The sequence below is a fragment of the Heptranchias perlo genome, chromosome 8 (assembly GCF_035084215.1).
Source record: "Heptranchias perlo isolate sHepPer1 chromosome 8, sHepPer1.hap1, whole genome shotgun sequence".
NCBI lineage: Eukaryota > Metazoa > Chordata > Chondrichthyes > Hexanchiformes > Hexanchidae > Heptranchias > Heptranchias perlo.
Genome location: NC_090332.1, coordinates 1,586,770 through 1,658,858, shown reverse-complemented (window position 1 = coordinate 1,658,858; position 72,089 = coordinate 1,586,770). Strand labels below are relative to the sequence as shown.

The following is a 72,089-nucleotide window of genomic DNA, read 5'->3' as shown; positions in this document are numbered from 1 at the left end:
GGAGAGTGTACATGGGCTGTGGGGGGAGATTAAATGGGTGGGTAGAGTCCATGATAGGGGAGAGTGTACATGGGCTGTGGGGGGAGATTAAATGGGTGGGGAGAGTCCATGATAGGGGAGAGTGTACATGGGCTGTGGGGGGAGATTAAATGGGTGGGGAGAGTCCATGATAGGGGAGAGTGTACATGGGCTGTGGGGGGAGATTAAATGGGTGCAATGAATGGGGAAGGAGTGCAAGTTCCAGGGGGATGGATTTGCCCTCTCTGTGTTGCCTGGTGTTTTCTATTGGTCTCCATCAGCCAATCCTTTCAGAAAAACCCAGCAGCTCCTCCTCTTACTGCTCCTCCCACAGTGCTGGTTGGTTGGAGGTTGTTGAGGGAAGGCAGTCTGGGTAATAGCTCGGCGTCAATGTTCACTCCTCTCACTCCATGCGTGACCCTCTTGGTTTCCACTCAGCAGCTCCCCATAGCAACTGGCAGGAAACCCCAACTCAGGTGGGGTGAACCCCTATAACCACACTGTTGTGTACCAGCCCCAGGATGTTATGGGAGGTTAGGGAGGAAATTGCGGGTCCCCTAGCAGAGATATTTGAATCATCGACAGCTACAGGTGAGGTGCCTGAAGATTGGAGGGTAGCAAATGTTGTGCCTTTGTTTAAGAAGGGCGACAGGGAAAAGCCTGGGAACTACAGACTGGTGAGCCTGACATCTGTAGTGGGTAAGTTGTTAGAGGGTATTCTGAGAGACAGGATCTACGGGCATTTGGAGAGGCAGGGACTGATTAGGAACAGTCAGCATGGTTTTGTGAGAGGAAAATCATGTCTCACAAATTTGATTGAGTTTTTTGAAGGGGTAACCAAGAAGATAGATGAGGGCTGTGCAGTTGACGTGGTCTACATGGACTTTAGCAAAGCCTTTGACAAGGTACCATATGGTAGGTTGTTACATAAGGTTAGATCTCACAGGATCCAAGGTGAGGTAGCCAATTGGATAGAAAATTGGATTGACGGCAGAAGACAGAGGGTGGTTGTGGAGGGTTGTTTTTCAAACTGGAGGCCTGTGACCAGCGGTGTGCCTCAGGGATCGGTGCTGGGTCTGCTGTTATTTGTTATTTATATTAATGATTTGGATGAGAATTTAGGAGGCATGGTTAGTAAGTTTGCAGATGACACCAAGATTGATGGCGTTGTGGACAGTGAAGAAGGTTATCTAGGATTGCAACGGGATCTTGATAAATTGGGCCAGTGGGCCGATGAATGGCAGATGGAGTTTAATTTAGATAAATGTGAGGTGATGCATTTTGGTAGATCAAATCGGGCCAGGACCTACTCCGTTAATGGTAGGGCGTTGGGGAGAGTTATAGAACAAAGAGATCTAGGAGTACAGGTTCATAGCTCCTTGAAAGTGGAGTCACAGGTGGATAGGGTGGTGAAGAAGGCATTCAGCATGCTTGGTTTCATTGGTCAGAACATTGAATGCAGGAGTTGGGATGTCTTGTTGAAGTTGTACAGGGCATTGGTGAGGCCACACTTGGAGTACTGTGTACAGTTCTGGTCACCCTATTATAGAAAGGATATTATTAAACTAGAAAGAGTGCAGAAAAGATTTACTAGGATGCTACCGGGACTTGATGGTTTGACTTATAGGGAGAGGTTGCATAGACTGAGACTTTTTTCCCTGGAGAGTAGGAGGTTAAGGGGTGATCTTATAGAAGTCTATAAAATAATGAGGGGCATAGATAAGGTCGATAGTCAAAATCTTTTCCCAAAGGTAGGGGAGTCTATAACGAGGGGGCATAGATTTAAGGTGAGAGGGGAGAGATACAAAAGGGTCCAGAGGGGCAATTTTTTCACTCAAAGGGTGGTGAGTGTCTGGAATGAGCTGCCAGAGGCAGTAGTAGAGGCGGGTACAATTTTGTCTTTTAAAAAGCATTTGGACAGTTACATGGGTAAGATGGGTATAGAGGGATATGGGCCAAGTGCAGGCAATTGGGACTAGCTTAGTGGTATAAACTGGGCGACATGGACATGTTGGGCCGAAGGGCCTGTTTCCATGTTGTAACTTCTATGATTCTATGATTCTAACTGTAGCACTGTGCTTCACTTAGACACAACATGCAGTCCTTATTGCAGGAATTCCAGTGAAATCTCTAAAAGATCACTGGAAAGTGAAGCATACCCATGCTGTCCCTGCACACAGTGCCTGTCCTTGACACACAGACTGCCTGCACTAACGTAACAAGTTCATGTAGCAAGTGAAGCAAGGGAGGGACTCAGCTCTGACAATCCCATCTCGCCCAATTGGTAAGATTCCAATAATACCCATCCTTCCTGACCATGAGACTCAAGTTAAACATCACAAGACAGAGAGAGAGAGAGAGGCAGAGAGAGAAAGAGAGGCAGAGACAGAGAGAGAGAGAGGCAGAGACAGAGAGAGAGCGAGGCGGAGACAGAAAGAGAGAGAGAGAGGGAGAGAGAGAGAGAGAGAGGGAGAGAGAGAGAAAGAGAGGCAGAGACAGAGAGAGAGAGAGAGAGGGAGAGAGAGAGAGAGAGGCAGAGACAGAGAGAGAGAGGCAGAGACAGAGAGAGAGAGAGGGAGAGAGAGAGAGAGAGGCAGAGACAGAGAGAGAGAGGCAGAGACAGAGAGAGAGAGAGAGAGAGGTAGAGACAGAGAGAGAGAGGCAGAGACAGAGAGAGAGAGGCAGAGACAGAGAGAGAGGCAGAGACAGAGAGAGAGAGAGAGAGGTAGAGACAGAGAGAGAGAGGCAGAGACAGAGAGAGAGAGAGAGAGAGAGAGGCAGAGACAGAGAGAGAGAGAGGTAGAGACAGAGAGAGAGAGGCAGAGACAGAGAGAGAGAGGCAGAGACAGAGAGAGAGAGAGGCAGAGACAGAGAGAGAGAGAGAGAGAGAGGTAGAGACAGAGAGAGAGAGGCAGAGACAGAGAGAGAGCGAGGCGGAGACAAACAGAGAGAGAGAGAGGCAGAGACAGAGAGAGAGAGAGAGGCAGAGACAGACAGAGAGAGAGAGCGAGGCAGAGACGGAGAGAGGCAGAGACAGAGAGAGAGAGGCAGAGAGAGAGAGAGGGTAACAGCAGATAGAGAGAGGCAGAGAGAGAGAAAGAGACAGAGGCAGAGAGAGGGAGAGAGAGAGAATGACAGACAGATAGACAGAGAGAGGCAGAGAGAGAGAGAGAGAGTGACAGACAGACAGAGACAGAGAGGCAGAAAGAGAGAGAGAGAGACAGGCAGACAGAGGCAGAGAGAGAGAGACAGACAGACAGAGGCAGAGAGAGAGAGACAGGCAGACAGAGGCAGAGAGAGAGAGACAGGCAGACAGAGGCAGAGAGAGAGAGACAGGCAGACAGAGGCAGAGAGAGACAGACAGACAGAGAGGCACAGAAACAAAGGGAGAGAGTGGATCGTGCAGGGAGATGTGTCATGTCAAAATTTACACCTAAAGCGGGATCTCGGAGTGAAAATAGATTTGGAGCTTAACAAATCAAAAGAACTTCAATTTATATAACGACCTTTCACAGACTGGGGACGTCATAAAGTGATTTACAGCCAATGAATTACTTTTGAAGTGTAGTCACTGTTAATGCAGGAAACATGGCAGCCAATTTGTTCACAGAAAGGTCCCACAAACAGCAATGTGATAAATAGTCAGATAATGTGATCGATTTGATCTATGGGCCGGTGGGGGCCCCGGTCCGTTTTGAGGGCCAAGCCTCACTAGGATCAGAGCCAGCGGGACTGCGGGGCACAGATTGAATGGCAGGGAGCTGTCCGTGACTCTGGGCCGTCCTCCAGGTGGGTAGAAGATAGATCGTGGGGGGGGAGGGGGTGCGGGTCTTTCTCGGGGGCGAAGGGGAGAACCTGGAGTGCAGCTGGTTTTGAGGAGCCCAGAAGATCACTCCTGCTCCTCCCAGTCCCACAGTAATAAACAGAGACTTTACTGGTGGGATTCTCCTCGGCTGCTCTGCCTGCTGATACCAGGGTGTGCACAGTGCTCACTCTGCTCACTGTTATCCTCAAATGGCAGCTGGGCTCCTCTGCATGTCTTAGGAACCTGATATACTTTTTAAATGGGCCTGCCGCCTGACCCAGGGTTTGCTGCAGCCAGAGCGACAGCAGGAATGGGGGCCGGTTCCACTGGGACAGGGAGGCTCCAGAATCTCCCCCAATCTGTTTTAGGGATGTTGGTTGAGGATAAATATTGTCCCAGGACACTGGGGAGAACTCCCCCTGCTCTTCTTTAAATAGTGGCCGTGGGAGGGCAGGCGGGGCCTCGGTTTAACGTCTCATTCAAAAGACAGCCCCTCCGACAGTGCAGCGCTCCCTCAGTACTGACCCTCCGACAGTGCGGCGCTCCCTCAGTACTGACCCTCCGACAGTGCAGCGCTCCCTCAGTACTGACCCTCCGACAGTGCGGCGCTCCCTCAGTACTGACCCTCCGACAGTGCGGCGCTCCCTCAGTACTGACCCTCCGACAGTGCAGCACTCCCTCAGTACTGACCCTCCGAAAGTGCGGCGCTCCCTCAGTACTGACCCTCCGCCAGTGCAGCGCTCCCTCAGTACTGACCCTCTGACAGTGCAGCGCTCCCTCAGTACTGACCCTCCGACAGTGCAGCGCTCCCTCAGTACTGACCCTCCGACAGTGCTGCGCTCCCTCAGTACTGACCCTCCGACAGTGCTGCGCTCCCTCAGTACTGACCCTCCGACAGTGCAGCGCTCCCTCAGTACTGACCCTCCGACAGTGCAGCACTCTCTCAGTACTGACCCTCCGACAGTGCAGCGCTCCCTCAGTACTGACCCTCCGACAGTGCAGCGCTCCCTCAGTACTGTCCCTCCGACAGTGCAGCGCTCCCTCAGTACTGACCCTCCGACAGTGCAGCGCTCCCTCAGTACTGACCCTCCGACGGTGCAGCACTCCCTCAGTACTGAGCCTCCGACAGTGCAGCACTCCCTCAGTACTGACCCTCCGACAGTGCAGCACTCCCTCAGTACTGCACTGGAGTGTCAGCCTGGATTTTGTTCTGAAGTCTCTGGAGTGAGACTTGAACCCATGACCTTCTGCCCACTGAGGCAGCGATGCTTAAAATGAATGAAATGCTGAGTACTGACTCTCACCATCCCTGTCACTTCCTCACTCTCTGTGCACACAAGTCCTGCTCAGTGATGAATCTGTTATACATAAAGCTGGATTCATTTATCAGTAACTTTCAATGTGATATGGCTACAGGGAAGTGTACTCACAGAGATAAAAAATTCATCAAAAATTCAACAGATATGCTCATCAAGGTCAGGCACAGGAAACTGTACCAATGTAAGAGATAACAAGAAACTGCAGTTAGAAGAAAGAGTGACAGTGTGTGTCTCACATAGAGGGGTAAATCAGTGAGTGTCTCAATCTCTCACGACCCTCTCCATCTCCCTCGGTGTGAGTCTATTGGTCAGTCTCTCCCTCGGTGTGAGTGTATTGGTCAGTCTCTCCCTCGGTGTGAGTGTATTGGTCAGTCTCTCCCTCGTTGTGAGCGTATTGGTCAGTCTCTCCCTCAGTGAGTGTATTGGTCAGTCTCTCCCTCGGTGTGAGCGTATTGGTCAGTCTCTCCCTCAGTGAGTGTATTGGTCAGTCTCTCCCTCGGTGAGTGTATTGGTCAGTCTCTCCCTCAGTGAGTGTATTGGTCAGTCTCTCCCTCAGTGAGCGTATTGGTCAGTCTCTCCCTCAGTGAGTGTATTGGTCAGTTTCTCCCTCAGTGAGCGTATTGGTCAGTCTCTCCCTCGGTGTGAGCGTATTGGTCAGTCTCTCCCTCAGTGAGTGTATTGGTCAGTCTCTCCCTCGGTGTGAGTGTATTGGTCAGTCTCTCCCTCGGTGTGAGTGTATTGGTCAGTCTCTCCCTCGGTGTGAGTCTATTGGTCAGTCTCTCCCTCGGTGTGAGTGTATTGGTCAGTCTCTCCCTCGGTGTGAGTGTATTGGTCAGTCTCTCCCTCAGTGAGTGTATTGGTCAGTCTCTCCCTCAGTGAGTGTATTGGTCAGTCTCTCCCTCAGTGAGTGTATTGGTCAGTCTCTCCCTCAGTGAGTGTATTGGTCAGTCTCTCCCTCGGTGTGAGTCTATTGGTCAGTCTCTCCCTCAGTGAGTGTATTGGTCAGTCTCTCACTCGGTGTGAGTCTATTGGTCAGTCTCTCCCTCAGTGTGAGTGTATTGGTCAGTCTCTCCCTCGGTGTGAGTCTATTGGTCAGTCTCTTCCTCGGTGTGAGTGTGTTGGACAGTCTCTCCCTCAGTGTGAGTGTATTGGTCAGTCTCTCCCTCGGTGTGAGTCTATTGGTCAGTCTCTCCCTTGGTGTGAGTCTATTGGTCTGTCTCTCCCTCAGTGTGAGTCTATTGGTCAGTCTCTCCCTCAGTGAGTGTATTGGTCAGTCTCTCCCTCGGTGTGAGTGTATTGGTCAGTCTCTCCCTCAGTGAGTGTATTGGTCAGTCTCTCCCTCGGTGTGAGTCTATTGGTCAGTCTCTCCCTCAGTGTGAGTCTATTGGTCAGTCTCTCCCTCGGTGTGAGTCTATTGGTCAGTCTCTCCCTCAGTGTGAGTCTATTGGTCAGTCTCTCCCTCGGTGTGAGTCTATTGGTCAGTCTCTCCCTCACTGTGAGTCTATTGGTCAGTCTTGCTCCTTCCCACTGCTGTAACTTCTGCCAATGTTCAAAAATCAAGTAAGAAAGAGGCCGTTTTTCTGGAATGTTTTATATCCTTTATTTCTGTGTAGTCCAGTTTAATGACAGTTTGTGAGGTGTCCAATCACTGAACTCACAGCTGGCTGACAGATGTGCCTTATTCCATTCCCTGACAGGGACCGTCGTGATACCTAAGCCCAAAGGTACAGACCAGAAGCTGCTTATCACACTGAATCCATCCTGGCATCTCCTCCATCACACATCAAGGGAGCCTGACTTGGAGATATTTATATATTGTATACAAAATCTGCAGGACAACAGTTCAGCCCACTCACCCCTTAAACAAGTCAACTGAACAATTCACACGGCAAAATGAATTTTATTGTAAGTTCAAGATCAAAATCTGGAATGAGAGAGGGTTGAGTGACAGGTCTGAGCCTGAAGCAGTGGCCGGTTTGGGTAGTTTTGGACAGACACCTTTTGATGGACCTGGGGTCACTTGCCCTCCGAGGGGCCCATCATGTGGCCGCTGTGACCACAAGCTTCTTATTTCAGTTCTGTCGTAAACCCCAGCGGAAACAGAGACAGCTGCTTCTCAACAACAACAACTTGCACTTCTACAGCACCTTTAATGTAGGAAAAGGTCCCAAGGCCCTTCATGGGGGCATAAGGGTAAAATGGACAGCCCAAGAAAGCAAAACAAGTGTATGAACAGAAGCCCGCAGACATCAAACAGAAGGCAGACTGCTTGACGGGCAGATGGACACCAAATGTTAAGAGAGAGAAAGGTGCTTTAACAAAGGTGGAGGAGACTGGTCGGGACAGTCCAATGTATCAGGCCATCAGTAGGGTCGATGGGTAAAACTGGGGGATGGCAGTTCCTCTTCCCCCACCTCACATCAGGCCTGCCGATTTGAAAGTTGTGTCCCCGAGTACTATACAGCTTCTAATGGTTTGTCCATCATTCCTGGCTGGTGGCAACTAAGAGCCACCAGTAACTCCTTCCTCTTCCTCTCCCTGTCAGTTTCACCATTCAGAAAAGCGACTTCCTCATCGGCGCAAATAGCTTTGACATCCCTAACCCAGCTCCATCACTCACCAACATCCTTAGAACTCAAGCCCAGCTCCTTCCAAAAACCCAAACAACCTCCATTACCTCACTTTCAAAGATTCTGTTGATTTCCTGCAGAAAAGCTTTAATATTTCACATCCCATTCAGAGGAAACCACAGAATCAGAAAAGGCCACGGTCCATCTGTTCCACTCCTCCCGCAGCCCATGTCCACTCTCCCCTATCATGGACTCTCCCCACCCATTTAATCTCCTCCCACAGCCCCTGTACACTCTCCCCTATCATGGACTCTACCCACCCATTTAATCTCCCCCCACAGCCCATGTACACTCTCCCCTATCATGGACTCTCCCCACCCATTTAATCTCCCCCCGGAGCCCCTGTACGCTCTCCCCAGGATACAGTATACTCACAGTATACTCACAGTAGTGGCCATTGTTACTGGATTGGCAGCAGTGCCTTTAACGTAACAACATCACAATGCGATTCACAGAGACGTAAATTAAAAAATGAACAGCCCATCAAAGCAAAACGACTGTATGAACAGGAGCCTGCCTACAGGCATCAAACAGGGAGGCAGACTGCTTGACTGATACTGCCTAGCAGCCCAGAGGTCGTGAGTTCAAATCCCACCATGGCAAATTATAATATTGAATTCAATAATCTGCTAATTTGTGGGCTATTAAGACCATGAAAGGTGCCGGATTGATCTTAAAACCCATCTGGTTCACTCATGTCCTTCAGGGACCCCTACCCGGTCTGGCCTGCACTTGACTCCTGTGCAACACTAGATTCTTGGCCATTTCTGGGTGTCTAAGGATGGGCCTTGTCAGTGTCATTCATCCCGAGAACAAGTTAAAACCAAATTCGTCCTGAAATTCCACAGCAGTTCTCCTGTTCTCCTGTAACTTTGGTTGGAGATCAGTGGAACCCTCAGAGAAATGGGTTAAACTGCTACAAACGGCCATTTAAGGTGAGAGACCGAGAGAAGCCTCATGGAACTTCAAGGCCATTTAATGACCTGAGGGGAGATTCTGGATTAACACTGCCCAATCCCCAAACATTATGGGGCAAAAGTCCCAATTTTCATCCACCCTCATGTCTGCATGATTCAGCCCTGTACTGAAGCCCTGCAACTCCCAGAATCACGAGCCAATCATCACTCTCTCATCTCTCTCTAGTCTGATCTCTGGAAGGGGCTCCCTGCAGCCTGGGGCCTAGTGACGGCTCGGTCCCGCCTGACGCCCCCCTCCAAACCCCAATTCGCTTCAGTTGGACCAAAATTGAACAAACAAATATCAGCAAATAAAAACAAAATGAAGGTCACGACATTTCTTTAAGTAGCCTGATATTTGCTGACTTCACCCACATTCAAAGGATGTGCTCCATCTGCCAATGGTTATGCTGCAGTCCTGTCCCACCTGGTGCCGTTAACAGAGAAAATGTCTTTATACAAAACAACATTGAATTAAAGATATACAGGCATATTTTAAACCTAAAATGACAAATTTATCTCATCAGGTACTCCTGCATCAATTTCCCCTGCTGTTCCTTACTACTGGAGAGCAGTTTTAAAATTCTACATATATATGCAGTTCATTTATTTTAAATACTCTTCAAGGGATGGAACAAGTTCAGATTTTGGCCATCAAACACTCCCAGGGCAGGTACAGCACGGGTTAGATACAGAGTAAAGCTCCCTCTACACTGTCCCATCAAACACTCCCAGGGCAGGTACAGCACGGGTTAGATACAGAGTAAAGCTCCCTCTACACTGTCCCATCAAACACTCCCAGGGCAGGTACAGCACGGGTTAGATACAGAGTAAAGCTCCCTCTACACTGTCCCATCAAACACTCCCAGGGCAGGTACGGGGTTAGATACAGAGTAAAGCTCCCTCTACACTGTCCCATCAAACACTCCCAGGGTCAGGTACAGGGTTAGATACAGAGTAAAGCTCCCTCTACACTGTCCCATCAAACACTCCCAGGGCAGGTACAGGGTTAGATACAGAGTAAAGCTCCCTCTACACTGTCCCATCAAACACTCCCAGGGCAGGTACAGGGTTAGATACAGAGTAACGCTCCCTCTGCACTGTGTAAAGTTTACTCTTCTTTACCACATCAATGTATTTCACCCGCCTCTTTGGACATGTGGTGGTTTCCATTCCCATACCTGGGAGAGTGTCTGCCTGTTAGGTTCCAGTTTTGCTGACGTGTGTGCAGTTCGTGGGAGTGGTCCTGGCCCACTAGTAACTCGGTTGCTCCTGCCTGAACTCATTCCACCTGCGCCCTAAAGACAACACACCGAGGAGATTCAATGCAGCAACTCCCAGCTGGGCCTGTGGGCCAGACCAAGCCTACAGGCCTCAAAATGGTGGCTCAGCGGGCCGGCTCCTACAGCAACATCTGTGCCGTGTGAGACCCCCTCACAGGCAGACAAGAGACCCCCTCACAGGCAGACAAGAGACCCCCCTCACAGGCAGACAAGAGACCCCCTCACAGGCAGACAAGAGACCCGCCAAGAGATGGGAGCCTCTCCTCTCACAGGCAGTGACAACGCCCTCCACCACTATCGACATACACAGGAACCCCCTCGTAAATAAGGATGACAGGCCCCTCCCGCTCCTTCACAGGGCTTCACCAACAAATAAATACAAACAAAACCCAGGTGTTGGTGTGTGCCTGGAGATCTGCTTCTATTCACAAAAAAACATTAACTTTGTTAGAGCACAGACAGATTCTCAGATAAAGCTGTAGGTGGGGCCCACGAGCTGGGATTTAAGATGGGGCCCATGAGTCGGCCCTCAGTCCCCTCTCTTGCGCAGCCTGCCTTTGACGATTCCCCGCAGGTAGAGGGCCGAGAAGCCGCTGCTCAGGACCAGCAGGATGAAGGTGGCGCAGGAGGCGCAGACCGTGTCCTCATCACCCCGAGCGACGAACAGCTCCCTCCGGCTCCTGTAGTCCAGCAGCACGGCCTCCAGCTGGGCCAGCGTGCAGAGGGCCAGGAAGACATGGAAGATCTGGTGGCCGTGCCCTACGATGTCGCAGCTCCCCGGGAAGTACTTCTCTGGCATGGGGTAGGAGAAGAAGCACGATGCCACGACAAACAGAACGATCTGGAAAGTGTGGTACCAGATGGCGTCATCGGCACAGCCCACAGCCCAGCAGTTGGCGATCCGGTGGACGATGGGGCTGATGTCCAGCGCGTAGGCAAGAGCAGCGGGCACCACCTGGCAGACCTTACGCCTGATGGGGTAAGGCCGCTGGAAGTGCAGCTTGGAGAAGCAGCAGCCCATGCAGGAGAGCCAGCCGAGGAGAGCAGCGCCGGGCAGGAAGAAGGGCTGGACCACCTGGTACCACTCTGGCTCCGAGCAGTAGTAGTAGTGGGCCAGGGCACTGCCGTACTGGTAGGCACCCACGCCCACGTAGTCCAGGAAGTAGAAGGAGTAGTGGGCCAACTCGGACTTGGACTGGAAGAGGTGGGCCAGGACGCTGCAGGACAGGTAGGTCATGCAGGCAAAGACGAAGAAGCAGAGGGGCAGGCCGTAGCTGGTGGGGAATGGTGAGGCGGTCTCCAGGAAGGCCCAGAAGCGAAGCAGGAGCACCAGGGCGGCCAGCAAGTGGGTCCAGACGTTGAGGGCCTCATTGTGCTGCTGGAAGAGGCTGAACAGGTAGTACTTCCAGTCCTGCTCCACCGGCCTGTAGCCGCTGTGGATGTAAGGCTCCCGGAAGAGCTTGGGGACGTCAGACTCCCTCACAGTGCTTGGGATGCTGGGCAGGACCTCCTCCAGGATCTGCTGGGGGTTGATGGTGATGGCGCTGAGCCGCTCCAGGATGCTGCCAGCCACATTCACACCAAGAGAATTCTTCAGTTTCATTTCGCAAACCATCTGGACCACCTGAGAGGGAATGAACAGGAGAAAGAAAGGGTTTAACACCACCCAATGATGCAGACCCTCCTCCCTCACCCACCCCCCCAGCCAGGCCCACTCAATGATGCAGACCCTCCTCCCTCACCCACCCCCCCAGCCAGGCCCACTCAATGATGCAGACCCTCCTCCCTCACCCACCCCCCCAACCAGGCCCACCCAATGATGCAGACCCTCCTCCCTCACCCACCCCCCCAACCAGGCCCACCCAATGATGCAGACCCTCCTCCCTCACCCACCCCCCCAACCAGGCCCACCCAATGATGCAGACCCTCCTCCCTCACCCACCCCCCCCAACCAGGCCCACTCAATGATGCAGACCCTCCTCCCTCACCCACCCCCCCCAACCAGGCCCACTCAATGATGCAGACCCTCCTCCCTCACCCACCCCCCCAACCAGGCCCACCCAATGATGCAGACCCTCCTCCCTCACCCCCCCCCCCCCCCCAACCAGGCCCACTCAATGATGCAGACCCTCCTCCCTCACCCACCCCCCCAACCAGGCCCACCAACCCATTCTGCAACATCACAGAGAGAGGCCATTTGTCCCATCTTGCCCTTGCCAGTTCTAGCTGTTCATCCAGGACTATAGACTCCAATCCCACTTCCCTGCCCTTCCCCCACACCCTCTTACATTATTCTGTTTGAAATACTAATCCGATTCCCCTTTAAGTGAAGCCTCTCCCTCAACAGCAACTTATAGGAACAGGAGGAGGCTCGAGCCTGTTCCACCACTCTATCGGATCACTGCTGACCTGTATCTCAACTCCATCAACCTGCCTGTGCTCCACATCCCTTGATACCCTTACCTAAAATCTATCGCTCTCAGTCTTGAAAGTTTCAGTTCTCGCCCAGCATCCACAATCTTTGGGGGAGAGAGTTCCAGATTTCCATTAGACTTTGTGTGAAAAAGTGCTTCCTGATTTCACTCCTGAATGTCCCAGCTCTAATTTTAAGATTGGACTGTGGTCTGTGTCCACTCCTGTGTTCCTCGACCTCTAGCCTGAGGCATTGAGAACTGGGTTCTGCAGTCCTGTCTGTTCTGTACCTCATTGGACAGTACACTTAATCTCCTAAACCATGGAGGGTGACCCAGTCACTCTCTTCTTGAGAAAGTGCCACCTGTCTGTGGTGCTGAGGTGGAGAAGGAGGATTAGGGGAAGGGGAGATTCTCTCTCGCTGTTGCTGCAGTCGCATTTATAAAGAACAGATTTATAATCTCACTACACCTGCATTAGGAGAAGGATTTCCCTTTTAAGTGGCAGCACACCGATCGAGCCTGTGTCCAAGGTGTTGCCACACTCCAGGTGCTGGTGGCGGAGTGTGTCACTGGGCTACAGAAAGCTGGCCGATTGTACCTGGCCCCCTCACAATAGCAATCCCCCAGGTGGTCTCCCTCCCCAGCAACGAAGACGGGGCTCATCAAAAGGCACGCAGCACCGTACGGGAAACCAGATCATCCGACAGATACACTCACACACATACACAATCATTCACACTCACATACGTACACAATCGTTCACACTCACACACATACACAATCGTTCACACTCACACACATACACAATCATTCACAGTCACATACGTACACAATCGTTCACACTCACATACGTACACAATCGTTCACACTCACACACATACAGGATCGTTCACACTCACACACATACACGATCGTTCACACTCACATACATACACGATCGTTCACACTCACATACATACACGATCGTTCACACTCACACACATACACAATCGTTCACACTCACATACGTACACAATCGTTCACACTCACACACATACACAATCATTCACACTCACATACATACACGATCGTTCACACTCACACATATACACGATTGTTCACACTCACATACATACCCAATCATTCACACTCACTTACATGCACGATCGTTCACACTCACACACATACACGATCATTCACACTCACGCACATACACGATCACTCACACTCACACATATACACGATCGTTCACACTCACATTTTTTTATTCGTTCATGGGATGTGGGCGTCACTGGCGAGGCCGGCATTTATTGCCCATCCCTAATTGCCCTTGAGAAGGTGGTGGTGAGCCGCCTTCTTGAACCGCTGCAGTCCGTGTGGTGAAGGTTCTCCCACAGTGCTGTTAGGAAGGGAGTTCCAGGATTTTGACCCAGCGACGATGAAGGAACGGCGATATATTTCCAAGTCGGGATGGTGTGTGACTTGGAGGGGAACGTGCAGGTGGTGTTGTTCCCATGTGCCTGCTGCTCTTGTCCTTCTAGGTGGTAGAGGTCGCGGGTTTGGGAGGTGCTGTCGAAGAAGCCTTGGCGAGTTGCTGCAGTGCATCCTGTGGATGGTACACACTGCAGCCACAGTGCGCCGGTGGTGAAGGGAGTGAATGTTTAGGGTGGTGGATGGGGTGCCAATCAAGCGGGCTGCTTTATCTACACGATCGTTCACGCTCACACACATACACGATCGTTCACACTCACACACATTCACAATCACTCACACACAAATACATACATGATCATTCACACTCACATACATTCACAATTACTCACACTCACATACATACACGAACATTCACACTCACATACATTCACAATTACTCACACTCACACACATACACGATCGTTCACACTCACATACATTCACAATTACTCACACTCACACACATACACGAACATTCACACTCACATACATTCACAATTACTCACACTCACATACATACACGATCATTCACACTCACACACATACACGATCGTTCACATTCACATACATACACGATCATTCACACTCACACACATACACGATCGTTCACATTCACATACATACACGATCATTCACACTCACAAACATACACGATTGTTCACACTCACACACATACACGATCGTTCACACTCACACACATACCCAATCGTTCACACTCACACACATACACGATCATTCACACTCACATACATGCACGATTGTTCACACTCACACACATACACGATCATTCACACTCACACACATACACGATCGTTCACACTCACACATACATGATCATTCACACTCACACACATACCCGATCGTTCACACTCACATACATACACGATCGTTCACACTCACATACATACACGATTATTCACACTCACATACATACACGATCGTTCACACTCACATATACACTCGATTGATCACACTCACCACATAAACACATACTCTCAATCGTTCACCTTCACACATAGTACACTCACAAACACAGTTGTGCATACTCACACACATATACACACTTACAATCATACACACTTACAAATGTACACTCAAACACACTTACACGCACATGTATACATGCAGCACACACAATTGTGCACTTCTATGTGTACACTCAGACATAATCGTGTACACTCAGATATGTACACTTCCACTCGTACACACGCAGTACACACAATTATGCGCACCCTCATATATACACTCAGAAACACACATTTGGGCACGCACACAAGTACACTCAAAGACACACACACAATTGTATAAACAGACAGCACACACAGTTATGTATACTGACACGCACACTCACAAACACACAGAATCATGCATACTCACATGTACACTGTCACTCACATATACATATGCAGCTCATAGAACCATAGATTGGTTACAACACAGAAGGAGGCCATTCAGCCCATCGAGCCCGTGCCAGCTCTTTGAACGAGGAGCCCAGTTAGTCCCACTCCCCCGCTGTTTCCCCAGAGCCCTGCAAATTTTTCCCCTTCAAGTATTTATCCAATTCCCTTTTGAAAGTTATTATTGAATCTGCTTCCACCGCCCTTTCAGGCAGCGCGTTCCAGATCATCACAACTCGCTGCATAAAAAAGTTTTTCCTCATGCAGCTTTTGTTTCTTTTGCCGATCACTTTAAATGGTTCTCGACCATTCCGCCGATGGAAACAGTTTCTCTTTATTTACTTTATCTAAAACCTTCATGATTTTGAACACCTCGATCAAATCTCCTCTTAACCTTCTCTGCTGTAGGGAGAACAATCCCAGCTTCTCCAGTCTCTCCACGTAACTGAAGTCCCTCATCCCCGGAACCCTGGGACATGCACACAATCCCACACATGTATACTCACAAATGCACACACACGTGTACACTGACAAGTACACATGCAGTGCGCGCACACACACACACACACACACACACACACACACACATTCTAACACACACCAGTGCTCCCTCACACACAAACACTCCTGCTCACAGGCACAATCTGACACTCACGTTGTCACACAATCAAAAAAACACAAGTTGTTATCTTGAAATTAGCCACAGGTTTCTCCCTCAGCCCGGCCCTTGTGTACCGACCAGGGGCTGCAAACACTGACCTCAGATAGGGTAAAGCTCACGGGCTCGAAGGGAGAGCCACTCACCGAATTACAGAGAAAGCAAGTGTTGATCTGGGTGGGACCAGACTGCAGCTTCCAGGAGCATGCGGAATGATGCACATTGATAACAGTTATCAGGGAGAAATACACAGACAGAGTCCAGCACAGATCAGCATTTCAAAATATCACATTTCTACTGACTGACATCACAGTGACAACCTGACATCACAAAGCAACTTCAGCTGGTGTCCCCGGGTATAAAAACCCTTGGTTAAAACTCTTTACAATCACATGTTTTTAGTCGAAAGCCTAGTACAAATACACAGGGAATAATCGCACCCTTGTGACTTTACTTGGCAGGGATATGCACGAGGGGACTTATTAGAACCTGACCTGTATGGGATCTGCCTGAAGGCTCAGTGGATTATCAACCCTGGTGCTTGGAGTGGAACTAAGTTACGTGCCGATTGAGAAGGTCCCACATTCAATGCCCGCTCTGTTCACTGGCAACGCAGGGCAGGGGGGCCACTACCCTGGATATTCAGACCCCTCATGGTGGGGAAGCAGGGGGAAAACAAATCAGCCCCCGCCGTGTGTGTGAGATCACTGGGTCACCTTGGGCATGTCGAGGTGCTGCAGAGAAGCTGGCGCCCGTGGAAGAGTCTCCCAGCAAAGGACCAGGGGCAGAAGTCAAAGAACAAGGAAAGCGTGGGTGACATCGGCAGCACCTCAGACTGCGAGTGGTTTACTTTCACCATAATTACTGACTCTCGCTACTCGTCTGTCTGTGTCACATGAGGAATGATTTTAGGGCGTTCATTTTTTATTTAAATGAAAGTGATGGCTGAACATTTCACCGTGTGGGTCTGCTGAACTCAATATGATGCAGGTGCTGATGTCCTGGTGTGGGAGAGGTCGCTGGGGTCGTGACCCCCATTGCTCTCTCCTGATGTGGCCTCACCTCTGGAATACCTGAGTGAGTCTGTGAGGAGTTGGATTAACATCAGTAGAGATACAGTCAGTAACACAGGGCGCTGGGGGAGAGGGGTTACTGAGTGACAGTGTGAGGGAGAGGGATTAACATCAGTAGAGATACAGTCAGTAACACAGGGCTCTGGGGGAGAGGGGTTACTGAGTGACAGTGTGAGGGAGAGGGATTAACATCAGTAGGGATACAGTCAGTAACACAGGGCACTGGGGAGAGGGGTTACTGAGTGACAGTGTGAGGGAGAGGGATTAACATCAGTAGAGATAGAGTCTGTGACACAGGGCGCTGGGGGGAGAGGGGTTACTGAGTGACAGTGTGAGGGAGAGGGATTAACATCAGTAGGGATACAGTCAGTAATACAAGGCGCTGGGGAGAGGGGTTACTGAGTGACAGTGTGAGGGAGAGGGATTAACATCAGTAGAGATACAGTCAGTAACACAGGGCGCTGGGGGGAGGGGTTACTGAGTGACGTGTGAGCACTGTCTGACGGCCTTGTGGTCGAAGGGGTTCCTCCTCAGGAACTTCTCCACCTGGGACAGGTCGGGGAGGTACGGCTCAGTTGGACAGGACGTCCTGCATCTGCTCGGCCATTGTGGCCAGACCCAACCTTCTCAGTGTGGTGAACAGTATGTGTTCAGTATGTGGATGGCCCGACTAGAGAGGGGGCAAAACTTGACCTCCTCTTGGGAAATAAGGAAGGGCAGGTGACAGAAGTGTTAGTGAGGGATCACTTTGGGACCAGTGATATTAATTCCATTAGTTTTAAGATAGCTATGGAGAAGGATAGGTCTGGCCCAAAAGTTAAAATTCTAAATTGGGGAAAGGCCAATTTTGATGGTATTAGACAGGAACTTTCAGAAGTTGATTGGGAGAGTCTGTTGGCAGGCAAAGGGACGTCTGGTAAGTGGGAGACCTTCAAAAGTGTGTTAACCAGGGTTCAGGGTAAGCACATTCCTTATAAAGTGAAGGGCAAGGCTGGTAGAAGTAGGGAACCTTGGATGACTCGGGAGATTGAGGCCCTAGTCAGAAAGAAGAAGGAGGCATATGACATGCATAGGCAGCTGGGATCAAGTGGATCCCTTGAAGAGTATAGAGATTGCCGGAGTAGAGTTAAGAGAGAAATCAGGAGGGCAAAAAGGGGACATGAGATTGCTTTGGCAGATAAGGCAAAGGTGAATCCAAAGAGCTTCTACAAATACATAAAGGGCAAAAGAGTAACTAGGGAGAGAGTAGGGCCTCTTAAGGATCAACAAGGTCATCTATGTGCGGAAGCACAAGAGATGGGTGAGATCCTGAATGAATATTTCACATCGGTATTTACGGTTGAGCAAGGCATGGATGTTAGGGAACTTGGGGAAATAAATAGTGATGTCTTGAGGAGTGTACATATTACAGAGAGGGAGGTGCTGGAAGTCTTAACGCGCATCAAGGTAGATAAATCTCCGGGACCTGATGAAATGTATCCCAGGACGTTATGGGAGGTTAGGGAGGAAATTGCGGGTCCCCTAGCAGAGATATTTGAATCATCGACAGCTACAGGTGAGGTGCCTGAAGATTGGAGGGTAGCAAATGTTGTGCCTTTGTTTAAGAAGGGCGGCAGGGAAAAGCCTGGGAACTACAGACCGGTGAGCCTGACATCTGTAGTGGGTAAGTTGTTAGAGGGTATTCTGAGGGACAGGATCTACAGGCATTTGGAGAGGCAGGGACTGATTAGGAACAGTCAGCATGGTTTTGTGAGAGGAAAATCATGTCTCACAAATTTGATTGAGTTTTTTGAAGGGGTAACCAAGAAGATAGATGAGGGCTGTGCAGTAGACGTGGTCTACATGGACTTTAGCAAAGCCTTTGACAAGGTACCGCATGGTAGGTTGTTACATAAGGTTAGATCTCACGGGATCCAAGGTGAGGTAGCCAATTGGATAGAAAATTGGATTGACGACAGAAGACAGAGGGTGGTTGTAGAGGGTTGTTTTTCAAACTGGAGGCCTGTGACCAGCGGTGTGCCTCAGGGATCGGTGCTGGGTCCGCTGTTATTTGTTATTTATATTAATGATTTGGATGAGAATTTAGGAGGCATGGTTAGTAAGTTTGCAGATGACACCAAGATTGATGGCATTGTGGACAGTGAAGAAGGTTATCTAGGATTGCAACGGGATCTTGATAAATTGGGCCAGTGGGCCGATGAATGGCAGATGGAGTTTAATTTAGATAAATGTGAGGTGATGCATTTTGGTAGATCGAATCGGGCCAGGACCTACTCCGTTAATGGTAGGGCGTTGGGGAGAGTTATAGAACAAAGAGATCTAGGAGTACAGGTTCATAGCTCCTTGAAAGTGGAGTCACAGGTGGATAGGGTGGTGAAGAAGGCATTCGGCATGCTTGGTTTCATTGGTCAGAACATTGAATACAGGAGTTGGGATGTCTTGTTGAAGTTGTACAACACATTAGTAAGGCCACACTTGGACTACTGTGTACAGTTCTGGTCACCCTATGATAGAAAGGATATTATTAAACTAGAAAGAGTGCAGAAAAGATTTACTAGGATGCTACCGGGACTTGATGGTTTGACTTATAGGGAGAGGTTGGATAGACTGAGACTTTTTTCCCTGGAGAGTAGGAGGTTTAGGGGTGATCTTATAGAGGTCTATAAAATAATGAGGGGCATAGATAAGGTAGATAGTCAAAATCTTTTCCCAAAGGTAGGGGAGTCTATAACGAGGGGGCATAGATTTAAGGTGAGAGGGGAGAGATACAAAAGGGTCCAGAGGGGCAATTTTTTAACTCAAAGGGTGGTGAGTGTCTGGAACGAGCTGCCAGAGGCAGTAGTAGAGGCGGGTACAATTTTGTCTTTTAAAAAGCATTTGGACAGTTGCATGGGTAAGATGGGCATAGAGGGATATGGGCCAAGTGCAGGCAATTGGGACTAGCTTAGTGGTATAAACTGGGCGACATGGACATGTTGGGCCGAAGGGCCTGTTTCCATGTTGTAAACTTCTATGATTCTCTGATTCTAACAGGTAGGAACTCAGCACGTAGTGACACTTGGTGTTTGCAAAGCGGGGTTCTACACACATCCTGAGGCAGCCACACACAAATGTGACCATCAGGATCAGGGCAGCATTGGGGATGCTCTTCCCCCCTTTGTCTGGAGGCTTGTACATGGGAAGCAGAGATAATTACAGCTTTTAAAAATTTTAAAATATACTTTATTTCATAGAATTTAAAGGTACACACAATTTAATGTAAATATCGCAATTCAAAACCAGTACAATTCAACCCAAAACACTAGAAACATAGAAACTAGGAGCAGGAGTAGGCCATTCGGCCCTGCTCCCCTATTCAATATGATCTTTTGTGTCTAGAATTCCATCTAGGAAGCCTCCGAAAGCTTGTGAATTTAAAATAAAATTGCTGGACTATAACTTGGTGTTGTAAAATTGTTTACAATTGTCAACCCCAGTCCATCACCGGCATCTCCACATCATGACTACCATCGACACCACAAACTGCCGGCTCACAGTGGAAAGGATATCCAAGAAGATCGCGCATTTAGACACAGACATCAAGTTTTTACAGAGCTGCAAGAAAGCAGACAAGATCCCGAAAGGACTCCAGATCACGAACCCACTCAAGTCCACATACAACTCGGATTACGCTGAGAGACTCTGCCGCCGTACCTCTCGCACACTCCGCAACCATCTCATACACCAACTCTACAGCAGACGCCACAACCTCGAAACCAAGATAGAGTCCATACTCTCAACCTGTACTCAGGACACAGCAGACCAGCTACGTTATACCGCCAAACAGACGAGGCAACGGAACTACGCTGCCTACATGAAAACCAAGAGCAGGAAGCTTGAGAAACTCGGCATCACCACCAGCAACGACCAAGCTTCCCCTGGTACCACGGTTGCAACCACAGGGAAGTCTATTGTCAATTTATCCGACCACAACCTTCAACCAGACGAAAGCGAAGTTCTCAGCCGAGGGCTCAATTTCTGCCCCACTACCAAAATGGACCCCACTAGTCTCGCGGCGGACACAGAGGAATTCATCAGGAGAATGAGGCTCCGGGAATTCTACCACAAACTCCAAGATTTCAGCAGCGAACCCAATGAGACAATCGACGATCCGGAACAGCAGACAGAGGGATCCGCGGTACAGCAACCGAAGAGGAAAGAGTCAAACTGGACTCCTCCGGAGGGTTGCTGCCCTCAGCTGGACATGTATGCTCAAGCTGTCAGGAAATGCGTCAATGCCAGATTCATCAGCCGCACTCAGAAGACAGTCCAGAATGTCACCCGAGCACAACGCAACACCATCAACGCTCTCAAGACCAACCGCAACATCGTCATCAAACCAGCGGACAAAGGAGGAGCCATAGTCATACAGAACAGAACAGACTATTGCAAAGAAGCATACCGACAACTGGACAACCAGGAACACTACAGACGGTTACCCGCAGATCCGACCAAAGAACACACCCACCAGCTCAACAAACTGATCAAGACCTTCGATCCAGACCTTCAAAGCATCCTACGCACTCTCATCCCACGTAATCCCCGCGTGGGAGACTTCTACTGCCTCCCAAAGATACACAAAGCCAACACACCCGGACGTCCCATCGTATCAGGCAACGGAACCCTGTGTGAGAACCTCTCTGGATACATCGAGGGCATCCTGAAACCCATCGTACAGGGAACCCCCAGCTTCTGTCGCGACACTACAGACTTCCTACAAAAACTCAGTACCCACGGACCAGTTGAACCAGGAACACTTCTCACCACGATGGACGTCTCGGCACTATACACCAGTATCCCCCACGATGACGGCATCGCTGCGACAGCATCAATACTCAACACCAACAACAGCCAATCTCCGGAAGCCATCCTACAACTCATCCGCTTCATCCTGGATCACAATGTCTTCACCTTCGATAACCAGTTCTTTACCCAAACACACGGAACAGCCATGGGGACCAAATTCGCACCCCAATACGCCAACATTTTCATGCACAAGTTCGAGCAGGACTTCTTCACTGCACAAGACCTCCAACCAACACTATACACCAGATACATCGACGACATTTTCTTTCTATGGACCCACGGCAAGGAATCACTAAAGAGACTACACGATAACATCAACAAGTTCCATCCCACCATCAAGCTCACCATGGACTACTCCTCAGAATCAGTTTCTTTCTTGGACACACGAATCTCCATCAAAGACGGGCACCTCAGCACCTCACTCTACTGCAAGCCCACGGACAACCTCACGATGCTCCACTTTTCCAGCTTCCACCCTAACCACGTCAAAGAGGCCATCCCCTATGGACAGGCCCTGCGAATACACAGGGTCTGCTCAGACGAGGAGGAACGCGATGGACACCTACAGACGCTGAAAGACGCCCTAGTAAGAACGGGATATGACGCTCGACTCATCGATCGACAGTTCCGACGGGCCACAGCAAAAAATCGCATAGACCTCCTCAGGAGACTAACACGGGACGCAACCAACAGAGTACCCTTTGTCGTTCAGTACTTCCCCGGAGCGGAGAAACTACGCCATGTTCTCCGCAGCCTTCAACATGTCATCAATGAGGACAAACACCTCGCTATGGCCATCCCCACACCTCCACTACTCGCCTTTAAACAGCCACCCAACCTCAAACAGACCATCGTTCGCAGCAAATTACCTAGCTTTCAAGAGAACAGCGTCCACGACACCACACAACCCTGCCACGGTAACCTCTGCAAGACATGCCAGATCATCGACACAGATACCACCATCACACGAGAGGACACCACCCACCAGGTGCATGGTTCATACTCCTGTGACTCGGCCAACGTTGTCTACCTCATACGTTGCAGGAAAGGATGCCCCAGAGCATGGTACATTGGCGAGACCATGCAGACACTGCGACAACAGATGAACGGACACCGCGCAACAATCGCCAAACAGGAGGGTTCCCTCCCAGTCGGGGAACACTTCAGCAGTCAAGGACATTCAGCCACCGACCTTCGGGTAAGCGTACTCCAAGGCGGCCTTCGAGACACACGACAACGCAAAATCGTCGAGCAGAAATTGATAGCCAAGTTCCGCACCCATGAGGACGGCCTCAACCGGGATCTTGGGTTCATGTCACGCTACACGTTACCCCACCAGCGAACAAATGTTATCTGTTTTTAATATAATGGGTCATTTGCTGGCTTTCTCTGCCTTCCGGATGTTTCTGCCTCTCTCTGTTTTTTTTCCTGTTTGTTTTTTTTGTTGAATGTGTATTCGGGGGTTCTGCAGGTGACACCTCTCTGTCTGAACACGGTGATTGCCTTGGCAACGGGCAGTTGCAGGGGCAGTCTGTAAACACCATGTATTATTCAATATGTATAAATGCGTAGGCTTCAAGGAGCTCCTGAACATTTAACTGAGGAAGGAGGAAGCTTCCGAAAGCTTGTGAATTTAAAATAAAATTGCTGGACTATAACTTGGTGTTGTAAAATTGTTTACAATTCTTAAATATATTCAGTGACTTGGCCTCCACTGCCTCCTGTGGTAGAGAATTCCACAGGTTCACCACCCTCTGAGTGAAGACATTTCTCCTCATCTCAGTCCGAAATGTCCTACCCCGTATCCTGAGACTGTGACCCCTCGTTCTGGACCCCCCACCCCCCAGCCAGGGGAAACATCCTCCCTGCATCCAGTCTGTTCTGCCCTGTCGGAATTTTATACCCACAATGACAGCAAGAGGCACTTTAAACATTTTATGCTTGTTTCAGTGCAGTTGTGGCGATGCCGCTGATGGACTGGGAGTGGTGGGTGGTGGGTGGTGGGTGGTGGGTGGTGGGTGGTGGGTGGTGGGTGGTCAGTCCAGTAACAGGGCCCCTGCCCCTTTAAATGGATCCTGGGCCAGTGGGCGGAGCGAGCAGGGGGACCACGTGATCCGGCGACGGGCGTATGTTAATAACGCTGATTATAATATTAACGGCACGTCCCGTCAGCGCGGGCTGTGATTGGCCCGGATCGGAGCTTTTGCCCGCGAAATATGCTAATTCGAGCTCGCGTTCGGTGACACGTGATCTTACGTTTGGCGCGAAAATCAGAAGCGGCGACCGTTTGGCGCGAGAGCGGAGACCGAGCGCGGGTCAGGCGGCGGGGCCGGGGGTCGGTTTGAGTTCGGGGGTCGGGGTCAGTGCGGTGTCCGGGGTCGGTTCGAGTTCGGTGTCCGGGGTCAGGCGGCGGGGCCCGGGGGAGAATGACGGCAATGGCGGAGGATCCGGCGCTGAGGGAGGCGCAGCGCGAGTACCTGGACTTCCTGGATGATGAGGTGAGTGTGAAACATCCCGGGCCCTCGGTGAGGGGCGGGGGGACACTGGGGGGAAGGACAGAGAGCGGGGGGCACTGGGGGGGGGAGGACAGAGAGCGGGGGGGCACTGGGGGGGGGAGGACAGAGAGCGGGGGGGCACTGGGGGGGGGAGGACAGAGAGCGGGGGGGCACTGGGGGGGGGAGGACAGAGAGCGGGGGGGCACTGGGGGGGGGAGGACAGAGAGCGGGGGGGACACTGGGGGGGGGAGGACAGAGAGCGGGGGGGACACTGGGGGGGGGAGGACAGAGAGCGGGGGGGACACTGGGGGGGGGAGGACAGAGAGCGGGGGGGACACTGGGGGGGGGAGGACAGAGAGCGGGGGGGACACTGGGGGGGGGAGGACAGAGAGCGGGGGGGACACTGGGGGGGAGGACAGAGAGCGGGGGGGCACTGGGGGAGGGCACTGGGGGTTGGGGGGAGTGACCCGGGGGGGGGGGGAGGAGGTGTGAGGGAGAGAGGAGGGCACGGGGGACAGAGCGATGGGGCACTGGGGGTGGGGAGAGTGTGAGGGAAAAGGCACCAGTGATGGAAACGCTGGGGGGGATGTATTGGGGAAAGAGGGTGGCATTGGGGGAGAGTGTAGGAGCTAGAGTACTGGGGGGGGTACTGGTGGAACAGTAACGGGGGGGGGGGTGCAGAGAGTGTGGGGGTAGGGGGGGGGGTACTAGTGGAACAGTAACGGGGGGGGGTGCAGAGTGTGTGGGGGTACTGGTGGAACAGTAATGGGGGGGGGGGTTGCAGAGTGTGTGGGGGTACTGGTGGAACAGTAATGGGGGGGGGGGTTGCAGAGTGTGTGGGGGTACTGGTGGAACAGTAACGGCGGGGGGGGTTGCAGAGTGTGTGGGGGTACTGGTGGAACAGTCACGGGGGGGGGGGGGTGGAGAGTGTGTGGGGGTACTGGTGGAACAGTCACGGGGGGGGGGGGTGGAGAGTGTGTGGGGGTACTGGTGGAACAGTAATGGGGGGGGGGGTTGCAGAGTGTGTGGGGGTACTGGTGGAACAGTAATGGGAGGGGGGGGTGCAGAGTGTGGGGGTAGGGGTGTACTGGTGGAACAGTAACGGCGGGGGGGAGGTGTACTAGTGGAACAGTAACGGGGGGGGGGGTACTAGTGGAACAGTAACGGGGGGTGCAGAGAGCGTGGCGGGAGGCTCAGTGACCAGAGCAGGGTATGTTAGCCTCTGTTCACTCCACCATTGGACTAATCACATTAAATGTCATCGGGAGAAGGCTATTTTGCCCCTCAAACCTGCTCAGTTCGACGGTGGCTGACCTTTACCCCGGCTCCAATTACCTGCCTTTGCTCCATATCCCTTGTTACTGTTACCCATCGAAACATCCAGGGGGTAATGATACTGCCTCTGATTAAGTGGTTTGCTTTGTTTTAGTAAGTGTTTGGAGGCACTTATGATCAGTATTGCTGTGTTGCTGACCCCTGCCCTTTACCCTGTAGCTTCTGCCAGATGCACAGCAGTGGTGTGGGGACACAATAGCACGACCCCAGTCTCTCCATTAATGACTTAACTCGTGGAATCATAGAAAGGTTACATTGCAGAAGGAGGCCATTCAGCCCATTGAGTCCGTGCCAGCTCTCCGCAAGACAATCCAGCTAGTCCCACTTCCTCGCCCTATCTCCGTAGCCCTGCAATTTTTTTCATTTCCAGTTCTCTTTTGAAGGCCATGATTGAATCTGCCTCCACTACCCCCTCGGGCAGTGCATTCCACATCCTAACCACTCGCTGTGTAAACAATTTTTCCTCATGTCACCTTTGGCAAAAGAACCAATCACCTAAAATCTATGCCCTCTGGTTCTTGACCCTTCTGCCAATGGGAACAATTTCTCTATCAACTCTGTCTAGACCCTTCATGATTTTGAATACCTCTATCAAATCTCCTCTCAACCTTCTGTGTGAAAGGGAGAACAACCCCAGCTTCTCCACCCTATCCATGTAACTAAAGTCCCTCACCCCTGGAATCATTCCAGTAAATCTCTTCTGCACCTTCTCTAAGGCCTTCATCTTTCCTAAAGTGCGGGTGCCCAGAATTGGACAGAATACTTCAGTTGTGGTCGAACCAGTGTTTTATAAAGGTTCATCATGACTTCCTTGCTTTTGTGCTTTATGCCTCTATAAAGCCCAGGATCCTGTATGCTTTTTTAACCGCTTTCTCAACCTGCCCTGCCACCTTCAATGATTTGTGTACATATACCCCCAGATCTCTCTGTTCCTATACCCCTCCCTTTTAAAATTGTGCCCTCTAGTTTATATCGCCTCTCCTCGTTCTTCGTACCGAAATGTATCACTTCACATTTTTCTGGGTTAAATTTCATCTGCCATGTGTCCGCCCATGTCACCAGCCTGTCTATATCCTCTTGAAGTCTATCACTATCCTCCTCATTGTTTACTACCCTTCCAAGTTTTGTGTCATCTGCAAATTTTGAAATTATGCCCTGTACGTCCAAGTCATTAATATATATCAAGAAAAGCAGTGGTCCCAGCACTGACCCCTGGGGAACACCACTGTACACCTCCCTCCAGTCCGAAAAACAACTCAAAGTGGATGTTGGGCATCCTGCAAATGTGTAGTGTTTCTGCTACCTGTTCACGGGTGAATTTATTGCTGGAGTAACTTGAGTCAGGTGCAACTTAAAATCAGCCGCCCATTACAAAAGATGGACGAGAGCTTGAAGAGAATTGCATCGGTTGCTCCAAATAATTCTTGTGGGTTACGGTACTGGTCATAGCTTGTGAAGTGTAACTGTTGTAAAGGGAAGGCTGAAAGAAAATCAAACCAATTTTTTTAATGTATGTTTACAGCAAGATCAGGGGATTTACCAGAGCAAAGTAAGGGATATGATCAGCGACAGTACATACCGGCTGATTGTCAACATTAATGACCTGCGCAGGAAGAACGAGAAGAGAGCAAACCAGTGAGTATCTGAGTAGACTGAGCAAACGAGTGAGTATCTGAGTAGACTGAGCAAACGAGTGAGTATCTGAGTGGATGGAGCAAACGAGTGAGTATCTGAGTAGACTGAGCAAACGAGTGAGTATCTGAGTAGACTGAGCAAACGAGTGAGTATCTGAGTAGACTGAGCAAACGAGTGAGTATCTGAGTAGACTGAGCAAACGAGTGAGTATCTGAGTAGACTGAGCAAACGAGTGAGTATCTGAGTGGACGGAGTCAACGAGTGAGTATCTGAGTGGACGGAGTCAACGAGTGAGTATCTGAGTGGATGGAGTCAACGAGTGAGTATCTGAGTGGATGGAGTCAACGAGTGAGTATCTGAGTGGATGGAGTCAACGAGTGAGTATCTGAGTGGACGGAGTCAACGAGTGAGTATCTGAGTGGACGGAGTCAACGAGTGAGTATCTGAGTGGACGGAGTCAACGAGTGAGTATCTGAGTGGACGGAGTCAACGAGTGAGTATCTGAGTGGACGGAGTCAACGAGTGAGTATCTGAGTGGACGGAGCAAACGAGTGAGTATCTGAGTGGACGGAGTCAACGAGTGAGTATCTGAGTAGACTGAGCAAACGAGTGAGTATCTGAGTGGACGGAGCAAACGAGTGAGTATCTGAGTGGACGGAGTCAACGAGTGAGTATCTGAGTGGACGGAGCAAACGAGTGAGTATCTGAGTAGACTGAGCAAACGAGTGAGTATCTGAGTGGACGGAGTCATGTCTTTGTTACTGGAACCTGAACTTTGTTGTCACCTATTCCTTCCCCGTACACCGCGCCCCCCCCATCCTGAGGACTGTTCTTTCCAGGTTAGTGATAGAGTTTAATACACAGAAGTTTGAGAGTTTCAATGTCTGGAGGGAGGGTGTCACAGGTTCTTGGTTGAGCTGTACTGTTCCTTTACAAGCAAGTTAGGAGGCAACGCATTTCTGTTGGAAGTTAGTTTGAAACATGCTTTTTAATCAGGTGGCTGTGTGAACTTCGAATGTATCCTCCTGTTGGAGTGATCCTGTCCTGTACTGTTCACACTATAGCTGGTATCCATAGAATCTTGCAGCACAGAAGGAGGCCATTCAGCCCATCGTGCCATTGAAAGATCTATCCAATTAGTCCCACTCCCCTGCTCTTTCCCCATAGCCCTGCAAATTTCTCCTTTGCAAGTATTTATCCAATTCCCTTTTGAAAGTTATTATTGAATCTGCTTCCACCGCCCTTTCAGGCAGCGCATTCCAGATCATAACAACTCTCTGCGTAAAAAGAAAAAAATTCCTCATCTCCCCTCTGCCAACTATCTTAAATTTGTGTCCTCCAGTTACCAACCCTTCTGCCAGAGGAAACAGTTTCTCCTTATTCCCACTATCAAAACCCCTCATAATTTTGAATACCTCTAGTAAATGTGATTTTATTTTGGTAGAGGCCTCTGCTGGTGTACTACTATGGAAAAGGTAAGCAGGGCTCTGGTTGGGTCTGTGACGTGACTCAAGGTGAGTGGAAGACCAGAGAGGACAAAAATAAAAGGGCAGGTCACGTGAAGGCATGGTGTGCCTCTGCCAGAGGGACATTGCAGCGGGATGTTTACTGGACTGCACATTTGGGAAATGCTGTTACAGTGGGGGGTGGGGTGACTTTTAACATTCAGAAACTGATGCTGAAACACAATGAGTCGGTCTGATTCCAGCTATTTTGTCTAATCCTCTCACAGGCTACTGAACAACTCTTTCGAAGAACTCCTGGCCTTCCAACGAGCGTTGAAGGATTTTGTTGCCTCCATTGATGCCACCTATGCGAAGCAGTTTGAGGACTTCTATGTTGGCTTGGAAGGCAGCTTCGGGTCCAAACATGTCAGCCCACGAACCCTGACCTCTCGTTTCCTCAGTAATGTCGTCTGCGTGGAGGGGATCGTAATCAAATGTGAGTCATTGGGAACAGTGACGGGGCAGAGTGGTACTGTGCAGGAAGGCTTCCCTCGGGCTGCTGCTCCCTGCCTCTCTTGTGGATTACAGTGTCGCTGTTAGTTTTTGGTTTCTTTTAGCTGTTGGCAGCTTAGTTGCACTCTTGCCTCTGGATCAGAAGTCTCTGGGTTCGAGCCCCGTTGGGGGAACTGAGCCTGTACATACAGGTTGATACTTAGTGCAGTACTGTGTTGAGAACTGCTGTCCTTCAGCAGAGATGTTAAACTAAAGCCAAACTGCTTGTCCCTGGGGTTCAGGTGGATGTTAAAGATCCCATGGCAGCATTTGAAGAGGAGCGGGGAGTCTCCTCCGGGTCCCGGTCAACTTTCTTCCTCAACCAATGCCGCCAAAAGCCGATTAACTGGCTGTTGCTGTTTGAGATCTTGCTTGCCCCACTTGGCTACATAAGTTACTGTATTTCAAAGTTGTTTGAATGTTTCCAGAGGACATGATGACGTGTTGTATAAATGTAGGTTGCCTTTCTTTATCAAATGTAGTCTCCTGAATCCTCCTGCACAGCCGTTGTCCTATTGAGTAGTCGTCATGTTCTGGTAAGATGTATCTACTGCTGTTGGTTCTCGTTGCAGGTTCGCTGGTGCGTCCTAAGGTCGTTCGCAGTGTCCACTACTGTCCCGCCACAAAGAAAACTATTGAACGCAAGTACACGGATATGACTTCTCTTGAGGCCTTCCCCTCCAGTGCCACCTACCCAACCAAGGTGAGGCTTCTGAAGGAAAAGGTGGAGGGGCTGTACTGGTTTCAACATTAGGGCCATTTAACTTGGACAAATTACACTTGGCCCTCTGGAACTCATATTCTGTGACAGAACTGAACTGCAGCTGTGCCATTCTGTGGGTGTGAGGGCAGGTGGGCACTCATTACTGGGCATGGGCTGAGTGCTGAGGTGTTCCTTTTAATTTTATAATATGGACACTTGTTTGCAGTTGAGCTCTCAACTTTGTTCCCGTTTGGAGCAAAATGTAGTTTCCATGGGCGGCCCTACACCTCTGATCAGGAATTTGCACGCTGTGAACGGGTGGAGGTTGTCGCAGGATTAACTGTTCCTCTTGTACTGAATTAATTTACACCAGAGGTTGCACACCAGGCCCCCCTGCCCCTCTGATAGTCGGAAAAACACTGCGCTGTCAGAGGGTGAAACTACCACTCCGATTTATTTATGGGGATTGGAGTTGCACAGAAGCCAAAGCCTGATATTGATTGTCTGAATACTTGTATACTCCTTCAATCTTGGTTGTTTTATAAGAGTTTCATAAGCTTCCTGATCTGTTTGTGCACTAGGGCAAGACAGCTTCCCTCATAAACCAGTTAGTTTTAAGAAAAAAAGTCACATAACCCTGTGTGTAACATGTGATAAAGGGAAAAAAACACATACTGTAATGTTGTAAATTGATTTCAATCAGTGCTTTAGGGAAAGAGCTCTCACTGCCTGCATGGTGCTTACTGCTGATCCTAAGCAGTCACAGCCACAAGTCTGTCCGGATATCCTCAGCTGGTCCGGCTCACTAGTCAGAGAAACAGTTCTTGTGCAGTAAATCAAACCCCCTTCATGCAGGACCCTTTCAGCCTGCAGTGGGAGGGTAATTTCATGGAGCAACCTGGGTTTGATTCAAACCCGATCCGAGAGAGGAAGGGGCAGTGCACTAACCCATGGGAGAACCTGACATTCTTCCCCCAGCCCTTTCCCCCTCATCATCTTCAGCAGAATAATCTGAACTTTGCAGAATTGTCCAAAGAGACTGATTTGGAACAAGTTCTTATGTTATGAATAAGGGATCTGCCAGTGACATTCACACCGCTTCACCTCATTTTCCTGGGAAAGGAACAAAATTAATTTTCCCAAGAAAAAGTTGAATGCCTCCTAAGTGTCACCTCACTGGCAGCAATGACAGTTTTGTATGTTAGATTCAGTGCAGGGGCGGCTGGCTGGATATTGTGTTTCTCTTGTGTCTTGATTCTGATTACATAGCCCACTCTTAGCAGATCTGTCCCTGGCATTCTAGGCAAGTTGATTATCCCTGACCACCTGCTACTGCAATTCGTGAGCTGGCTGCTCGGGGCGTATAAGGTTGGAAGGGAAGACTTTTCTGTGGATTTGCCGCTGTCCACACTAATGTGTAGCGTGAAGAACTGAACCTGGGTCTGTCAGTCTGGTGCCACCGATTGCCACTCCATCACGCGCATTAACTGATTCCTTTACAGCTGGTTTCCCAGCTGTGCTACATTATGGGTACAGCACAGTCAAAACCTTTACATAAATAAGAGACGAAATGGCAATAAATGGACAGCATTCAGACAACCCTTTCCTGAGGTTTTATGAAGTCAATAACACTAGGTTCATTGAACAGGGTTCCAGATTTCTTTAAACCCCCCCCCCCCCACCTTCTACAATGCATTCCTTTAGCTCCATCAGTTGAAATGTCATTGCTTTGTACAATGAATTACTTGTGAAGTGTGTTGACAGTTTTGTAGGCAACCACAGAAGTAATTAATTTTAGCATTAAATTGTCAAGTTTTTTCTGAGTGGGTTCAAGTGGATTCCTTTCAGGGCACATGTCACTCTGTCCTGTAATTTAGGAAGTTGGTTTGTTCTTGTCTTGTAATCTGAGGGTGCCCTACCAACCTCTCGCCTGTTCTAAATATCACTGAACACTTTTGAGTTGTATTCATTTCTGGGAAGGAACATCTGAACGTCGAGAACTTACTAGGCATGATAAATGGGAAGTTCACTGGCCTTTTGTCTAAGGAATGCTGACTGGTATTTCACCTTCTCATGGTATTAGTTTGAGGTAGTTATATCTGACAGAGTGTAACCTGCTTAGCTTTTCAGGTATCTGTGTGGCATAGCGTGTTAAAGCTCCAATGTGTAGGTCTCACTGCCATGATTCCCGATTCCCCAGTGCGTGAGCTCCCAGTCTTGGGTCCTGTCAAACATAAGAAAGATCTTCACTTTCCTACCCATGCACCTGTCCCTGAGACAGAAGGTGAAGCGATCTGCTCCCACTCCAAGTATCCAAGATTGAATTAATTTGTGTGTTTTACTTGTTCAGGGCCAGCTCTTTGGTGTAGGAATTCTTAAGTCACAAGCTTCCATTGGGGTGCTCATCACATCAGCGTCAAGACTGCCACTCTCCTTCCCCTTCTGGCTGCCAGCAGCTTGTGAATCTGGGACCTCGGACGAGCTGGACAACTGGGCCCATAATAGTCACTGAACCTTTTTAGTGACCTTGTGCGTAAGGGGGGGGGGGGGCTGGACATTTTACTGAAATGTTTGGTGTAACTCTGAGCTCGTTCCAAGATCAGGAAAACTTGTATTGAGCAAGCCACTGTGGAGCGGTCGTTTTTGATTGGACTGCAGTTAAGTCCAGATGTTGTAGGTGTGCTGCTCAGTCACAAAGTATTGTTTGTTAAACAAAAGAATATTTGAGAGGGATTAAATAACTGGCTGTCTCATGGTCGAGTAAATTTATGTTTATTTCTTAATTTGTCCAGGATGAGGAGAATAACCCGCTGGAGACTGAGTTTGGACTGTCCTTGTACAAAGATCACCAAACAGTCACCATTCAGGAAATGCCAGAGAAGGCTCCTGCTGGCCAGCTGCCCCGGTCAGTCGACATCATTCTGGACAATGACCTTGTGGACATGGTGAAGCCCGGTGACCGAGTGCAGGTCATTGGCACCTACCGATGTCTGCCTGGGAAAAAGAATGGCTACACCTCTGGAACATTCAGGTACACTTGGTGTGAGTTTGTATAAATGGGATTAATCACTGGCAGGGAGCAGAGGTTACACTTGGGGTCAGCTAGTTCTCGGGTTTCTCTGGAGTACTTCCTACTGGTAAGGCTCCAAGGCCCATACACTCATTGCCTCAGTTTTTGTTAGGCTCCCTGTGTCCCTGCCCTGCCGCTTCTACTGTTATTATGTGCTCCCAACTGTAAGTACCTGTGTGCTCCTCCATTCCTCCTACACCGTATTCCCTGTTCTACCACGTGAGGCGCCTCCTTCAGCCTCTATGTCCTGCCCTTTGGAATTCCTTTCATTCTTTCGTTTTCAGTCTGGAGCCTTGAGCATTTTAGACAGATTCCATGGCTGGGAGTGGTGCGGGGAATGAATTTTCATCAAGGGGTTCACATGGAATTGTTCTTGAGTTTTGTAAATCCTTTCAACTCTTGTGCTTGTTATCCTGTCACTCACTGTATTTAACTTTATAAACATAGAATGGTGTTTAAGGGAATTTTTCAGTCTGTTCTATCAGCTTATCTTCCCCCTGGCTGTAATGTGCAGGTATTGATAACCTTCCTGGTGAAGATATTTCGCTGCTGTTAAACACTTGCCCAGTTGCTGGTAATGCTAACTCCTGAGGGAGCCAAAAAACAGTCAATTTCAGGAAAATAATCGGGAAATTCCTGAGTCCTGAGGGTAAGCTTGAAGTGACCATGGTTAGACAGCAAGAGATGTAGTTGGCCAATCTCTCCGTGTGCATAGGACTATACAGGACTGTAAATACCTTTCCATCCATCTGGCCATCCCCAAAAGTCAGATTCCCTACCTCGCTCTATCTCATACCCTTCATTAGTCTTGTCAGCCAGAAATATATTCATCATCCTCTTGAAATCTATAATCTCTGCTCGTACTGCTTCCCTGGGCGAGCTGCTCCTCCTATTCAAACTCTACATGAAGGGATTGTATCACATACCCTTTCTGAATCCATGCCTGTGTTCCAGAGTGTGTATTAGTGTTAAAGATTGTGGGATCCAGTCTATTTATCCCCTTCAGGATCTTAAATACATCAAGAAGATCTCCTCGAAGCTTCCTCTTTTCTATGATGTGGAGATGCCGGTGATGGACTGGGGTTGACAAATGTAAAGAATCTTACAACACCAGGTTATAGTCCAACAATTTTATTTGAAAATCACAAGCTTTCGGAGATTATCTCCTTCGTCACCTGATGAAGGAGATAATCTCCGAAAGCTTGTGATTTTCAAATAAAATTGTTGGACTATAACCTGGTGTTGTAAGATTCTTTACATTCCTCTTTTCTAGGGTAAATGCCCCCTAGTACCTTAAACGGAAACAATGGGGAGATTGTTCAGAAGAATCGCCTGATAAATGAGCAAGTTTTCTTGGTGAGCTGGTCATTCGGTGAAATGGGCTTCAATGTATTGGAGTGTATAATAGTCCTTTCAGAGACTGAGGGGTGGGGGACAGGAGAGACAGATGGTTTACACCTTGTTTTATGTGACACTCTGGTCCAGTAGATGCTAATCATCTCGTGAGTAACTAAGGGGAATGACCAGGGTGCAGGTTTGTGTTTCATCGTGTACTTTAAGGGTAGAACCTGTGTAACAGTGCGGGTTATACTGCGGACCTGATTGTTTACTGCAGGACGATTCTGATCGCGTGCAACATCAAGATGATGAGTAAGGAGGTGTCACCCATGTTTTCTGCAGACGATGTGGCCAAAATCAAGAAATTCAGCAAATCCCGTTCAAAGGTAGGAGTCAGCCGAGTCTGGTAATGGTGTAAATGGTGCGAGGCTGGGCAGTCGCTGATATATTGTGTGCTCTTGCTTAATGTCTCCAATAAGTGTAACACCACAAAGCCAGAAGTTTTCTAAAACAAAACCCCTTAAGAACAGTTAATGCTTCTTGAATGATGAGAGTATATCATCTTTACATTGCAGAATCTGACATTTTCTGTGGAGAGCCAGAACTCAACTATGTTTTTGTTTAAACATTCCTGGGGATATTGTATCTGTGTGTCATCTCTGATATCTTGAATTTTGATGATAGCAACCAGTGCAGGAACTTCCCCCGCAGCCAGGGTTCCAGAGGATGTTCTGTTTTAGCAGGTAGATTGAGGGGCTGAGGTATTCTGGAAACTTGCCGGTTCAGTGCTGAGGTCTCATTAAGAGTCAACATCTGAATAAACCTTTTGTGGAGTCAATCTTGGTATTTAATAGGGTTTAGCTGTCATTTCACCACCTTGGTGTTCTGTTCTCACTGTGAACTTTACTTTTGTGTTAATTCATACAGCTCTCCTCTGCTTTGTTTCCAGGACATCTTTGAGCAGCTCGCCAGGTCCCTGGCTCCCAGTATTCACGGGCACGAGTACATCAAGAAGGCAATCCTCTGCCTTCTGCTGGGCGGTGCGGAGAAAGTCCTAGAGAATGGGAGCCGGATTCGTGGTGACATCAACATCCTGTTAATAGGTGCTTGCGAGAGTCACTGGGCCACGTTACTGAGAGTTGGGGAACGTTCTCTCAACTCTTTGTAGTTGCATTTCAGTAAAAAGATGGGGTCCTGATTTGTAACATTTATTGCTAAGGCTGAACCTTGATACTGATTCTGGTGATAATTTCTTTTTATTCTCTGCTTTCACCCTATTTAATCTGGGCTGATCTGAAATTCGCTCCTTCTGTGGGAAATTCCTGCAGGCAGGTTCAACACTTAGAATCATAGAAAGGTTACAGCACAGAAGGGAGGCCTTTCTGCCCATCGAGCCTGCACTGGCTCTCAGCAAGAGCAATCCAGCTAGTCCCACTCCCCCGTTCTTTCCCTGTAGCCCTGCAAATTTTTCTCCTTCAGGTACCTATCTAATTCCTTTTTGAAAGCCACAATTGACCCTGCTTCCATCACCCTTTCAGGCATTGCATTCCACATCCTAACCACTCGCTGCGTTTAAAAAAAAAGTTTTTCCTCATGTAGTCTTTGGTTCTTTTCCCACCACCTTAAACCTGTGTCCTCTGGTTCGTGACCCTTCCGCCAGTCGGAACATTTTTTCTTTCTTTATTTTGTCTAGACCCTTCATGATTTTGAACACCTCTATTAAAACTCCTCTTAACCTTCTCTGCTCTAAGGAGAATAATCCCAGCTTCTCCAGTCTATCCGTATAACAGGTCCCTCATCCCTGGAACCGTTCTAGTAAATCTCTTCTGCACCCTCTCTAAGGCCTTCACATCCTTCCTAAAGTGCGGTGCCCAGAATTGGACACAATACTCCAACTGTGGTCAAGCCAGTGTTTTATAAAGGTTCAACATAACATCCTTGCTTTTGTACTCTATGCCTCTATTTATAAAGCCCAGGATCTCATATGCTTTCTTAATCCTGTCCTGCCACCTTCAATGATTTGTGTACATATATCCTCAGGTCTCTCTGTTCCTGTACCCCTTTAGAATTGTACCATTTAGTTTATACTGCCTCTCCTCGTTCTTCCTGCCAAAATGTATCACCACATTTCTCAGCGTTAAATTTCATCTGCCACATGTCCGTCCGTTCCACTTGATGCACAGCCTGGGGTTTTAGTGGGACGAGAGCTCCCCCTTTGTAGCACTTGTAAACAATTTTACAACACCAAGTTATAGTCCAGCAATTTTATTTTAAATTCACAAGCTTTCGGAGGCTTCCTCCTTCGTCAGGTGAAAATGTGAAAATGAAATCGCATTTATAATTCACAGAACAATGCTTGGTGAGTACAGACAGTTTTTTCAACTGCCCGTTGCCAAGGCAATCAGTGTGCAGACAGACAGGTGTTACCTGCCAGGTCTCACAGAATATACACTTGGTTAGGTCTTTGTAATTCATATCGAGGAGTTCCATGTACGGGAATTAATATACAAGTTTTGAGTGGGTTCACATTATAAATGTACCCCAGGGAATGTGCTTCAAGTCCAAACCCATGTCAGAGTTGGTACATCTTCGTACATACCTGTAGGAGCCAGTCGGCAAGTGAAACTGCACCTCCCTACTCTTGTCATACCCGATCTCTGTTACTGTGCAGACGTGGAAATCTGAAATAAAAACAGAAAATACTGGAAACCCTCAGCAGATCAGGCAGCGCCTGTGGAGAGAGAAATGTAGGATTTAACCTTTCAGGTCAATGACCTTTCATCAGAAGTGTTAGAAAGTGGGACCTGCCTCAGGCATTAATAAAACTGATAGCTTAGTTCCTTGCCCTGCAACCCCTCCCCATCACATGGGGATGCTGACCCAGAAGGTGGTAATTCACCCACCTCTAAACTGCCTGTTCCCCAAAATAAACACTTGACAGCACCTTAAGTAACCCTGTCTGCCAGCCTCCAGATGCAGTAGTTATTGCTTCACAGCTGCTCGGGGGAGCCAGGATCCTCTTTGTTTCTGCACCAGTGACCGCAGCCCCATCAAATGTAGCTGCTTTTTTAAACTGATAACTTCATCGTCACTCAACCTTGATTTTTCCACAATCCGTGCATATTCATTGCTAGAAGTCAGCAGAAAATGCTGCTGAAAAAGACCAGTGTCCTATTGAGAGCTGTATTGGTGGAGAGTACAATTTACTCTTCACAAGGGCTAGCTGTGCCTTTGGACAGAATGCAGAAGCTCTGAACGAGGGGTCTTAAGGTTGATTGAATTGCTCAAAAGTCCATCAGGAGCCAAACCCACAAGTTAAATACAAAACTGGGGATATAGGCAGTGGTTTACCCATGGTAGAAAGGAGCTGAATTTAGGATCATGGGAACCTGTGCATTTGTATGAAAAGTGCAGGAGCAGCAATGCCCTGGTGACATCATCACCTCCCAACTTCCTGACTTGGACATACATTGCTGTTTCTTCATCGTTAATGGATCATTATCCTAGAGTTCCCTCACTGAGCACCATCAGCTCATGGACTGTTGGTTCAAGGAGAAGGCCCAACACCACCACCACCACTTGATTTCAACTAGGGATGGGTAATAAATGCATATCCTGAAAGTAAATGGGAAGGGGGGAAAAACTGGCTGGTTTCTTAGGTGGGACCATCCTCAATTTAGTTTGTCAATTAGTCTTATTTAAGCGGTAACTTTGTCCCCTATGGACATACAACTTACTATCGTGTATGTGTTCTTCCTGTTAGGTGACCCATCCGTGGCTAAATCCCAGCTCCTACGTTACGTACTGTTCAGTGCTCCACGTGCTATCCCGACCACTGGCCGAGGCTCCACTGGTGTGGGTTTGACTGCAGCAGTCACTACTGACCAAGAAACTGGTAAGAGTTGTAAATCAGTCCGTGTACTGATGCTATTGGAGGGTGTAGTGAGGGGAGGGAATGTTAAATGGCCAGGGATGAAGTTGGTTACGATTAGTGAGAAACTTTTAACAATGATTGAGGCATACTTAGGGCCTACACTTGGACATGTCATTAGGATAGCTGTGTCATAATGGTAGCTGGACTCTGGGCTGTCAGGAGTGGGGGCGCGGGTGGGTGGATCGGGGGCGCAGGTGGATGGATGGAGGGGGCGCGGGTGCATGGAGGGGGGAACTTGCTTGCAGTGCATGTTGCTGCCATGGGAGGGTGCAGTGTGCTCAGTTATTTCAGCACCATGTGATCATTGCTTTGTGCCGTTCTGTATATGTTGATTGAACATGTTACCTGTACGGATTAGAGAGGGGCCTGTGTCCCAGCACAGGATTCATTGGGTGTAGCAATGCAAGTTGAGTAAAATGACTTCAAGGAGAGCGATGCTTTTGGGAGAGGATACATTCAATTTGAGTTTTTAAAAAAGGATTTCTCTTGTGATCAGAGAAATGAACTGCCACAGTGGGAAATTGTCTGCTGTGCTGCTTCTCATGGACAGAGACACCTGCTGGGTGATATATGCAGCAGCTTCTGTCTTTGGTAGAGATGGGTTGTGTTCCTGTGCAGCAAAGCATTGAATAGAACGTCATTGTGTCCCATTACTGGGCTTGCCCTGTGGGGGAGCGGCTGGGTCAGTCTCAGCTGGCCCCAGATATTGTGTTTATTGTCACTGTGTTTCCCCCTTCTCCCCCCAGTGTATTTAATGAGAATAAAAATACTTTGAACACAGTGTAGTCTCCAGCACTCTCTGTTCTAACAACTTTTCTTTTAAGATGGGGTTGTGGAGTGAAGGAGAATAATGAGTGTCCCCATCAGTACGTTTTGTAAAGAATTAAATCACAATGGTTTGATTGAATGGAGTTGTCTGTCAGCTTTGGGTAGTTTGTTTGAGTGAGCACTGTGGAGGTGGGTTTAAAGGAGTGACTGCTCTCGGCCAAAGTACGGACTAGCTGAAGTAACCTGCACAGCCAAAACGGAAGTGTCCCACAAATAGAACGATGTTGGAGTGAATTATTTGTGATTTGTGAAGGGTTGGTGGGTGGTTTCTGATGGTTCTGCCTGTCTTTTCACAGTTAGTGATTTGTTGGCCTATTAGTGAGAGTTGTGGAGAATCCGGAGTCTGGGGGTTCACTAAGATATCCTGCATCTTGTCAAATTGTATGTGTGCATGCTTTAAAAGTAAGATCCTGATTGTCCATTCTCTCTCCCAGGGGAGAGACGCCTGGAGGCTGGTGCTATGGTTTTGGCAGACAGGGGTGTCGTCTGTATAGACGAGTTCGACAAGATGTCTGACCTGGACCGTACGGCCATCCACGAAGTGATGGAGCAAGGTCGTGTGACCATCGCTAAAGCGGGCATCCATGCCAGGCTCAACGCTAGGTGCAGTGTGCTGGCAGCGGCTAATCCTGTCTATGGAAAGGTGAGGGGGTATGCTGTGACCAGGGCTTGTCTGTGCAGTACAAGAACGTGTTCTTTTAACCAATGATATTTCTACTCTCTGTGCTTCTGATAAAATGTTGCATCGGCTCTTTGAGCTATGAATCCCACAAGTAGTAGCGTGTTGTTACTGTGACTGACTTGTAAACTCGATGGGAGTTGCACTGAGTGAAAAGGATGTTCTAGTCTGGTGTTCAGTTACAGTGCTTGGTGATCTGCGTCATTAGAAGGCAAGCACTCAAAGTATATCTAGTGTCAGGGTTTTAGGCCAGTGGAAGGGAGGTGGAGTAGAGATAATAAACCCGCTTGTTTATGTAATGGGGAATTATATCAGCAATACTGTCATTTTGGTGCAATCGTTATCCTTTTCCACTTCTCCCATCTTGTTTTATTTTCAGGTGGCAGTGTCGACATTTATATCTTCAGAATGCATATCAGTTACAGAACCAGATAACCAGACTCGTAAACTGGTTTGATGACCATTTATTCTGATGTTTTCAAGTCCCTGCTTGTGTGGGGGGGAGCGGGCGGGGCGTCATAGAATCATAGAAAATTTACGGCACAGAAAGAGGCCGTGTGTCCACGCTGGCCGAAAAAGAGCCACCCAGCCTAATCCCACTCTCCAGCACTTGGTCTGTAGCCCTGCAGGTTATAGCATTCAGGTGCACATCCAGGTACTTTTTAAATGAGTTGAGGGTTTCTGCCTCTCCCACCCTCTCAGGCAGTGAGTTCCAGACCCCCACCACCCTCTGGGTGAAAACATTTTCCTTAGCTCCCCTCTAATCCTTCTACCCATCACTTTTTAAATCTATGCCCCCTAAGGAACATAGGTCCTCCCTATCCATTCTATCTACACCCCACATAATTTTATACACCTCAATTAAATCTCTCCTCAGCCTCCTCTGTTCCAAAGAGAACAACCCCAGCCTATCCAATCTTTCCTCATAGCTAAAATTCTCCAGCCCTGGCAACATCCTTGTAAATCTCCTCTGTACCGTCTCTAGTGCAATCACATCCTTCCTGTAATGTGCTGATCAGAACTGCACACAGTACTCTAGCTGTGGCCTAACTAGTGTTTTATACAGTTTTTATGGTGTTTTATACAGTTCTAACATTACCTCCCTGCTCTTTTATTCTATGCCTCGGCTAATAAAAGAAAGTATTCCATATGCCTTCTTAACCACCTTATCTACCTGTCCTGCTACCTTCAGGGATCTGTGGACATGCACTCCAAGGTCCCTCACTTCCTCTACACCTCTCAGTGTCCTCCCATTTATTGTGTATTCCCTTGCCTTGTTTGCCCTCCCCAAATGCATTACCTCACACTTCTCTGGATTGAACTCCATTTGCCACTTTTCTGCCCGTCTGACCAGTCCATTGATATCTTCCTGCAAACTACAGCTTTCCTCCTCACTATCAACCACACGGCCAATTTTTCTATCATCTGCAAACTTCTTAATCATGCTCCCTACATTGAAGTCCAAAATCATTAGTATATGCCACAAAAAGTAAGGGACCTAGTATTGAGCCATGCGGAACCCCACTGGAAAAAACCTTCCAGTCACAAAAACACCCGTCGACCATTACCCTTTGCTTCCTGCCACTGAGCCAATTCTGGATCCAACTTGGCACTCTCCCTTGGATCCCATGGGCTTTTACTTTCCTGACCAGTCTGCCAAGTGGGACCTTGTCAAAGGCCTTGCTAAAATCCATAAAGACTGCTAAAATCCATAAAGACTACATCAAACGCGCTACCCTCATCGACCCTCCTTGTTACCTCCTCAAAAATTCCAATCAAGTTAGTCAGACACGACCTTCCTTTAACAAACCCATGCCGACTGTCATTGACTAACCCGTACCTTTCTAAGTGACAGTTTATCTTGTCCCTCAAAATTGATTCCAATAATTTCCCCACCACCGAGGTTAGACAGACTGGCCTGTAATTACTTGGCCTATCTCTTTCTCCCTTTTCAAACAACAGTACAACATTAGCAGTCCTCCAATCCTCCAGCACCGTGCCTGTATCCAGAGAGGATTGGAAAATGATGGTCAGAACCTCCGCTATTTCCTCCCTTGCTTCTTTTAACAGCCTGGGATACATTTCATCTGGGCCTGGTGATTTATTTACTTTCAAAGATGCTAATCCCCTTAGTACTTCCTCTCTCACTATGTTTATCCCATCCAATATTTCACACTTCTCCTTAACTGCAATGTTTGTATCGTCCCTCTCTTTTGTGAAGACAAATGCAAAGTATTCATTAAGAACCATACCCACATCTTCCGCCTCCACACACAAGTTACCTTTTGGTCTCTAATAGGCCCTACTCTTTCCTTAGTTATCCTCTTGCTCTTTATGTATTTATAAAACATCTTTGGGTTTTCCTTGATTTTACTTGCCAATATTTTTTCATGCCCTCTCTTTGCTTTCCTAATTTCCTTTTTAATTTCACCCCTGCATTTTCTATACTCCTCTAGGCTTTCTGCAGTATTGAGTTCTCGGTGTCTGATGTAAGGTTTGCGGAAGGAGTCCCTCCTGCACCTACAGCCCAATAAATCTGGCAGCTAATGGAAAGCAATGTAGAGACGTGTTCCTCAGCACAGAGGCTCATATGATGTAATGAGGCTCATCCTGCCCTATCACAAGTCACTCTCTTCTTTCCATCCTGTTGCAGTGGACATTTGTCTGTCGTGGTACATTAATGCTTGCTTCTCCCAGTCGGGCGGGCGAGTGGCTCATTCTGTCCGTGTTGATTACCTCTCCCTTTTCTCTCGCAGTACAACCAGTATAAAACTCCGATGGAGAACATCGGTCTCCAGGATTCGCTGCTGTCTCGTTTCGACCTGCTTTTCATCATGCTAGACCAGATGGACCCAGAACAGGACCGAGCAGTTTCTGAGCACGTCCTTCGAATGCACAGATATCGTGCCGCAGGGGAACAGGATGGTGATGGTAAATTTTCCTCAATTTGGAGGGGGAGTGGGAGGCTGAAAGGCATGGCATTGAATCCACTGCCATATCCATGAACAGGCTGAAGGGTGTATTGCAATAATAAAGTGTGCTGATGGTGCTGAGCTACTTCATTACTCTTCCAGCCTGTCTGTAACTCTGCGGCTGGTGAGTGGACCTTCCACTCGTGTACTGAGATGTGGAAGTGACATTTTGTAATTAGATGTTTTAGTGGCTTGAAGCTCTTGTCTCAACACTGCTGATCCCAAATATGATTGTATGACATCTTCTTTTAGCCTTGCCCCTGGGCAGTGCTGTCGATGTCCTGGCAACACAGGATCCCGATGCTATGCAGGAAGAGGAACAGGAGCTCCAGATTTACGAAAAGCATGACAGCCTTCTACATGGAGCCAAGAGACGCAAGTATGTTCCAGCCGGGATTGTCAGCATGCTGTGTGGGCAGAGCAAGTGTAGAGTAAGCAGGGGGTCAAAAGGCTCCATGATAACAGTGCACACCATCCAGTTGTGAGCTACACATGTTCTCTGAAGTAACTTTTTCATATAATGCATTGGTTTCAAAATGTTAGTTCTTCCCTCAGTCCCTTCCCAGCTGGAAACTCCAAGTTAATGAACCCTATATTTCTACACATCCAGCAGACTGTTTGAGGTGGTAGTATATTGTCCGATATACCCGCGGGTATAATGGAAGCATTAGCTTTAAACTTGAATGCTCAGAAAGGGTGGGAGCAGAGCAGCCCGAGGTGAATAGCCTGTTGGTGCAGTTTATTATGATCTGCTACTAGATCTTTCACTTGCAAGTTGCATATTTACAGATGGCATAAAAAGCTAGAATATCACGACTGAATCAACTCACTGAGGGGTTAAACACGGGCCTTTCGTCTCTGGGACCTGGGTTCAAATCCAGTAGAGAAGGTTGGAATAAAATTCAGTGCTGAAAAATGAATGGATTCCTAATTTTATTAGTATGATAATAGGGAGGGTGGCAGCGATTTTGTAAAATGCGTGGGGGTGAAGAAGGAAAGAGCATCAGGCACAAAATGAAGGGCTCCTGTTCTGAAGGGGCGGGGTTGGATGTTAATACTGACCATTTGCTGAAAGAATTTGGTCAGTATGAGGCAGTATGAGGCTGTATCAGCATCTGAAGGGCATTTCACTCTTCATCTGAATTGATTCTAGTCTTGGATACATCACTGGGTAAGGCCAACTTTGGAATATTGTGTGCAGTTTTGGCCATCCAGCTTCCAGAAGGATGCAGATGGTTTAAGGAAAGCACTGAGGATGATTCTGGGACAGGAAGTTCTTAAATTATGAATCATCATTCTGAACTGAACTTGTAAAATTAAAGCACGTGGGACTGGGGGGAATATACTGGCATGGATTGAGAATTGGTTGACAGACAGGAAACAGAGTAGGAATAAACAGGTCTTTTTCGGGTGGCAGGCAGTGACTAGTGGGGTACCACAGGGATCAGTGCTTGGGCCCCAGCTATTCACAATATATATCAATGATTTGGATGAGGGAACTAAATGTAACATTTCCAAGTTTGCAGATGACCCAAAGCTGGGGTGGAATGTGAGCTGTGAGGAGGATGCAAAGAGGCCCCAATGTGATTTAGACAAGTTGGGTGAGTGGGCAAGAACATGGCAGATGCAGTATAACATGGATAAATGTGAGGTTATCCACTTTGGTTGTAAAAACAGAAAGGCAGATTATTATCTGAATGGTGATAGATTGGGAAAAGGGGAGGTGCAACGAGACCTGGGTGTCCTTGTACACCAGTCGCTGAAAGCGAGCATTCAGGTGCAGCAAGCAGTTCGGAAGGCGAATGGTATGTTGGCCTTCATTGCAAGAGGATTTGAGTACAGGAACAGGGATGTCTTACTGCAGTTATACAGGGCCTTGGTGAGACCACATCTGGAGTATTGTGTGCAGTTTTGGTCTCCTTATCTGAGGAAGGATGTCCTTGCCGTGGAGGGAGTGCAACAAAGGTTTACCAGACTGATTCCTGGGATGGCAGGACTGGCGTATGAGGAGAGGTTGGGTCGACTAGGCTTATATTCACTCGAGTTTAGAAGAATGAGAGGTGATCTCATCGCGACATATAAAATTCTAACAGGACTAAACAGACTAGATGCAGGGAGGATGTTCCCGATGGCTGGGGAGTCCAGAACCAGGGGTCACAGTCTCAGGATACGGGGTATGCCATTTAGAACCGAGATGAGGAGAAATGTCTTCACTCAGGGTGGTGAACCTGTGGAATTCTCTACCACAGAAGGCAGTGGAGGCCAAGTCATTCGATGTATTCAAGAAGGAGATAGATATATTTCTTAATGCTAAAGGGATCAAGGGATATGGGGAAAAAGCGGAAACAGGGTACAGACGATCAGCCATGATCATTTTGAATGGCGGAGCAGGCCCGAATGGCCTACTGTTGCTCCTATTTTCTATGTTTCTACGTTTGCTTTACAGGGAAAGTTTTGGATGAGACATGATCTGGGTTTTAAGATGAATAGATGATTGAACTTGGGCTATGAGTGTGGAACTAGAGGACATGAGCATTAACAACCCTTAACCCAGACTTTGAGAATAGAAGGATTCATCCTCCTAATGTGGGCAACTGATGCTGTCTCATTTAACACTTCAACAAAAGGAGCTGATAGAATATCAAGTTGGGAATGGTGCTGAGGGTTACATGGATTTGTAGAGGGTGATTGACTATTGAATGCTGTGTGGAACATGATGGCTCCTCACCTGATTGTCATGTGAGGAATAAGTAGGATATGAGGTTAGATGGGTACGTGCAGCTTTGCTGAATTTACTTTTGGGAACAGGAGGAAACTTTACAAAACATTTACTCGCAAGGTGAATTAGATTGAGTCGAGTCAGTCATAGAGATTGTGAATAGTCTGGAAAGAAAGGGTTTGATGGGCTGAGTGGCCTCCTCTTGTTCCACACATTGTTTTATGTGAAATCTCTATGGGACATATGATTGAATGTTTGAACAATCTGGGCTAGCTGCGATGCTCGTTTAAGATGTTGACTGAATTTGTTGAGTCTGTTTACTTCCTGTATTCATGAGAAGCTGCTCTCTACAACTAGACCATCTGTTCCTGTGTTTATCGAGAGATTACTGTTTCTATTTGTTCTTGTCGCAGTTGTACAATACATCGGGTAGGGTATAGCCTGAGCTTCCGTGAGTTCTGAGAATGTCCTGTTGTGGCTCTAATAATGAAACGTGACTCTTAATAAAGAAACCACATAAAAGGCCTTTGTAATACTGATGCACCACAACCTTTGATAGAACACCTTTGGTTGGGCTCCCTATCTAATAATGAAGTGAAATGATTTGTACACAGATTGCCACGAGTTACAATATTCAGAGTGCATAACTGGCTTAACTTGCAAATGACCATGTGTTGTGTTTATGCAGTGTATTGTATAGCACTGTTAGGGCGTTGATGAAATTGAAAGGATCTTATGGGCGTGAAGGTTTTTTTCGGTTGTGTGCTGCAGAGTAATTGGGAGTAGTGCAGTTAGGGCAGCTGTTGTGGCAGTGCTAGTGGTATCAGGCGCAATGTGCAATGGATTCATGTATCCAAACAGTATCTTAGCTGGGTTATATTACCCGAGGCCAGCTTCACTTTGGGGGAGTCTTTGTTTGGTTCTACTTTATTTATGTGGTGGTAGTGGGTTATAACAACAGCTTGCATTTTATAAAGCGCCTTTAACATAGAAACATAGGAAAGGAGTAGGCCATTCAGCCCCTCGAGCCTGCTCCGCCATTTGATAAGATCATGGCTGATCTGTGATCTAACTCCATATACCTGCCTTTGGCCCATAATCCCTTAATACCTTTGGTTGCCAAAAAGCTATCTATCTCAGGTTTAAATTTAGCAATTGAGCTAGTATCAATTGCCGTTTGCAGAAGAGAGTTCCAAACTTCTACCACCCTTTGTGTGTAGAAGTGTTTTCTAATCTCACTCCTGAAAGGTCTGGCTCTAATTTTTAGACTGTGTCCCCCCTACTCCTAGAATCCCCAACCAGCAGAAATAGTTTCTCTCTATCCACCCTATCCGTTCCCCTTAATATCATAAACTTCGATCAGATCACCCCATAACCTTCGAAACTCTAGAGAATACAACCCCAATTTGCGTAATCTCTCCTCGTAACTTAACCCTTGAAGTCAGGGTATCATTCAAGTAAACCTACGCTGCACTCCCTCCAAGGCTAATATGTCCTTCCGAAGGTGCGGTGCCCAGAACTGCTCACAGTACTCCAGGTGCGGTCTAACCAGGGTTTTGTATAGCTGCAGCATAACTTCTGCCCCCTTGTACTCCAGTCCTCTAGATATAAAGGCCAGCATTCCATTAGCCTTCTTGATTATTTTCTGCACCTGTTCATGACACTTCAATGATCTATGTACCTGAACCCCTAAGTCCCTTTGGACATCCACTTTTTTAACTCTTTACCATTTAGAAAGTACCCTGTTCTATCCTTTTTTGATCTAAAGTGGATGACCGCACATTTGTCTACATTGAATTCCATTTGCCACAGTTTTGCCCATTCACCTAATCTATCAATATCCTTTTGTAATTTTGTGTTTTCATCTACACTGCTTACAATGCCACCAATCTTTGTAAACAATTTTACAACACCAAGTTATAGTCCAGCAATTTTATTTTAAATTCACAAGCTTTCGGAGATTTTCTCCTTCCTCAGGCAAATGTTTCAAGAGCTCCTTGAAGCCTACGCATTCAAGAGCTCCTTGAAGCCTACGCATTCGTAGGCTTCAAGGAGCTCTTGAAACATTTGCCTGAGGAAGGAGAAAATCTCCGAAAGCTTGTGAATTTAAAATAAAATTGCTGGACTATAACTTGGTGTTGTAAAATTGTTTACAATTGTCAACCCCAGTCCATCACCGGCATCTCCACATCATGACTACCAATCTTTGTGTCATCGGCAAACTTAGATATGAGACTTTCTATGCTTTCATCTAAGTCGTTAATAAATATTGTGAAAAGTGCACCAAGGCACTTCAGAGAGGCTCAGTCGGACAAATATGGAAGAGATCTAGGGCTAAAACCTTGGTCAACCAGACAGGAGGGCCTTAAAGGGAGAGGGGGAGTTGGAGTGGTTTAGGGTAGGAATTCCAGACAGAGACACCCAGGCAGCTAAAGACACGGCCACCAATGGTGGGGTGAAGGGAGGGAGTTGCACAAAATGGCCAGAGTCCGAGCAAAGAAGAGTACAGGAGGGGTTGGAGGTTAGAGATAGGGAGAGGCGATGCCATTGAGGGATTTAAATGCAAGAATGAGGGTCTTTAAATTTGAAAAATTGGGGGACCGGGAGACAATGTAGGTTAGCTAGGACAGGGGGTGATGGGTGAACGGGGCATGCTGCAGGATATGACGAGGGCAGCAGAGTGTTTGATGAGCTGACATTTACAGAGGGTGGAGTTTGGGAGACCAGCCAGGAGAACATTGCAGTAGTTGAGTCGGGAAGTGGCAAAGGCATGGATGAGGGTTTCAGCAGTATATAGGCTAAGGTAGGTGTGGGTAATGTTATAGAGATGGTCATTTGTGATACCCCGTGTCTGGCATTGATGACCTAACCTGAAAGCATGACGTGATATTGGGTAGGAAATTTCTTTGTTCCCCGCACAGAAACCTTGATTGCAAAAGGAAACTGCAGCAAAGATGGTACACTTTTGGAATTGCCTTACTCATAATGGGATCTCTGACTGCCCTCGGCGGTACCCCTATGTAGGTCACCTTGTTTATCGAGTTTTATGCAAGTCATCATGGACAGTGCTTAAGACGAATGTCTCTTTTCCTGTGAAAGATGATGGAAGTGTTGTTAGTGGCAGTAATTTGTAGGTTACGTAAGCTCCCTTATGTATTTACATCTGCAGTTAGTGACGCTTGTGTTAGTGTGGAAAAGAGATGAGTAGTTTGTGATAAACTGGTGTTTGAGCTCATTTTGAAATATGCCTTATACGTTCAAAGTGGCGAAGGTTGAAGATTTTGGCGATTTAGAACTTTTTTTGTTTTTGACAAACGAGGCAATATTAACCTCACTCGCGAGTCAGGAAACTGACAATGTTGGGTGTAACGCTGGTTTGACACTCCGCCTGATTTTGCTCAATGGTGAATAATATTGGGTGGGATGTAAATCCAATGTCACACCCGATCCTGTGGGTTTCTCGCCAGGCGAGTTAAAGTTAAACTTGCCCCCAGAGGCTCTGTATCCAGCAGTGAGAGGTCAGCACCGCATAAAGCCCCATTTACACTGTTCTATGAATGTGCCTTTAACCGTAGCATCTCAGTATCACCCCATGAACCCTCGCTACATTTCCACGTCCTACACAAGGCACAACTGCAGTCCCTGAGGCAAGACTGCAAATGTAGGGTTATTTGGGTTGGTTGTTGTTGACTAGTATCCTGTTAGAGAAGAGTTAAAACTGTCGCCAAGGACCCCCTCAAAGCTTTGCAACTCCAACTGGAGCCTTTCGTCCCATTCATTTGAGCTAGATTAAAATTCCATCCGTGCACTGGATGGGAAGGAACTACGCTGAAATGAACCTGGTGTTGAGTCTCTGAGGTGTACGCACTCTTTTGATGAGTAGCCGAAGTCCAGAATCATCAAATGTTACAGCACAGAAACAGGACATTCGGCCCATCAAATCTGCGCTAGCTATTTTCTTCATGAGCTTCCCAGTCTGATCCCACTCCCCACACCCTTTAATCTTCTTTTCCAAGCAACTATTTAGTTCCCTTGTGAAAATACATCTCCACTCTGCTTCAACAATGGCTCGTGGCAGAAAAATCCAAATTCTAACCACACTCAGTGTGCAGAGATGTTTTTAACCTCTTTGTGGTTGTTAATTTTGTGCCTTTGTTGTTCTCTTGCCAGCCAAAGGAAGCAATGAATTTACCCGCTCACAACCCTCGATAATCTTGAAGTTCTCTGAGATCAACCCTCAATCTTTTTTAGTGAAAATTTCTCAAGTCTGTCTGCTCTCAACTAAATCAGAGGTCCGTGGATCAAGCCTTCCTCCAGCACGTAATCCAGGCTGTCACTTCAGTGCGGTACTAAGGGGTTGCTGCACTGTCAGAACTGCCATCTTTCAGATGACACGTTAAACTGAGGCCTCGTCTGCTTGTTGAGGTGGATGTAGAAGATCCTGTGATAGTGGATTGGTGTCCTAGCCGATATTCATCTCTGAACCAAAAATGCCCAAAATAATTAACTGCTCATTTGTCTCATTGCTGTTTTGGGACCTTGCTGTGCACAGATTGACTGCTTCGTTTCCCTACAAAGCAGTGACTACACTTCAAAAGTAATTCATTGACTGAATTAGTGAAAAGAAATAGTGCAGTATTAGGTGGGATCAGACTAAGAGAATGTGTGAAGGTCTAAGATAGGTTTAGAGTGCATGTGTGTAAATGCACAAAGCATGGTAAGTAAGGTTGGTGAGCTCCAGGTGGAATTAGCCACATGGGAATATGATGTGGCAATAACAGAGACCTGGCTCAAAAAAGGGCAGGATTGGGTACTAAATATTCCTGGAAACCAGGTGTTCAGGAAAGATAGGGAAGGAAAGAAAAGGTGGGGGTGGCAGTATTGATTAAGGAGAATATTGCAGTGTTGGAGAGAGAGGGTGTCTTTGAGGGGTCAAGGACAGAATCTATTTGGTTAGAGTTAAACAGTAGGTGCCATTACTCTAGGTGTATTCTATAGGCCACCAACTAGTAGAGCAAATTTGCAGCAAAATTACAGAGAGGTGCAAGAACTAGAGTTGTGATGGGGGACTTCAACTATCCTAATATAGACTGGGATAGTAATAGTGTAAAGGGGCAAAGAGGGGGAGGAATTTCTGAAGTGTGTTCAGGAGAACTTTCTTGACCAGTTTGTTTCCGGCCCAATGAGGAAGGAGGCATTGCTGGATCTGGGGAATGAGGTGGGTCAAGTGGAGCAAGTGTCAGTGGGGGAACATTTAGGGAACAGTGATCATAGTATCATAAGGTTTAGATTAGTTATGGAAAAGGAGCAATACTTAATTGGAGGAGGGCCAATTTCAGTGGGATGTGAACATATCTGGCCCGGGTAAATTGGAATCAAAGATTGGCAGGCAAAACTGTAATCGAACAATGGGCCTTTAAAGAGAAGATGGTTCGGGTACAGTCTAGGTACGTTCCCACGAGGGGGAAAGATAGGGAAACTAAAGCCAGAGCTCCCTGGTTGAGGAAGGAGATAGAGGGTAAGATGAAGCAGAACAAGGGGGTGTATGACAGATGTCAGGTTGATAAAACAAGTGAGAAACAGGCTGAATATAAAAAGTTCAGAGGAGCAGTGAAAAAGGAAATAAGAGGGGCAAAGAGAGAGTATGAGAATAGACTGACTGCAAACATAAAAGGGACATCCAAAAGCCTTATATAGGCATACAAATAGTAAACGGGTTATAAGAGGAGGGGTGGGGCTGATTTGCATGGAGGCAGAGGGCATGGCTGAGGTACTAAATGAGTACTTTGCATCTGTCTGTACCCAGGAAGAAGATGCTGCCAAAGTCACAGTAAAAGAGGAGGTAGTTGAGATACTGGATGGGCAGTTGATGAGTAGGTACTAGAAAGGCTGGCTGTGCTTGAAGTAGATAAGTCACCCAGTCCGGATGGGATGCATCCTAGGTTGCTGAAGGAAGTAAGGGTGGAAATTGCAGAGGTACTGGCCATAATATTCCAAACATCCGTAGATATGGGGGTGGTGCCAGAGGACTGGAGAATTGCAAATGTTACACCCTTGTTCAAAAAAAGGGTGTAAGGATAAACCCAGCAACTACAGGCCAGTCAGTTTAACCTCGGTGGTGGGAAAATCATTTGAATCAATTCTGAGGAACAGGATAAACTTACTTAGAAAGGCAGAGTAAACAAAGACAGTCAGCATGAATTTGTTCAGGGAAGGTCTTAATGGATATGAGGAGTGTGTAGGAGAGTGGGATCAGACCGGGAAGGTGATGTGAAGAAAATTATTAGTGCAGATTTGATAGGCCGAATGTGCTATTTCTGCGCTGTAGCATTCTATGATTCCGGACTACTGGTTTATTTTGCTTACAAAGGATTGCAGTGGTTATCTGCCAAATGACAGAGTGGGACCGGGAGGAGTAACAGAATTGTAAAGCCTACTGGAACTGGGTGATGTAACTGGTGCGTGCGTTCAGTGGTATTGTGACTTCTGAAACTCCTTTCAGAGGAAATTCAAAGAGTTACAGTGTGCTGGGATGCTATCTCTCCCTCTGTATCTCTCCCTCTGTATCTCTCCCTCTGTATCTCTCCCTCTGTATCTCTCCCTCGCCTTAGAGGTAGTGCAACAAAGGTTCACTAGATTGATTCCTGGGATGACGGCTGTCCTTTGAGGAGAGATTGAGTAGAATGGGCTTGTCTTCTCGAGTTTAGCAGAATGAGAGGTGATCTCATTGAAAAGTATAAAATGTTTTGGCTTGACAGGGGAGAGGCTGTTTCCCCTGGCTGGAGAGTCTAGAATTAGAAGTCATTCTCAGGATAAAGGGTCGGCCATTTAGGACTGAGATGAGGAGAAATTTCTTCACTGAGGGTTGTGAATATTTGGAGTTCTACTACCCCAGAGGGCTGTGGATGCTCAGTCGTTGAGTGATTTCAGCCTTGAATATAATCGATATTTGGACACTAAGGGAATCAAGGGATGTGGGGATAGGGCAGGAAAGTGGAGTTGAGGTAGAAGATCAGCCATGATCTTATTGAATGGCGGAGCAGGCTCGAAGGGCCATATGGCCTACTCCTATTTCTTATGTCCTTCACTCTACTAAAAGAGTTTCATCGAATATACCTACTGATATTAATCCAGCTCTTTCACTCTGTATTAAAAGGGTTTCATTGATTATCATCATAGGTACAGCACAGGAGGAGGCCATTGTGCCTGTGTCGACTCTTTGAAAGAACTATCCAATTAGTCCCACTTCCCTGCTCTTTCCTCATGGCCTTGTAATTTTTTTTCCCTTCAAGTATTTTTCTAATGCCCTTTTGAAAGTTACTGTTGAATCTGCTTCCACTGCCCTTTCAGGCAGTGCATTCCATTTTATCTACTGATAATCCAACTCCTTCACTCTACTAAAAGGGTTTCATTGATTATATCCACTGATGTTAATCCAACTGTTTTACTTTGTATTAAGAGTTTTGGGGTAAATTATTGGGCTTTAATCTCATGATACCCTAAACTGTAGTACAGGTTGACTGAGTTACATGTTGCATCAAGTGAACAAAGCAGGAAGGATAATCTGTTTGATTAGTTGTACTGTACTTGTACTTGCTCTGATAGTATCAGCATCAGTAGAATCGGAGCCGCTGATCTGCAGTGCGGTTTAAATGTAAGCGCAGTCTGCATCTATTTATGTGTAATAACCCCCTTTATCAGATTGTAAAAGTGCTGAGCAGGTAAGAGTGCATCCTCCGGGCCAGCAGCACAGACTGAGTCACCTCGCGTTCTGGGCAGTGGGTTACTTGCAGGAGACTGTGGTATTGGCTGACTTTTAACTCCGTTAATAACCAACTCTTGGGCTGACTTGCATCAGAGTTTGGGCTCAGAGTAAGTAATGAAGAATCAACATCCTTAAAAATATTCAAAGTAGCCACGACATCTGGAGGTCGCAGGGGAAGGGGAAGGGGTCACCGGGACTGAATGACCATATAAATCAGGGAGCCTGCTGGGAGGGGTTACTTTGCCTCAATGGAGATAATTGACCCTAGGGTTATTTTTCTATTTGCTTTTTAATTGGGTCACTGGTGCTGTTGAGCAGACCCTTTTCCACCTGATATTTTAAGCCCAAAATGTTGACTTCTCTCCACAGGTGCTGACTGACCTGTGTGTTTCCAGTGGATTCCCTTTATTTCCTTTTCCCTTTTTGTTCTGATAAAATACTGGAAACAAGCTGCCCTTTATCTTTTAAACTTTCTGCTTAGTACAGCTTTTTTAATGACCATTTGAATTAAAGTAAGAGACTTTGTGGACACATTTGGTCATGTGACTTTTTTCCCTGGAGAGTAGGAGGTTTAGGGGTGATCTTATAGAAGTCTATAAAATAATGAGGGGCATAGATAAGGTCGATAGTCAAAATCTTTTCCCAAAGGTAGGGGAGTCTATAACGAGGGGGCATAGATTTAAGGCGAGAGGGGAGAGATACAAAAGGGTCCAGAGGGGCAATTTTTTCACTCAAAGGGTGTTGAATGTCTGGAACGAGCTGCCAGAGGCAGTAGTAGAGGCGGGTACAATTTTGTCTTTTAAAAAGCATTTGGACAGTTACATGGGTAAGATGGGTATTGAGGGATATGGGCCAAGTGCAGGCAATTGGGACTAGCTTAGTGGTATAAACTGGGCGACATGGACATGTTGGGCCGAAGGGCCTGTTTCCATGTTGTAAACTTCTATGATTCTATGTTATAATGAAACACCAGTCGTGAATGGTGGTGGACAATTAAACAACTAACCGGAGGAGGAGGCTCTGTGAACATCCCCATCCTCAATGATGGCAGAGTCCAGCACGTGAGTGCAAAAGACTAGGCTGAAGTGTTTACAACCATCTTCAGCCAGAAGTGCCGAGTGGATGATCCATCTCGGCCTCCTCCCGACATCCCCACCATCATGGAAGCCAGTCTTCAGCCAATTCGATTCACTCCACGTGACATCAAGAAACTGCTGAGTGCACTGGATGCAACAAAGGTTATGGGCCCTGACAACATCCCGGCTGTAGTGCTGAATACTTGTGCTCCAGAACTAGCTGTGCCTCTAGCCAAACTGTTCCAGTACAGCTACAACACTGGCATCTACCTGACAATGTGGAAAATTGCCCAGGTACGTCCTGTCCACAAAAAGCAGGACAAATCCAATCCGGCCAATTACCACCCCATCAGTCTACTCTCAATCATCAGCAAAGTGATGGAAGGTGTCATTGACAGTGCTATCAAATGGCACTTACTCACCAATAACCTGCTCAGTTTGGGTTCTGCCAGGACCACTCGGCTCCAGACCTCATTACAGCCTTGGTCCAAACATGGAGAAAAGAGCTGAATTCTAGAGGTGAGGTGAGAGTGACTGCCCTTGACATCAAGGCAGCATGGGTCAAAGTCCTGGAACTCCCTTCCTAACAGCACTCTGGGAGAATCTTCACCACACGGACTGCAGCGGTTCAAGAAGGCGGCTCACCACCACCTTCACAAGGGTAATTCGGGATGGGCAATAAATGCCGGCCTCGCCAGCGACGCCCACATCCCATGAACGAATAAAAACAACTCTCAAAGCTTCAGCTGATTGGGCAACTCAGTGCGTTAAGCACGTTACTGTTACACCTCTGGAAACCTGGGCTCAACTTCAGCCTAGCCTTAGATGGAAGTCTCTACTTTCTTCTACTGGTGGTCAGGACCCTAAATGCAAAAAATTGGGTCATTTCAAATAAACCACCTGAGAATTGGAACGTAGGAGCAGGAGGAGGCCATTCAGCCCCTCGAGCCTGTTCCACCATTCTATTAGATCATGGCTGATCTGTATCTTAACTCCATTTACCCGCCTTTGATCAATATCCCTGATACCCTTACCCAACAGATGTCTATCGATCTCAGGCTTGAAAATTTCAATTGACCCCCAGCATCCACAGCCTTTTGAGGGAGAGAGTTCCAGATTTCCACTCCCCTTTTGTGTAGAAATAGTGCTTCTTGATTTTACTCAATTCTAAGCTAAATTAGCAGTGTACTAATGTCAGTCGGAGCCTTCGGGGTTGCTGGTGTGGGAAATAATCACGCTGGTGCAAATGATAGTGCGAGACTAGCTTCACAGAGTATTAACTAGCTACACATTAATAACCAGTCTGCCTCCTGTCAATTGGTCAAATTTCTCAACCATTGAAAAATGAGGGTGTTTTAAGAGGCCACGACACAATGGTGGTATAAAACAGTGTTGTCCAATACATTAGCCAGTAGTCACATGTGGCTAATTGGGAATCCAGATGTGGCTAATTGCATTTCTGTATTAGTAAATAAAAAATGAATAATAACTGTCACTGGGCATATGATCTCAATACTGTGATAAGAGACTTGGTGTCTCTTGTATTTGCAACTTGATGTGCTGCAGACCACCACTTCACTGTTGATCCTAATCCTTTTCTGTTTCCTGTTTAATATGGTAATTTGTGGGTTACTACAAGAAAAATATGACCATGAAAGCTGCTGGTTTACTCTTATTATTTAAAAAAACCCCAACTGGTTCAGAAGAAGGAACCTGTCCCTGGTGTGGTTCACATGTGACACCAGACCCTCACTGTAGTTGACTCCTAATGCCCTCAGGGCAACTAGGGATGTGCAATAAATACTGTTCCCATCTAACAGTCGGTGATAACCGAGCGACTGTCCTAATTGTCTGTGTTTCAGAGAGAAGATCGTCAGCATGGAGTTCATGCGCAAGTACATCCACGTTGCAAAGATCGTCAAACCTGTGCTCACCTCTGAGGCAGCGAGTTACATTGCGGAGGAATACTCCAGGCTGCGCAGTCAGGACCAGATGAGTTCTGATGTTGCTCGGGTGGGTGGACTTTGGTGTTTCGTTTTTTTTAAAATAGGCCTTTCACAAAAGTACTTTTGATGAAGCTATTCCACATATAGGTTAATATTCACATGCACGTTTTAGGTATATTTAATATACCACCACATCTACATTTTGAGAGTACTTGCGGGTGTTCATTCAAACACATATTTTAATTCATATTTTATGTAGTCACTGCACACCCTGACAGTGTGATCCAGGTGTCTTGGCATGTCTGTGTTTGCACAGGAAGCAATGCTGGTCCGGGGCCTGAGGCATCTTGTTTGGCCTTTGGTTCTGTGTGTTAATTGGGCCTGGGAATGGGCGAGTGGTTATGTTGCTTGGTGTCAATGCTCTCCCTTGAAGTGGGTTTGTTGCTGTACCGAGGTGGTAGTTTGTGTTGAATGTGTCTTCAAGAACAAGCCTCTGGTTCTAGGCAGAGCCCATCTTTTCTCATTCTGATCAGCCGATGTCACGCGTGCTTCGGTCATGTTTGTTGTGGGAGGAGCTGCACTCTCTGAAGGAGCGTCAGTAATGGGTTGAGCCAGCCTTATAATTGTAGATGTACCTTCCTCTTCAACACTTCTCACCATGTGACAGATACTGGGGCCAATACCCAGGGGCTGAAAAAAACTCGTCACTTTTATTTAATATGAAGAGTTCCTGGCGGGGCAGGGGGCGGATATTTTTTTATACACCGTTTTAGACACATGCACTAATTTTAGTAGAAAAGGCCTTGCACACAATACAGGTAAATGTGGTTCATGTGTTTGTCTGTCTGTCTGTGAATGCGTGTCACATGCATCAGTGGGGATTTTCATCTTGTTCCGATACGGTCAGGTCATCAGTTTTGGTATCTTCGGTTTTGTGCTCATGGGCCTGTGCCAATGTGTTGTCAGTAACAGATTGGTGGTAGCACTCTGGGACTCTTCACCCTCTCCCTCTGCCCCTATGAGGAATTGTGGGTGCAAAGCTGCTTAAATTCTGTTTAAACATGAATGGTTTCAAAGTGAAAGGTCATTGCGTTTTATTTCCCCCACTTTTTTTTTCTCCTAACCCCCTGCTCTATTAGTTGGTGCTAAGTACTGTAGACTCACAGAGGAGCAGCTTTATTTTGTGCTCATTGGGTAAGTCAGACATTGCTTAGATCGTGTGATGAAGTACTGGTTGATCTAGATTCCTCGTCTAGGCTGAGGATTTTGTAACTAGTCTTGCTTTCCCCCCCCCACCCCCGCCATTCAGACTTCACCTGTCACCGCCCGAACTCTGGAGACCTTGATCAGACTGTCCACTGCTCATGCCAAAGCCCGCATGAGCAAGACCATAGACCTCCAAGATTCAGAAGCAGCAGTGGAGCTGGTTCAGTTCGCATACTTCAAGAAGGTAAGAGTGAGTGTGTGTGTGGCACAGACCTTAATGGTGCACTCCACAGTTACCTTATTAGTAGAAAAGGCTGCCTGTGTGCGTGTGTGATTAGTGGGGATTCCTATCTGTACAGGGAAGGTTACACAGGCTGCTGATGTACAGAGAGAGGTGAAGTATGTCTAAACTGCATTCAGTTAAACATCTTGTAATTATTATGGAAGACAAATCAGGGTTGAACTTTTGGGCTGTGTCTTAACTTGTATATTTGCTAGAGAAGGGTCCCAGTATTCTCCCGTCCTATCCCTGGAATGCTGCCATACAAATATTACAGGAACAGCCTGTGTATGCTGTTGATCCAACCCTAGTCCACACCCCCAAAGGCCTTTTTATACACCACATGAGACCCTTATAAGGAGATCCTGTTTTAGCCAAAGCTCCACATCCCCAGCAAGCCCCTGAGATCTAATGTTGCCATTTATTTTGTGTAGGTTTTGGAGAAAGAGAAGAAACGTCGCAAAGAGGAGAGTGATGAGGAAACTGAGGAGGAAGAAGGAGACAGCAAGAAGAGGTAAGGCACACACAGTGGCTCGGGCCCATGTGCTATGTACGGGAACCTGCAGAGACTGCTGGCAAATTTAGGCTTTTATTCATTTGCTCAATAAAATGTCATAGGAACAGGAGGAGGCCATTGAGCCCCTCGAGTCTCTTCTGCCATTCAATTAGATCATGGTTGATCTGTATCTTAACTCCAGCCATCCCCTCGCCTTGGTTCTGTAACCCTTAATACCCTTACCTAACAAAAATCTATCTCTCAGTTTTGAAATTTTCAATTAACTCTCCAGCCTCTTGGGGGAAGAGAGTTCCAGATTTCCACTCCCCATTGTGTGAAGAAGTGCTTCCTGACATCACCCCTGAATGGCCAAGCTCTAATTTTAAGGTTATTCCTCTTTGTTCTGGATTCCTCCACCAGAGGGAATAGTTTTTCTCTCTTGATCCAATCAAATCCTTTTAATCATGTTGAACACCTCAATTAGATCACCCCTTAATCTTCTATACTCAAGCTCTCAATTCCATCCCCTTAGGAAGAAAACTCGAGCTGAAGACAGTGAAGGCAGGAAGCGGAGACGGGAGCCGAAGGAGGGCGAGCACTATGATCCCTATGACTTCAGCGATGCCGAGGGAGAGACTCCGGACAGTAAGTTCTTCTACTTGGCCTCGGTTGCTATTGTACCTCGGTGTGGAGCCTGTATGTCTGTGGAGTTGGGGTTGATGTGTGCAATGGAGAGACTGATTCTGTGTTTGTTACTTTGTTTTCATAGAGGTGACCTAGCTGTGTGATCACTGAAATTTGGGGCAACAAGGATATGTGGGCATTGAAAAGACAGTTAGCCAGCCTTGAAATTAATTAGTCAGTGCACTAAATGCAGTGTTGCTTTGACATAATGTCACTGCCACATATTAGCCAATTAAAAATGTATCTAGTCACATAGGTGGCAGAGCAGTAGATCTTAGACATGAATTATGCTGCAGACGGTGTGTTCCCGTGGACAGACGGTGTGTTCCCGTGGACAGACGGTGTGTTCCCGTGGACAGACGGTGTGTTCCCGTGGACAGACGGTGTGTTCCCGTGGACAGACGGTGTGTTCCCGTGGACAGACGGTGTGTTCCCGTGGACAGACGGTGTGTTCCCGTGGACAGACGGTGTGTTCCCGTGGACAGACGGTGTGTTCCCGTGGACAGACGGTGTGTTCCCGTGGACAGACGGTGTGTTCCCGTGGACAGACGGTGTGTTCCCGTGGACAGACGGTGTGTTCCCGTGGACAGACGGTGTGTTCCCGTGGACAGACGGTGTGTTCCCGTGGACAGACGGTGTGTTCCCGTGGACAGACGGTGTGTTCCCGTGGACAGACGGTGTGTTCCCGTGGACAGACGGTGTGTTCCCGTGGACAGACGGTGTGTTCCCGTGGACAGACGGTGTGTTCCCGTGGACAGACGGTGTGTTCCCGTGGACAGACGGTGTGTTCCCGTGGACAGACGGTGTGTTCCCGTAAAACTCAGCAGGAAAGCTCTGAATCTTAAATCTGCACTTCAGATGTTGAATGCTGGTTATAGTGTCCTTTCCTTTATATGTGAAGGATTTCAATGAATTGTGTCCCAAGAGTGTGCGAGGGCTTGAGATGGGAGATTTCTGTTCTCTTGCTGGAGGAAAGGGATCCCCACTTTAACGCATCATGTAATTCTGACCACTTCTTTGGGTTCACCTGCCTTTCAAACCTCTGCTGCCAGGAGCTTAGAGGGTGGTCCATCCTAGATGGACAATAACTGTCTCTGTAACTGATCACCAGGATGTGCCAGGCACTGTCTAGATATGAAGTATATTTCCCCTTCTGTAGAGTTGCTGCAGCCCCTGTTCATCGCAGGTCAGATCAGGAACGTGCAAGTATTAAAGCCTCTGCAGCACTGAATGTCTGTTGTACTTAGCACCGCTCTGAACAAAGGATTGGTTAAATGAAACTTAACACCGAGTGCTTTAGGTTAGAGATATATATATGGAAGGGGTGCAACTAAGCTAATAAAACAAACTGATTGTTATTTCCCCTCAGTCCAGCCGCGTACTCCAAAAACCCCGGAACCAGAGGAGCGCATGGATACCAGTGATGGAACTGCGAAGAAGTCTGAATTGAGTGAACAAAGGTCAGTCTATCGGCACAGTGAGACCTGGCAATTCTCCTTGAATTTACATCAGTGCGTTTGTTTGGTGCTTAAACAAACTCTGGATGTGCAGTCACTTCTCTCCGTCTTGTTTTCCTTCATCACTAGGAACAACATGAGCAGTTTACTTTGTGCTTACTTATTTAGCAGTGTTAGGAAATGTAGGTAAATGATTTAATTGGCTTGTCCCATGGACAGGTTTTACACAAACTGCACCAATCCTTTGACTGTTATGGGTAGTATTGTGCAAGTAAACAGTGACCTTAATCAGGGAGGAGGAAATATCACAGCAATCGAACTTGCCTCAATAAAGGAGCACAGGAAGCTGTGAACAGAAGTAGCCTGCAGTTAAACACATTAGTACACTAGGGATTTCATTCACCTTGGAGGGAATATAACTTCAGAAGAGCCAGATGAACAGAAAGATTGAAAATTAGAGGCTAGCGATGACTGAAAACAGATAATAAATAAAATTGAGGTGTTTACAGGCCAGAAGCAAGTGAACTACGGGGCCAGCTGTACCTGCACCCTTGTCTGAATCAAAGCCTTCACATTGCTGTGATGCCCTGGGCCAATGGGAGTGCCTATTTTGACCCCGGAAGGCAATAGCAGAGTTGTATTTCCATTTAGTAAGAAAATATTCTAACTGCACAAAGTTGAGTGCAAGTACAAACTCGTGCTGCCAATTCATGTTCCAATGTGTCGGAGGGGACTTAACTTGGATACAGAAGACCAGAGCGTATGGAGTCACACTAGGACATCATAAAGAGGTTAGTGTAGAAATAATTGGAATGAAAGTTCAGACCTGGGACAGCTGTAACCTGAACAGCTGCAGCTTTGCTGGAGCTCACCTGTTGGCCCTTTTAGTTGGCAAATAGACACACACGGGATGGAGGAAAGAAACGTTCAGAGTACAAGCATCTGGTGGTAGCAGCATGGTGCTCCATACTTCATCAGCACAAGTTCAGTGGTCTTAGCTCAGGGCTTACAAGCTGCTGCTGGATTGGATAACTGGACTTGGATCATACTCCGAGGATATCTGCACTTTGTGGGGGGTTTTTTATGGCTCTAATCCTGTCTTTAATCCTGGCACAGGTTCAAAGAGTTCAAAGTTGCCCTGCTGGATGCTTTCAAGACTGCACATGCTCAGTCCCTTGGGATGCAGACTCTGATGGTATCAATCAACAAAGACAACGAGGTGCCATTCTCTGAGATGGAGGTGCAGACTGCCCTTGACAAAATGCAGGAAGACAACCAGATCATGGTGTCTGATCACATCATCTTCCTAATCTAATGGAGTGGCGTTCACCAACCGAGTGAGGGGCCAGTGTGTGGCACAAGAGCTTGTGTCAAACTGAGCTCTTACTAAAGTGTAGGCTGAAATGGAGGGTTACATTCTGGGTTATCATTAGTAATTCTGCAAGTACCAAAAGTTAGTGAAGCACCGGGAAGGATTTTAGATCAAGGTGCATATCCTGGATCGGGCAAAAATGTCATCAGAGAGCCCAGCTTTAATGGGTACTTTCTGAAGACCTTTTTGAGGAGATACATTGTGCTCATTTTTTTAATATATGTTGTCTTGCCTTCAAGGGTTTTTAAAACAATTGTCATTGTTTATGGCACCACAGCCTTGGTTGGGTACGCCCTGCCCAGTTCTCCAATAATGGGCACAGTAGCCAATATGGCATTTGCCCCTGTGCCATACACCAGCTATCAAAACTGCATCAGGCATCAATGGCCAGCTGCCAACTATTCTGCTGGCATGGACTAAATCTGCAGGTTTATGCCCTGTGGAGAAGTGAATGCTGTTCTTTGCATGTGTGTGGTTTGGAAATTAACTGGCACTTGCACACTGCTTACAGTAGAGTGGCAGTATTTTCTGACTGTTGCATGGTTGGCTGCTGTTGTGCTGTTTCCCAGGCATTTTTATATTGAGGGAGAGCCCATGCAGGAGATGCATGGTAATCACACACAGTCTATAATGTAAAGCATCTCCTGGAGATCCATTGGCAGCAAAGACCCAGATTTACAGCTGAGCTAATGTTGGGTCCTCCATCTAAAACAACGCTGGGAGCTTATCACCCCCTCTTGTATCTATAGGAATGGACCCCCAACAACTGGTTAGCAATGGCAGGTACACCATTTATTAAGCCAAATGGACCTGATTACCACTGAGGTGGATGGGCAGAGAGCCAAGAGAATTTGCGACGTGTTAAATTCATATTACTGCTTTTTCAAAAGTCCTGTTATTTTTTTCTATAATAAAGCTGAGTTCTTGCTTGTTTTTTGTTGGAAGCCATTCTGTTCAAACAAGAAGCCCTTTGTCTTTAGGTTTCGATATGAGACGTTTAAACTCATTCTCACTTGGAGGTGAAGCCGTCTGCAAGAATGAGATGGAAAAAATGTGCCTCTTGTTCCAAACGCAAGGGGTGCATCTGACCTGATTTCTCCGTTCTACTTTCTACATTCCGTGTAGGCTGTGCTCACTACTACTTATAATAGAGACAACTGTCTCAGCTCATCTGTAACGTGTGGTTTCACAGCAGGTTTTTTTTTTGCAGTTTCTAGATTGAGGTCATGCTATCTTAGCAGTTGTTGTAGCTGATATCAATTTAAGAACATTGGCTGTGATTTTCCAGCAGCTCGTTTAAGGGGAGCCCACTGAGCGCTCTCTGAATATTGCAGCACTGCTTTTTCGCACTACTTTTGTTTCAGGACCCTCAATTTTTCCTTGTAGCTGAGTAGTGCAGATCCATTCTCGCTTCCTTTTGAAAAACAGGAGTATTCTAGAAATGTGGCTACCTCAAGTGTATCATAGTAGGTATAGCACAGGAGGAGGCCATTCGGCCCATCGTGTCTGTGCTGGCTTTTTGAAAGTTGTCTAACTAGTTCCATTTCCCTGTTCTTTCCTTGTAGACCTGTAAATTTTTTCCCTTGAAGTATCAATTCAGCACAGAAAATTGGTTGCCTGCTTTCTGGAATGGGAGCAGCCTTTACAAGTTATATTTCTCTCGTGCAGGGATCTACCGTTCAGTTATTGGGAAGCCTACCATCCCAGATTAAACAATGTACGTTTCCAAAATGTGTTTTTTTTTCAAAATCTAAGATTAGATGGCATGATAACACAGCAAAAGATCCATCGATTGTTTCAGATGGTCATGTGGTGCTTGTGCACGTGACAGATCAGCAATCTTTTTCCCCCCCTCCCTCACCCGAAAAAAAAACTGACTTTCAGTGGATTTGTACTTTGAATATTTTTATATGTAATGCCAGCTTTCTAAAGATGCAGTAATGTTTCATCGTAACTGCTGTCTGCTGCACTAAAGTGATCTGGAGAGAACTATCTGCATCAGCTTTATGCAGCAAGACTTGGAAAAAGAATGATGCATTTGTTTGCATACAATATTCATCAGTGAAAAGTTTTCAGATCAGTGCACCAGATTAGTTTAACATAGCTCTTGGCACGTGCAATATCGGCTACTTGTGGGGGGGGAGTGAAGAGGAGTTGAGCTGTGTGCAGCTAATGCTGCAAATAGTTATCGAAAAACGCTAGGTGCTCTTGAAGTAGATAAAGCAGCAGGTCCAGAACGCATACATCTGCACGTCTTAAAGGAGTTATAGCTGGGAACTAGTTTTTGCCTAATATCGATTGTAGGGAGAATCTTTTGAAACAGTTTTTGGAGTTGGACACCTGGCTTAATAAATTCAGTCAGCTTGAGGCCACCTGCAAATAATGAGCTGGAATTTTAGAAAGATGTTGATAACTGCACAAAGGAAATATAGTGGGTTTTATGTACTTCGATTTTCAAAGAGCTTTGGATAAAGTAATGAGTAATCTGAAATAGGGATATAAAGGGTAATTTAAATTGAGTGCTAGTGTAAAATGTGATGTTCACATTGAAGAAAGGTTTCAAAAACTAGAGGGCATCATTTAAGCAGTCGGAGTAAATAGGGAATTCCGTTATATCTACTTAAATTGTGTGCATAAGATAAAGCTTAGAGAACAACAAAGGCTATGGGTCCCAACAACATCCCAGCTGTCGTGCTGAAGATTTGTGCTCCAGAACTAACCGCACCTCTAGCCAAGCTGTTCCAGTACAGCTACAACACTGGTACCTGCCTGACAATGTGGAAAATTGCCCAGGTATGTCCTGTCCACAAAAAGCAGGATAAATCCAACCCAGCCAATTACCGTCCTCTCAACCTACCCTCAATTAGCAGCAGAGTGATGGAAGGAGTCATCAACAGTGTTATAAAGTGGCACTTAACTCACCAATAACCTGTTCACCGATGCTCAGTTTGGGTTCTGCCAGGATCACCACTTTCTCGAGGGCAACTAGGAATGGGCAATAAATGCCAATTTTCCCAGATGTAACTTGGTACTTGTATGGTGTGACTATTACTTGCTAATTATCAGCCAAAGCCTGGATGTTGTCCAGGTCTTGCTGCATGCAGGCACGGACTGCTTCATTATTTGAGGAATTGCGAATGAAGCTGAACACTGCATTCATCAGCGAACAGCCCCACTTCTGACCTTATAAGAGAGGAAAGGTCTTTAATGAAACAGCTGAAGGTAGTTGAGCCTAGGATGCTGCCCTGAGCAACTCCTGAGGTCCTGTCCTGGGGCTGAGATGATTGGCCTCCCAACTATCTTGTGCCAGTATTGCCTAATCCCCACTGACTTCGGTTTTACTCGAGCTCCTTAATGTCACACTCGGTCAAATGCTGCCTTGATGTCAAGGGCAGTCACTCTCGCCTGAGCAAGAGGGATATAGAGTAGAGGAATAAAATCAAATGAACTAGTTATAAATTGAAAAGATTGAAGTGAAGATAGGGGGTGGGGGTAGCTTAGCCAAATACATGGGGAAAGGTAATGTGTTTAAAAACTAAAGTTAAAGTGCATGTATTTCAATGGGCAGATTGTGCAAAATAAACTGGGGGTACTGGAAGCAATTATTTTACAAGAAGATCGGGACTTAATAGCATTAACAGAAACCTGAAAACTGGCAATGGAAAATAGGCTTATTGGATATATATTTAACAGAAAAGATGAAGGCAGAGGGTGTATTGGTAAAAGAGAGAAGACTTGCTGTAGTGAGGATTGATTTAGATAAGAAAAGGGTACAGACAGCCAATATGGAGCTTAGATTTAAAAAAAGGTGTATTACTGACCTCCAAATTGTGGGGAGGAAATCTGCAGTCAGATGAAAGAGATGAGTAGGCCAACATGGGCGGAGGTGGTGCTAGATCAGATTATGAGTAATGACACAGATCAGGTAGCTGAGCTGAATGTGGGGATGCACCTTGGGAGCAGTGAACACAATATGATGAGGTTTAAAATCCAAATAGAGAAATAGAACAAGAACTCCAGATTGTATCAGGGTAGATTTTAGAAAGATGAGTGAGCTAGCTGAAGTGATGGGGAAGGAGAAATTAGCATACTGGACTGCAGTCACACATAGGCCAGAGCTGGTAAGGACCTGCAGCTTTTCTTCCCAAAGTGAACCAGTTGGGTTTTTATGACAATCCGACAGGTTCATGGGCACTTTTACTGATAACAGCTTTTTATTTCCAGGTATTTTGTAAAAACTGAATTCAAATTCCTCAAACTGCTATGGTGGGATTTGAACTCACGTTCGCTGGAGCATGTAATCCAGGCTGACAGTTCAGTGCAGTACTGAGAGAGTGCTGCACTGGCAGAGGTACTGTCTTTGGGATGAGATGTTAAACCTAGTCTGACCTCTTCAGGGGTGAAATATCACAGTACTGTTTCGAAGAAGAGCAGGGGAGTTGTCCCCTATGTCCTGACCAATATTTATCCCTCAACCAACATCACGAAAACAGATGATCTGGTCATTTATCACATTAATTGCCACATTTCCTTTCATTACAACAATGACTGCATTTCAAAAGTCCTTCATTGGTTGTGAAGCACTTTGGGATATACTGAATTTGTGATTGGTGCTGTATATGTCCAAGTTAGTTGTTCCTTTCTTACAGTGCACCTGATCGGGATGAGCTTGATAGTGCTGTGGAGAACCGTAGAAAAGATACAGCACAGAAGGGGGCCATTCGGCCCATCGTGTCCGCGCGGGCTCGAAGAACAACCAGGTGCCCATTCTAATCCCATCTTCCAGCACCCGGTGTGTAGCCCTGCAGCTTACAGCACTTTAGGTGCAGGTCCAGGTACTTTTGAAGAGTTGAGGGTCCCTGCCTCTACCACCAATTCGGGCAGCGAATTCCATACACCCACCACCCTCTGGGTAAAAAGGTTTTTCCTCATGTCCCCTCTAATCCTTCCACCAATCAGCTTAAATCTATGTCCTCCAGTTCTTGAACTCTCCGCTAGGGGAAACAGGTACTTCCTGTCTACTCTATCTGGGCCCCTCATAATTTTGTACACCTCAATCAAGTCTCCCCTCAGCCTCCTCTGCTCCAAGGAAAACAACCCTAGCCTATCCAAACTCTCCTCGTAGCTGCAATTTTCAAGCCCTGGCAATATTCTTGTAAATCTTCTCTGCACTCTCTCCAGAGCAATTACGTCCTTCCTGTAATGTGGTGACCAGAACTGCGCACAATACTCCAGCTGTAGCCTTACCAGCGTTTTATACAGTTCCATCATTGCATCCCTGCTTTTGTATTCTATACCTCGGCTAATAACGGAGAGCATTCCGTATGCCTTCTTCGCAACCTTATCTACCTGTACTGCCACCTTCAGGGACCTGTGCACATGCACTCCAAGGTCTCTCACTTCCTCTACCCCTCAATATATTCCTGTTTACTGCGTATTCCCTTTTACTGTTTGCCCTCCCTAAGTGCATTACCTCACACTTCTCAGGGTTGAACTCCATTTGCCACTTTTCCACCCACTCCACCAACCCATTGATATCTTCTTGGAGTCTACAGCTATCCTCTTCACTATCAACTACACGGCCAATTTTTGTGTTGTCTGCAAATTTGCCAATCATGCCCCCAACATTCAAGTCCAAATCATTAATATATACCACAAACAGCAAGGGACCCAACACTGAGCTCTGTGGCACACCACTGGAAACGGATTTCCATTCACTAAGACATCCATCGAATTTTACCCTTTGTTTCCTGTTACTGAGCCAATTTTGCATCCATATAGTCACATTTCCCTGTAACCCACAGGCTTTTACCTTTCTGACCAGTCTTCCATGTGGGACGTTGTCAAATGCCTTACTAAAATCCATGTAGACAACATCCACTGCACTACCCTCATCAATCCTCCTTGTCACTTCCTCAAAGAATTCAATCAGATTTGTAAGGCATGACCTTCCCTGAACAAATCCATGCTGACTATCCCTGATTAAACCATGCCTTTCCAAGTGACAGTTTATCCTCTCTCTCAGTATTGATTCTAATAGTTTGCCCCCCACCAAGGTAAGACTGACCGGCCTATAATTGTTCGGCCTTTCCCTCGTACCCTTTTTAAACAATGGTACTACGTTTGCAGTCTTCCAGTCCTCCGGTACCTCCCCTGTATCGAGTGAGGATTGGAAAATGATCCTCAGAGCATCCGCTATTTCCTCCCTGGCTTCCTTCAATAGCCTAGGAAACAATCCATCCGGCCCTGGTGACTTATCAACTTTCAAGGATTCCAGTCTCTCGAGTACTTCCTCTCTCGTTATGTTTTCCTTATCCAATATTTCACACCTCTCCTCTTTAACTATTATGTCCGGATCATCCCTTTCCTTTGTGAATACGGAGACAAAATATTCATTTAAAACCCTACCCACATCCTCTGCTTCTACACACAAGTTACCTTATCATTCCTGATAGGTCCCACCTTTTCCTTAGCTATCCTCTTGTTCTTAATGTACTGATAAAACATCTTTGGGTTTTCTTTAATCTTACTGGCTAATATTTTTTCACGCCCTCTCTTTGCTTTCCTTACTTCCTTTTTTACATCATCCCTGTACTTTCTATACTCCTCTAGGCTTTCTGCAGTATTTAGTTTTCTGTGACAGTCATAAGCTTTCTTTTTCTGCTTTATTTTGCCCCATATACTCTAGACAACCAGGGGCTCTAAATTTGGCAGTGCCACCCTTTTTCTTTGAGGGGACGAGTCTGCATTGTGCCCGTGGAATTTCACTTTTTAGTGCCTCCCACTGGCTTGCCACTGATTTCTCCTCAAGTAGTTGTGTCCAGTCCACTTCTGCCAAATCACCTCTTAGTTCTGTAAAATTTGCCTTCCCCCAATTTAAAATGTTTACTCCTGATTTAACTCTGTCCTTTTCCATAATAATGCGAAAACTAACTGAATTGTGGTCACTATCCCCAATATGGTCACCCACTGTCACTTCACCCACTTGCCCATCTTCATTTCCCAGGACGAAATCTAGAATTGCATCCCCTCTTGTTGGACTTGTCACGTACTGGCTAAAAAAGTTCTCCTGGACACCGATCAAGAATTTTGCACCCTCTGTGCCCCTCACACTGTTTGAATCCCAGTTGATGTTAGGGTAGTTGAAGTCCCCGACTATTATTGCCCTCTTATTTTTGCACTCAGAAATTTGCCTACATATTTGTTCTTCTATCTCCCTTTCGCTATTCGGGGGTCTTTAGTACACTCCTAGTAGTGTGACTGCCCCTTTTTTATTCCTTAGCTCAACCCATATGGCCTTGATTGAGGATATGATGCTGGATGCCTAACAGGGAAGCGAGTTCTATTTACCCTTGATAGTGTTGCACTCCCTCCATACTGCACTGGAGTGTCAGCCTAGATTTTTGCTTAAGTCTCTGGCGTGGGACTTGAACCCACAACCAGCTGACTCAGGGGAGAGTGCTACCCACTGAGCCACGGCTGGCACCAGGGAGTGCTGAGTGTCTTAGCCAACATTCCTCTCTCAGCACCATAAGAAAACAGATTGAGCATTCATCTGATGGATGTTGTGGGTGTGGAGTGCTTGCTGTGATTTCCGACACTTCGAAATTCATTGTGTGAAGAACTTTGACTAGTTCCAATGTGACATGGTACATAAATATGAGTATCATTATAATAAGAGTGGAAAGAAATCTATTTCCTTAATGACTCTGTCCTGTCAGACTGTCCGACATCCAGTCCTAGATGAGCTGCTGTTTCCTCCAGTTACAGGTTGGGAAGATCAAAGCCGTCTCTTCGGCCCCCGCCACAAACTCCGTTCCCTCTTCACCGATTACATTCCTCTTCCCGGCTACTGTCTCAGGCCTGAGCTAGACTGTTCACAACATTGGCACCCTATTTAGTTAACTCTGAGCTGATCTTCTGACCCCATAATCATCTCCATCACCAAGACCGCCTACTTCCATCTCTATAACGTTGCCCGTCTCCACCTCAGCCCATCTGCTGCTGAAACCTTCATCCATGCCTTTGATACCTCCGAACTCGACTGTTCCAATGCTTTACTATCTGGCCTCCTATCTCTCACCCTCTGTAAACTTCAGCTTGTGCAGAACTCAGCTGCCCTTATCGCACCCAGTAGCCTTCCACGTCACCCATCGCCTCTGCTCGGTGACCTACACTGGCTCCTGGTCACCCAACACCTCAAATTTAAAATTCTCATTCTCATGTTCAGATCCCTCTATGGCTTTATGGCTCCCTGTCTCGGTAAACTCCTCCAGCCCTACAACCACCCCCCTCCACCAAGTCAGAGGAACTCATTGTTCCTCTGACTCCAGCCTCTTGTGCTTACCTCCCTCCCTTCGTCCCACTATTGGCGGCCATGCCTTCAGCTGTCTAGGCCCCACACTCTGAAATCCTCTCCCTTACAACTGTCCGCATCTCTAACTCTCTCCCCTTTAAGACTCTCCTTAAACCCCCAATTCTTTGACCAAGCTAATGGTCCCAATATCTCCTTCTCTGGTTCAGTCCCCATTTTTTTGATTAAGTTCCTGTGAAGTATCTTGGGAAGTCTTTCTGTGTTAAGCTATGTAAACATGTGCTGTTCTAAATTGGTAATTGCAAGTAGGTTACAAAGATGGTTAGCGTGGGAAATGAAATGTCACAATTGTGTTCTTATGGGATGGGTTTAAAGTACATGTTGAGACAGAGCAGACTGAGTTTCATTCTGTATTAAACCCATTTAATACATAGGAACATTAGGAACAGGAGTAGGCCATTCAGCCCCTCGAGCCTACTCCCCCATTCAATTCAGCGGCTGACCTGTACCTGAACCCCATTTACCCTCCTTTGCTCCATATCCCTTGATATCCTTACACAACAAAAAAATCTATCGTTCTCAGTCTTGAAAGCTCCAAATGCCCCCCAGCATCCACAGTCTTTGGGGGAGAGAGTTCCAGATTTCTACTACCCTTTGTGTGAAGAAGTGCTTCCTGATTTCACTCCTGAATGGCCTGGCTCTAATTTTAAGGTTATGCCCCCTTGTTCTGGACTCTCCCACCAGAGGAGATAGTATCTCGGTATCTACCTTATCAAATCCTTCTATCATTTTATACACCTTGATAAGATCACATCCTAATCTTCTAAACCCAAGGAAATATAAACCTAGTTTATGTAACCTGTCCTGAGAGTGCCTGATTCTGACGCAGGGTGCTTGAAATTGGGAACTGAGTGACAGGAGCCCTGAGCCCTGCCGATGAGATCATTAACTGGAGGGGGCCAAATGATCTACATTATTGTATTAATTTGTTATATTTTCTATGTTTAATTTGTGATATATTTTCTTCGACAGGGTCCTTCTGACAAGTGGTGTGGACCAGAGACTGGATTATTTTGTTGTTTCGGTTGTGAAATTAGATCAAATACTCAAACCAGAAACAATGACTGATTGACGCATGAATCTTTTATTTTAAAACCAAAATATACAGGTGAGGCTCTTTAGTCAGAAATATTTTATCCTTACATAAATATATTAAAATAACTTAATAAATTAACACAATTGGTACATTCTCACATTCAGGCTTTGATTCATTTGCCAAGCTCCTAACGTGATCTGTTCTAAGTCTCCCTTGCTCCCCATGACTTGCAGTATTGCCACAACCGAGAGGGCAGGCTTGTGCCCGGCCAGTAGGCCTCAGCTGATGTTAGCGGGAGTTGTGAGAGACCCGGTCAAGGGGCCGTAGGTCTTTGGTCAATGATCCCATTTCCGGCCAGCTCAAAGCCGCCACCTGGGGACTTCCTGTGATTGGACACGGAGCGCCAGTCGGCAACACCACAGCTGTAGTCTGCCTAACCTGGACTGACACTGAGAAACCACCAGTTACGGAGTCCGCAAATAAAACGGTCAAGACCTGTCATCATGGCATCTATTCCCAGCCCAGTGTAGCGCCATCACCATAGCAACAATGCAGACTGCAGTGCAGCTAGCACTGGTCCATTGTTTTTAGTCTGACTCACTGTTCCATGCAGATGTTGGTACTGCGGCTTGGGAGCTTGGTGAGATGCCCCACAGAATCCCACCACCCCTCCCCCCCTTGCCAAACTCTGACACCTGTGGCACATTGTATTATATCGATTGAAGGTATGGTGCTGGGCCAGCACTGGGAAACTATACTGTCCGACTAGCCTGGGAGAGAGTCGTCGTCCGTCTTTGTTCAGTCTGAACAAGTATTAAAATGCTGCAAAGAACCATTAAAGT

The 72,089-nt window shown here is 47.1% G+C and overlaps 2 protein-coding genes across 2 annotated transcripts; one reads left to right on the top strand and one right to left on the bottom strand.

Annotated features, from left to right (window-relative positions):
- Positions 1-9,473: 9,473 nt before the first annotated feature.
- Positions 9,474-11,629, bottom strand: LOC137324107 (membrane progestin receptor beta-like). Its single transcript, XM_067988248.1, has one exon. It carries the CDS (start codon positions 11,624-11,626, stop codon positions 10,541-10,543), a length of 1,086 nt encoding a protein of 361 aa, XP_067844349.1. The 5' UTR covers positions 11,627-11,629; the 3' UTR covers positions 9,474-10,540.
- Positions 11,630-24,239: 12,610 nt separating this feature from the next.
- Positions 24,240-62,767, top strand: mcm3 (minichromosome maintenance complex component 3). Its single transcript, XM_067988489.1, has 17 exons — positions 24,240-24,348; positions 27,203-27,315; positions 29,048-29,256; positions 29,885-30,015; positions 32,808-33,046; positions 34,701-34,809; positions 35,373-35,526; positions 38,187-38,318; positions 39,620-39,828; positions 42,621-42,795; positions 43,089-43,215; positions 56,259-56,409; positions 57,652-57,792; positions 58,263-58,342; positions 58,857-58,969; positions 60,378-60,468; positions 61,582-62,767. The coding sequence occupies exons 1-17, from the start codon at positions 24,277-24,279 to the stop codon at positions 61,778-61,780; spliced, it is 2,445 nt and encodes an 814-aa protein (XP_067844590.1). The 5' UTR covers positions 24,240-24,276; the 3' UTR covers positions 61,781-62,767.
- Positions 62,768-72,089: the final 9,322 nt, after the last annotated feature.

Coding starts and splice junctions, on each gene's coding strand:
- LOC137324107 (XM_067988248.1), bottom strand. CDS start 11,626: ATGGTTTGCGAAATGAAACTGAAGAATTCTCTTGGTGTGAATGTGGCT.
- mcm3 (XM_067988489.1), top strand. CDS start 24,277: ATGACGGCAATGGCGGAGGATCCGGCGCTGAGGGAGGCGCAGCGCGAG. Junction 35,527..38,186: donor CATCAACATCCTGTTAATAG/GTGCTTGCGAGA, acceptor TCTTCCTGTTAG/GTGACCCATCCGTGGCTAAA. Junction 38,319..39,619: donor CACTACTGACCAAGAAACTG/GTAAGAGTTGTA, acceptor TCTCTCTCCCAG/GGGAGAGACGCCTGGAGGCT.